Below are 72,089 nucleotides of genomic sequence, written 5' to 3'. Positions count from 1 at the left end.
CATTCTGCGAGCCCAAGTGCTTATGCTCCCTCCTCAGTTACCCTGCCTCTTCCACCATTTTGTTTTTCATAATTCAAGGTGGACATTCTCTTTAGCGTGTAGTATGGGGAGAGAATATGAATGGAAAAAAGTTATTAACCTCTCCAGAACAATTAAATGTCTTTTGTCGTTCTTTAAAGAGAACAGTGAGATGACCCATGAAGTACCTACCATGAGCCGGGAGTGAACTTTCAGGTCATGTCGGGTTTATGGAGCACCATCCACACTAGCTGTTGTGGAGCTATGAATGTTATAGTTAGCCTTGGAGGGTTGGGAAGTTGTTCTGTGGCCATGGAACTAAGTTCTGTCAGATGTACATTGGCTTCAGCACCAACTGAGGCTTGGGAACAATAACCACAAACCTAATGAGATGCCCTGAGTCAGGGTGTGCCAGACGCTGAACAGGTTGTGGACTGTGCCCCAGGGAACCATCTGCTGTGTTGTGTTGGGTTTCTTTAACCATTGTGTGGTTTAACATTGTGCTCTTTCTGCTCTTTTCCAGAGTGACTTTCCAACCAGGATGTCCCTTGTGGTCTGATGTTTGTTTTGAAGACACCTCTCTGGGTGACTAGAAATCAGAAGCAGACTACTGGGACAAGACACAAATCCAAGAGCCAGCAGGCCCGGGACCTTCTCTGGCCACCACCTTGGAAGATTTGCTGATCTTTGCTTTGGCAAGGGATGGGGGGCAGCCTTTAAGGAAGGCTGATTCCAGACCTCAGCGTACATCTAACTAGTATGAGAAACTTAAGAAGATGACTGCGTGTGAGAACATTCCCACACATGGAGTGTCTCACCCACTGAGTTCATCCTGCCTGGTATTCTTCTGTAGCTGAAACAGGATTCCTTTTCCAATTCTGAAAGGGAGTTAGCTCTGGACTGCTAATCTCTAGAAAATGCCTCCGCCTACAAGTATGTTCTTCTATACCTCCTGTGCTGTGCTTAGAGGCAGAAAAGCTTATTACTACTATTAGAAGAAGGTCTTGTACTGACAACGGAAGATAACTTTAGGCAAAATATACCTTTTATCCCCGTCTCTTCCCAGTCACTAGTCAATGACTATTGTTACACTAAAATCAGAAGGCCTTTGGTGAGCTCAGTGACAGTGACCTGCTGGACAATCACAGAAATGACCTCAATTTGCTGTTCTAAGTGACAGTTCTTGAGTGGCTGGAACAAGACAAAAGAGAGTATACCTTTGTGAAATGCTGTATAAGTGGTATTTCTTTTTCCATTCTGAGAACTTGAACTGCTTTTTCTCTTTCTACTGTGCACAGTGAGATCTGAGTCTTGGACATTAAGGGCTCTCCTCATCCTCCCTTCTCCTGGACTTTCTGCAGGTTGGTGCCACCCACAGAGCCCCACTTCCCTCTGCACTCTGATTAAATTGTCATCAGGTGCCTTTTGAGAAATGCTTAAAATACACACATGAAAGAAAAGGGGAAGAAAAAAAAGGAGAAAGCGGTTATGCAAAGTAGAGAAGAATGAAAAAGAATTTAAGAGGAAAAGAATATGTGATCTCATTATACTTTAAATGTGGGCCATTTTCCCCACAAACTCCACTCAGTCTCCTCTGGTTCTGTACCTCATTTACCATGAGTTGTTTCTGCCATCCCAGCTCTGTTATCCCAGGACGCCAGAGGTATGTGGCGCATGCCTCTCTTGGCCTCACCAGACTTGCTGCTCTCCATGCTTTGGGAAACGAGGGATCTTGCTCTCTCAGGAAGGAGCACTTCCGATTCCCACCCTTGCTGAAATGATAGATGTTGCCTAAATCCCAAAGCTAGATATCGCCGGATTTTGTAATTTGTAGAGATTGCAAAAAAGTGGCCACAGTTTCTTCCCTTCTTATCAAGAGGTGCAGTCTCTTTCTCCACCCCTCAAATCTGGGAGTGGCCATGTGATTTGATTTGGCCAGTGGCCCCAAACCAATGTAACACAAGCAGAGACTCGACAAATTCTCGTGCATGGGGCCTGTCTTCTCTTGCTGTTCTTGGGAACCTTGCAGTTGCCCCTACATGAACAAGCCTGGGCTCTCCTGCTGCATGATGAGAAAAACAGGCCCAGTACCCCTTCCGTCCTATCTGACAGCCTATCGAGGTCTCAGCTGATTGCAAACACATGTGTGAGCAGCCAAGCCCGACAGGAGAATTGCCTAGCTGAGCCCAGCCCAAATTGATTCCGACTCAAGGCATGAGAAGTTGGTGCACCCTTTAAATGTTCATTTCTCTTCAAGGACAAACTGACTGTTTCTCCTTGTCTGGATGTTCAGCCCTTAATCCCCGACTCCATCTAACCCTAGGTGTCTCAAATCTCCACTTTCTTTGGCAAACGTTTGCCAAAGCTTTTCACCCTGCACCATTATGGTGGGACACATGGTTGGATCAAAAGTCACTGGAGGACAATGAACCAGGAAGGTTTCTTCTTCAACATCTTGTCGGTCTTCTTCAGAGCCACCTGACCAGAGCTGGGCCCTAGTCTCAGAGCACCATTCCACTGGTATCCATTTACTTCACGGTATTTCCAAAAACAGTCCTACATGTGCAATGAAATAAAGAAGTGGCTGGTGAGGGTCAGAAGGATGAGTTGATATCATTGCTTGGAGGAGACTTGGCCTACCAAAGGACTTCTCAGTGGCTTTGGCCTGAGAGGAACCAGGGACAGTTCAGCCCAGTGCTGGCACTTCCAAGGGCAGGAAGACACAAGCCATACCCTGGTGCTGAGTTTTAGACTTGCTGGTGTCCCTGGCCTCTGAGAGCCTAGGTCTAATCTGTTTGGGCCCCAATTCAGATGGAAAGGATGATTAAACATCATCATTTCTTAGTCACCAGCTTTGGATTTCAACTTGCTCAGGCAATTCTGGAGAATATTGGGTAGCTGCAGAAGCTCTTATCTCTTCACACTGAGCACTGTGTCAGGCTTCTCTCCACCAAAGAGCCCCATAGCACCAGCTGCAGAGACCAGACATATTGCTTTTGTTAGCCAAGGGCATGTAGGATTTTGGAGAAGGTTAGGGGAGCCGTGGGAAAGATTAAAATTGGAAACCTGCAATTCCAAAGACAAACCAAACTATACACAGACAATACAATAAAAAACACAAAGACAACAGGCTCCTGAAATAACCTGGGGAAATGGGACCAGGTTGTCCCCTGTAGGGCTGCATAAATCACTGAAACTTCCAGAGAGAGAACACTATTGTTTCTGGGTACGTGGATAGAGACAAGACTGGCTAGACAAGTAAAGGCAAAGCTGGCCATCCTCGGCACCCTGGCTTTTCCCAATGGGTCCTTTTGTTTCTTCCCTGAATAGTGTTTCCTGCAGAGGAAGGGCTTATACATATTAGCTTCCTTCCTAGGTTTTATTGGGGTACAAAATAAGTCTTGTGTAAGACATGACCTCTGTCCATTGGGACCCTGCAATTCAATAGGGGAAATAAGACATGCCCAAGAAAGAAGTAGGAGATTTTATGCATATAATGTGAAATATTGCTATGGATAAATCACAACAAACCCAGAGAATTAAAGTTTTTAAATTTAAATGGGTATATTTTGATATTTAAATGTTGTGTGTGTTTGTCCATCCATTGTCTTTAAAGATTAGCTCAGTGTTCTGAAAAAGCCAGTATTAAAAAATCTGATGGGAAGAGATGAATTAGGATGGGGAGGGGTACAAGGCAGAGGGCCCAGGGGGATGATGCAGGAGGTGCTGTGTGCCTGTGAATCACAGCTGAGTCAGGGATGTGTTGGAGAAGGGGGTGCGGGTGCAGGTGCCAAGAGGTTTCTCCTAGAACAGCTTCTTTAGGCCATGCATAGATTCGCTAGGAAGCTGGGGACATTTGCCCTGGACCTGATGGTACGCATTAGCTTTCACGCAAGCATGCTCCCAGGGGAGCTCTGGATCTGCTTGTCCAGGGGCTCAGTTCTGCAGCCGTGAGTGTTGCTGGCTACCCTCACTGACACAGAGAAAGTCTGGCGGAGATAAAGGGCCTCTCATCTCCCTTCCTGTGATCCTCACTCTGCACCTGGCGCAGGACTGGGTGGTGGTGGTGGGGGGGCAGGAAGGGGCTGCCACTCTAGCCCGAAGCACTCCATGCTGAAGACACCTAGCCACGTCTGTAAGTATTTCTAAATACTCTGAAAGACATAACATAGGTAATCTGATTAGATTACCTGATTACCTTCAGAGGCTGAAGTTGCAGATACTGTTGTAATCCATCCTCCCCTTTTCTTTATAAATGGAGAAATAAACCATCATTGCCATTAGTGAAGTTACAAATCTAATTAGGCCTTTAGATTCCGAGCCTATAACTCTTATCTGCTGGATCGGTGTTTCCCCAAATTGCCTAACCAGACAAATTACGTGATTGCTGTTAAAAATATATTGTTGGGCCCCACCTTGGAGATTGATTAGGTGGGTCTGGAGTCAGTATGGGTTCTTTTAACGTATGTTTCAGAAGAGTCCTGTGATCAGATACATTTGGCAAATGGCGCACTAGATCATACGTATGGTGTACCCCCAAGCAGTTGGTCCTGAGGCTTCCTTGGGCTTTGAGGATGTCTTTAGACATCCTCTTACTCCCTTGGGGCTGTCAGTGGGGCAGCGCCCAGCAGTCTGGCTGCGACAGAGGTGACTGGCTCACCAGGGTCCAGAAGTAGGAGAACTGTGTGAGGCAGAGAGAAAGGAAAACTCGGAGCACTCCCCAAGAGCCGGTTCTAGATGTTTCTAATCCTAGAATAATGATCTATTGTGACAATCTCAGATCTGACAATAGGAATCACAGGTAATTTTCTCATTCCCTCGATGTCATTCTGAGCAAAACTTAGATCATGAACAGAAAGAAAAGAGACCGTTGGGGAAATGGCAAATCATTCTTTGAAGCATTCAGATTATCAGCCTGGCTGGTCAACTCCCACTTCCACCTTAAGACCCAAAGTGGGGTGGGCAAGAATAATAAGATCTACATTATATACCCTTCCAACATCAGATTTAGATGCTGTCAGAATCTTGCTAGAGTTTAAAATTGATTTATAGGATCTAGAGATCCAAATTCACCAACATAGGGCCCCAGGTACTTAAAGTCCTAGAGGAAAAAAGTGCCTAGTTTTGTTTTTTGTTTTTTGTTTTTTTTCTCTGCTAGGATCCTACCTCCTAGTCACCTGGGAAGCTGATCCATGGAGCTTTAAGTAAAGGGCTTTTACTATCAGAGTGGAACAGAGATACTGTTGAGCTGCTTAAAGCAGCATCCTGAGTTTTGGCACTGGCTGAGGGTGATAAGTTTAATACTAATAGTATTTGTGTTATTTTTATGGTGTATTACTGTTTACAGAGCACTTTCACATGCATTATATCCTTTGATCCTCACAACACCCTCCTGCGACAGAGGCAAGGTGGATGTTGTGGCCTCCTCATCAAACAGAAGGTCAAGCTGAGTTTGAGAAAAGCTAAGTGATTTGCCTATAGTCCAAAGGTTTTTAAAATTATAGAGCCAGGCCCTCCGTCTGCCCAGGGTCCTTCCCAGACAATTCCTGCAGCACCCACAGGACTGGTATCTGGCTGATTTGCACCTGCTGCAAGAGTCCTGGACCCCGTGCTCACCCACATGCCGCCGGTGGGACGAGGCTGTGGAGCTGGGCAGTCGGGGCCGCTTCGTGCTGCCCAGCACCACTCCTGAACTGTGGCTCTGCATGGGCGCCAGCCTCCCTCAAGGATGGTTTCTCTTTCACTAGCTGTGCTGTGAGGGGAAAAGGCTTGGACAAAAATATGCATCAGATTCCTCCTTGAAGAGGAATTTCTGAGCCAAACTACAAATTCATCTAGACTTGGAACTCCAGGGTTCAGGGGCAACCTGCTTAGAAGTGAACTATCTGGCATCCTCCCCGCATTTGGGGATTTTAGGTAGAACTAAGAAGGGCTAGATGTAGAAGGAAGCGGTGCAGCTGTGTAGTTAGGAGTTTTGTGAGAGTTTCTTACTGGGGCTGGACACAAGCCCATGTGGCCTGACCCATCTCTTCTGGGAAAGCGAAAAGAGATACAAATAACTTCACTCTTTGGCTTTAAGGAAAAGCCACTTTAGTAACAAAGGTATTAGACACTATCCAATGAGAATTTTCCCTTTGGGAATATACAAGAGGGGAATAGAAGGTACAAGAAGACAAAGGGGTCAGAAATCTGTGTCATGAGAGTCACCTGCCCAGGTATTTTGTGCCTTGTCTGTGGCATCAAAACTAAAATGTTGTATCACTCTTGCCCATGATTTTTTTTTCAGTGTCAAACATATGAAGTGAATTTGCTTGTAATGTTTTAATCTAAATAAAGTATTTCACCTACATTTGTTATCAGGAACTCATAATTAACACAACTATGTTTAATCATGATCTGACATTAAGTGACCTCAGCAGGAAAAAGAAAAATCACACATGACTGCCTCTGATTGTTTTAAGTACCGTGATAGAGGGTTAAATACCAGGGGCATTGTAGGGAAGGCACGCGCTAACAGAGCGTAAGTAGGTTTTCACAGACTTTCACGAGCTATGGCCTGGATAGATTCCGTTGCCACACTCACTGTTTTCCACAGACTAACATTCAGGAGAATATGAAGAGTACGAAAGATGGTGGACGATGTGACGGTACCTAGTTCATTTTCAAGAAGTCCATTTATTAGGTATTTGCTTGCTAGAAATGGCACTTGGGGAAGGGAGGAAGGAAGCTATTGTGGGAGGATATTTTAAGTTCTGAAGAGAGCTGAAGAATTCTACAGCATCATAATTCAGAGAAGGCCACTTAAAACCTTTGTTAGCAAAAGAAGGGATAAGTACCTCAGGGCCGTATTAATCCTTTCTTATTAGCCAGGCCCTATCAAGGGAGTCTTAGATTTTAGAGTCCTGGTTGAGGGCTCAATTCTCTTAGTAGTTAACTTAAAAATGCTCACATGTAGATTTAACTTAAAGATAGACTCCAAAACAGTTTAACTCTGATTACCTCCTCTGGACTTTCTGCTATTTTGTCCATTGTTTTAATTTTATCTTGCTTTTTCAGCTTTATAAAATACTGTGTTTAGAAAAAGTAAAATATCAATATATAAAGTGCTTAGAATCACCTACATGTTTTTTTCTACACATCTTCTCTTTCTGCATTTCAGGTCTTCTTTTGAAATCTTCCCTTCTTTCTGAAGGAAGTTTTCTCTAGTGGTGGTCTTTTGGTAGGATACTCTATCCATTTTTGTTTATCTAAAACAAAGTCTTTACATCATTCTTGTTCTTGAAAGATAATTTCACTGAGTAGACAATTTTAGACTAATACTTATTTTCCCTTGGCACACTGAAGATATTAGTGTATTCTCTTCTGGCTTTTATTGTTGCTTGTAAGTCAGTTACCAATCTAATTATCCTTCCTTTGAAAGTAATCTGTCTTGTCTCTCTGGCTGTTTTTAAGATTTTCTTTTTGTCTCTCATGTTCTTTGGTTTAATTAACATGGTGTGGATTTCTTTTTTACTTATTCAGATTGGGATTTGTTGTGCTTCCTGAATCTTCCATTAATGATGGAAAACTCTTAGTTATTAACATGTCAAATATGTCTTCTCTTTAAGCTTTCCTTTGAGAATTCCAATTAAATGTATGTTAGGCCTTTTCATTCCATCTTCCATATTGCTTAAGCTACCTTTGTCTTTTTGTGCTGTATTCTGGGTAATTTCTTCAAGTTTATCTTCCAGTTCACTATTTTTCTTTTCAGTTGGCTCTAACCTCCTTCTTTGAGTTTTAATTTCACTTAATAAATTTTTCATTTCTAAAAGCTCAGTTTAGTTCTTTTTCAGATTTACATGGTCATTGTTGAATACCATCCTACTCCTTATTCTTGTAGACAATTCCCTCTTATTTCTTTGACTACATTAAGTGTACTAATTTTATACTTTATACCCAGTAATTTATCTGCAGTCTTTATAGGTTTTTGAAGTTTGTTACTTCTGCTAACCCTCACTCATGGTTTCTTATTTCCTTATATGTTTTGTAGTTTTTTTTATTGTGGACTCATATTTGGTAGAACGCCATATTGCATTGATGCCAGTCAAGAAAGACCTTGTTTGTTTTTTGCTCTTACCTGTCCTCCTTCTCTCCAAAATGACTCCACACAGACACAGTAACTCTGGAGGGTCCAAGAGAAATGAGTAATTAAAGAGGGAATGGAAGTGCTAAGGGGGATAAATCTAGGAGGTACATGCACTTCTCTTTAATGCAAGCTTCTAGACTAAAATGAGCCTAAGATAAAAGAGAACAAGAAGCTTTAACTTTAAATATTGTTAATATTTTGATCATTATAAAATAATCACTATTTTAATTATAGAAATAAGACTATTTGGGGGTTAAAAGTGAACAAAAGTCCATTTATTAGTCAAGTGACCAAAGAAATTATGGATCCAGGTTTTATTCAGGAAGCAAAGAAAGACTAGACCCATAGGATGGATTATAATGAGGCAGTTGTGGTGAAAAATATGTTACCTTATGTTTGCACCCTGTTGATTCCCATTTGTTTAATGTAAAAGTCACATTTTTATATGTATTCAATTCAAGAAATAAACAACTAGGCTTAACTAGGTTTTGGAAAGGTTCTGAAAACTCTTGACAGATACATCCTAATAATACTTACCACACCATTCGAGTGAAAGATTTTCTGCTGAATTTGGTTTTAAGCATTTCCTGAAAGCTCGTCAGGTGGTCTGAGATGACTCATGAAATACGGCAGGAGGTACAGAGGCAGCTGGCAAGCCCGCGCCGGAGAAGGGCGGTGAGTGAGCCTGACACGCCCTCTAGCGGCACGCATCCCAGGGCATGCCTCTGCTACCACATTTCCGGGATTCAAGGTGTTGGATAGAGGTGTTCCTCACATTGTTCCTGAGGTGTGTTCTTAAAAAGCCATGTATGAATTCACTTTTGGCAAATCAAATCAAAGTGCATTAGGAGATCTTTATTTAGAAGTGATGAGTTTTTCTGTATGTTTCAGACCTTGCTATATTACATTTTCAGGGAAGACTTTTGTGGATACCAAGTGGGGAAAATCTCATGTTTCTTCCTTGCGACCAAGTGGGAATGAGGCACATGCCTCCTTTGATTTAAAGCTATTTTAAAGTGTGCTTTTTACCACCATTGAGATACAAGTCTTTTCTGAAGTCAGGTCAGCCTTTGATACTTCAGAGTTACAGTGAAGCCAGTTTCTCATTAACAAGCAAAAATTATGTCATTGAAATGTGCAACCAAATAGTCCATTCCCTGGCCTTTTGCTGTAAAAAAGATAAATCTCTCTCTCTCCCTCTCCCTCCCTCCCTCTCTCCTTCCCTCCCCACCCTCTCTTTAAAAAAACAAAACAAAAACAGAGAAGACTCTATAGTCTCTTATATTAAAACACTTTTTAAATACAACCCTTGCTCTCAGGAGATGTGTTCTTCTATTTCGTTTGCAAATCTAGTGCAACAGTTCAGCAACAATGTATTCTTCATTTTGTTTTTTTTCTGGAGATGTTCAGTCTCCAGCAGAGCAAAGCTGAAGAGATAATATATGCTGACTTCTGTTTACCACTGTTCTTATAAAAGATCTTTGTTTAACTGAATGGAATTCATTTATAATAGCTATACTAGCATCCCTCCTCTCCCAGAGCCTCTTGGTGTTGCTGCTGTGGTCCTGGAAACTGGCTTTTCTCATTCCTTCATGACAGGGAGACATGGAGTTCCAGCTGAAGTTTTTCCTTTGGCAGGGATATTAGTCCAAAATCTTCGGGTTGCAAATGACAGAAAGCCAACTCAGACTAGCTGGGAAAAAAAAAAAAAAAAAAAAAAAAGGAGGGGATGAAGGTAGTTTATTAGAAAGATCCTGGGGTGGCTCATGAGATGGAAGAAGAGCTGTAGGAAGTGAGGGAAAATCTGGGTTTAATGTAGTCAGATTCTCTCTATGTCCATCACTCACATCTACTTATCTTTTTACATATATATATTTTTTCCCCCAGTGAGGACAGACCTTCTCTACAAAGCAGGAATAAAGACACTAGCAGTCCAGGAGTCACAATTTTCCAGCTTATGTGACAAGACAGGTGAAAGGCCTTACCCATGAGACAATGAGGAAAGGCTGTGATTGACCCATAGTGAGTCATGTGCCATCTTTGACCTAATCATTGTGGCCAAAAAGATGGCAAGTCCACTTATGACCAGGAAGAAACTGGAGAGTGGAATGAGAACATTTCTCCAAAGGAGAGAGGGGGCTATTAATAGAAGTGGGATATGGGATGCCGTGCAGACAAAACACAATAACAACAACAACAACAGGTATCCACTAATAAATCAAAAAAGATTCTTTTCTTTTACCTAAATTTAGTTAACACACACTGTATTATTAGTTTCAGGGGTAGAATTTAGTGATTCATCAGTTGTATATAACACCCAGTGCTCATCACATCAAGTGCCCTCCTTAACGCCCATTACCCAGTTACCCCATCCCCCACCAACCTCCCCTCCAGCAGCCCTCAGTTTGTTCCCTAAGAATTTCCTATGGTTTACCTCCCTCTCTGTTTTCATCTTATTTTACTTTTCTTTCCTTCCCCTATGTTCATCTGTTTGGTTTCTTAAATTCCACATATGAGTGAAATCATGTATTTGTCTTTCTCTGATTGACTTATTTCACTTAACATAATACCCCTTAGTTCCTTCCATGTCATTAGAAATGGCAAGATTTCATTCTTTTTGATGGCTGAGTAATATTCCATCGTATATATATGTCACGTCTTCTTTATCCATTCATCTGCTGATGGACATCTGGACTCTTTCCATGGTTTGGCTATTGTGGACATTGCTGCTATAAACATTGGGGTGCAGGTGCCCCTTCGGATCTCTATGTTTGTATCCTTTGGATAAATACCTAGAAGTGCAATTGCTGGGTCAGAGGGTAGTTCTATTTTTAACTTTTTGAGGAACCTCCATACTGTTTTCCAGAGTGGCTGCACCAGCTTGCATTCCCACCAACAGTGTAGGAGGGTTCCCCTTTCTCCGCACCCTTGCCAACATCTGCTATTTCCTAAATTGCCAATTTTACCCATTCTGACTGGTGTGAGGTGGTATCTCATTGTGGTTTTGAATTGTATTGCCCTGATGCTGAGTGATGATGAACATTTTTTCATGTGTCTGTTGGCCATTAGCATGTCTTCTTTGGAGGAATGTCTGTCCATGTCTTCTGTCCAGTTCTTGACTGGAGTTTTGTTTTTTGGGTGTTGAGTTTGATGAGTTCTTTGTAGATTTTGGATATTAGCCCTTTATCTGATATGTCATTTGTGAATATCTTCTCCCATTCCATAGGTTGCCTTTTAGTTTTGTTGACTATTTCCTTGCTGTGCAAAAGCTTTTTATCCTGATGAAGTCCCAATAGTTCATTTCTGCTTTTGTTTCCCTTGCCCCATCTAGAAGAAGTTGCTACAGCTGAGGTCAGAGAGGTTGTTCCCTATGTTCTCATTTAGGATTTTGATGGATTCCTATCTTGCATTTAGGTCTTGCATCCATTTTGAATTTATTTTTGTGTATGGTGTAAGAAAGTGATCCAGCATCATTCTTCTGTCCAATTTTCCCAATACCATTTGTTGAAGAGACTGTCTTTTTTTCCATTGAATATTCTTTCCTGCTTTGTCAAAGATTAGTTGACCATAGAGTGGAGGGTCCATTTCTGGGCTCTCTATTCTGTTCCATTGATCTATGTGTCTATTTTTGTGCAAGTACCATACTGTCTTGATGATTACAGCTTTGTAATACAGCTCAAAGTCCAAAATTGTGATGCCTCCAGCTTTGGTTTTCTTTTTCAACATTCCTGTGATTATTCGGGTCTTTTCTGGGTCCATGCAAATTTTAGGATTGTTTGTTCCAGCTCTGTGAAAAATGGGTCTTGTTTTTTTTATCCATTCTGATACCTTATGTCTTTTGATTGGAGCATTTAATGTATTTACAGAGTAATTATTTATTTATTAGTTTCAGAGGTAGAATTTAGTGATTCATCAGTTGCATATAACACCCAGTGCTCATTACATCAAGTGTCCTCCTTAATGCCCATCACCAAATATCCCTTCCCCCAAACTACCTCCCCTCCAGCAACCCTCAGTTTGTTTTCTAGAGTTCAGTGTCTCTTATGGTTTGCCTCCTTATTTTCATCTTATTTTATTTTTCAGAGTAATTACTGAAAGATATGAATTTAGTGCCATGTATTACTTGTAAAGTCGCTGCTCCTATAGATTCTCTATGTTCCTTTCTAGTCTTTGTTTTTAGTTTCTCTTTTGGCTCAAAGGGTCCCCTTAATATTTCTTGCAGGGCTGGTTTAGTGTTCACAAATTCTTTTAGTTTTTGATTGTCTTGGAAACTCTTTATTCCCCCTTCTATTCTGAATGACAGCCTTACTGGATAAAGTATTCTTGGCTGCATGTTTTTCCCATTTAGCACATTGAATATATCATGCCAGTCCTTTCTGACCTGCCAGGTCTCTGTGGACAGTTCTGTACCAGCCTATGTGTCTACCCTTGTAGGTTAAGGACCTCTTGTCCTGAGCTGCTTTCAGGTTTTTCTCTTTCTCTTTGTAATTTGTAAGTTTCACTATATAATATGTTGTGCTGTTGACCTATTTTTGTTGATTTTGAGGGGGAGTTCTCTGTGCCTCTTGGACTTGAATGCCTGTTTCTTTCCCCAGATTAGGGAAGTTCTCAGTTATAATCTGTTCAAATAAACCTTCTGCCCTTCTCTCCCTGCTCTTCTTCTTCTTCTGGGACTCCTATAATATAGATATTATTTTGCATTATGGAACCACTGAGTTCCCTAAGTCTACCTTCATCATCTAATAGTTTTTTTCCCCTTATTTTCAGCTTCATTATTTTCCATAATTTTATCTTCTATATCACTGATTCACTCTCCTGCTTTGTTCATCCTCATTTCTATAGCCTCCACTTCGGACTACATCTTGGTCCTAGCATTTTTAATTTTGGCCTCACTAGACTTTAGTTCTTTTATCTCTACAGTGAGGGATTCTCTAGTGTCCTCTATGCTTTTTTCAAGCCCAGCTAGTATCCTTATAATCATTGTTTTAAATTCTAGTTCAGACATCTTATATCCATACTGATTAAATCCCTGGCTGTGAGTACTACCTCCTGTTCTTTCTTTTGGGGTGAATTCTGCATCTCTTCCTTTTGTCCAGGAAAGAAAGGAAGAAAGGAAAAGAAAAAGCAACAACAACAACAATTAGATCCTGGGTGTGTTTTGGTCTGCTTATTAAAAGAAACTAGTTCCCAAAATAAGAAAGAATGAAAAAGACATATACATATAAAAATAAAATAAAATACAATGAAAGGAAACCAAAAATAATATGTATATGTATATGTGTGTGTGTGTATATATATATATATATATAAATTAAAAAAGCATTGAAAAAATTATAAAATAACTGAAAAAATAGTAATAATAAACTAAAGAATAAAAGTTCCTGTTCCTCCCAGGGTCTCGCCAGGCTTCTGCCTTCTGCTGGACTGGTCCCAGGACAGCAGTCGCACAACCGCACAGCGGTTCACAGTTTACGGCAGAAAGCCAGCGTCTACACTCACTGTCCTCAGCTGGCTTCCATGCCCCTATGCCTGGGAAGAGTGCAACATTTATGCACCACCGGTTTTTCTTGTGACCCAGGGGATCCTCAGATCATGGTGTCACATCTGGGGTCCTGCCCTGCTTTGCCCCCTGAACACTTTATGCCAGGCACGTCCCCCACTGCAGCAGACTTCTAGAAGTTCCGATTTTGCACTCCTTTACTTACAATACTTTGTGGTAGCCTCCTTAAACAGGCTCCCTCCCCACCACCTATACTCCACTATATCACACTGGATTCAAGTCTCTGCACCTCCTACCTTCCAAAAGGTGGTCACTTTTCTACTTAGAGACTTGCAGTATTTGTTTTCTCAGAACCTCCAATTGATTTCTCGGGTGTTCAGAATGATTTCATAAGTATCTAGTTGTATTCGAGGGACGAGACAAACTTAGGGTCCCCCTACTCCTCCACCATCTTAACTCCTCCCCCCAAAAAGATCCTTCACCTATACTTATAGAGGCCTAAACAACCCTCAGAGATACTATCTCTATCCAGGGCATCAGGGAGGCGATTTTCATTACAATTCATAAAAAATCCCACCAGTGCCTTCCACATACTAGTGTATCTATCTTCTTGGTTATACTCAGCTCATTCCAAATTCAGAAGTCCTTCTCTGTGTCACCATGTTATTTAGGATTTTTCATCTCTTTTCAGGGTTATCCTCCTTTCTTCTGTTGTACCTCCAGTGTTCTCCCCTAATAATTCATGCTTTCTTTGTTGCCAGAGATTCTAGATCGTTTCAAGAAAAACTCTTGATGTTGGGCAAGGGCTTTGCTCTTCCTCTGTAAGTTCCATAGAACTGGGGGCTTTTGCTTCCCTATCTACCTTTTTATTCTTCTTCTGTACAAGCAGAAAAGGGGAACTAACTAGATTCCAGAGAATCTGCAGTTCACCATGCCACATTTCACATTGTAAAGCGCTTTCTCTTTGCTGGTCCCACATCCATTTCATTTCCTGTTCTCAGGGATGGCCAGCACCTCTTGTTCTCAGGGATGGCACACTTGGGTAGAGTCATCTCTAGGCACCTTGGCTTCAGACCAAGGCAGCATTCTTTAACATGGATACTGGAAACCCTGCATCTGCGGACTTATTTGTCCCTGGGAACCCTCATTTGACTGTAATCTTTATGTATGTGGATGTGGCATTGGTCATGAAAAAATAGAACTGTGCACCTTAAACCCCTAAGCCTTGACAGGACACTTTTTGACCAGAAAATATTGGTATATGCTATGGAAAGTTTATTGATGTGTGTGTGTGTGTGTATGTATATTTGTGTGTGTATATATGTATTTACATATATATATTTATATGTGTAATTTTTATGTTAAATTATGTGGTTTTTAAAATATATATTAAAAAAAATACATTAAGTATTTCTAAGCAACCAATATCTCACACTCCTCTGACTATAGATTACCCATGACACTACACTTTCTTTCCATTCCAGCATTCAACCCAGGAATTCAGACAAAACATTGAACACATTTTAGCAAATTTAGAGTAACAGATTTTTCTTGATGTTACAATATTATTTTTTTATTCAAGTATAATTAACATGCAGTGTTATATTAGTTTCAGGTGTATAATATAATGATTTAACGATTCTATACATTTCTCAGTGCTCATCACGATACGTGTACTCTTAATCCCCATCACCTATTTCACCCATCCTCCCTCCCACCTCCCCTCTGGTAACCACCAATTTGTTCTCTGTATTTAAGAGTCTGTCTTTTTGTCTGTCTCTTTTTTTCTTTGCTTGTTTTGTTTCTTAAATCCCACATATGGGTGAAATCATATGGTATTTGTCTTTCTCTGATTGACTTATTTAGCTTAGCATAATACCCTCTAGTTCCATCCACGTCGTTGCAAATGGCGAGATTTCATTCTTTCTGATGGCTTAGTAATATTCCACTGTATATATATATGCCACATCTTCTTTATCCATTCATCTGTCGATGGACATCTGGGCTCTTTCCATAGTTTGGCTATTGTGGACATTGCTGTTATAAACATTGGGGTGCAGGTGCCTCTTCAAAGCACTACGTTTATATCCTTTGTATAAATGCCTAGTAGTGCAATTGCTGGGTCATAGGGTAGTTCTATTTTTAACGTTTTGAGGACCCTCCATACTGTTTTCCAGAGTGGCTGCACCAGTTTGCATTCCCACCAGCGGTGCACGAGTGTTCCTTTTTCTCTACATCCTCGCCAGGCCTTGTTATTTTTTGTGTTTTTGATACTAGCCATTCTGACTGGTGTAAAGTGGTATCTCACTGTAGTTTTCATTTGAATTTACCTGATAATTAGTGATGTTGAGCATCTTTTCGTGTGTCTCTGGACAGATGTGTCTCAGCAGATTCTGGAGGGGAAAAATCTATTTATTGAGAGTTCTTCCCTCAAGAGAAGTGAGCACCATGTACAAGGTGCTCCTCATGAGAACTTGGGGAGTGCTCGTTTTCCCAAGGAGACTCTTCAGATTTGAATAATTCTTTTAAGTGAAGGTGGATTTTCATAAGGATCCAAACTCTGGTCACTCAGAACAGGTCATGGGGAATTTTGAAAAGGAAACCTCTTCTGCGGGCTTTGGAGGCTTTTGTGTCCACTTTCAGTACTTCAGAGGGAAAAGTCTTCAAGAATTGGCAAACAACTCTTTATCACAGCAAATGGATCTCTCATTCCAAGAAACTTAGCAGCACATTTTTTTAATCTCTCAAGGAAATTCAGGACTAAATAAAATGCTTTAAATTCTTGACTTTAGGAGACCAGCATTTTTTTTATAAAGCTGTCAAATGCTCCTCACAGTTTGAGAAAGGAAAAAAAAAATCTACCTAAAGACTCCCAGTGTAAGAACTGTATGGTATGAAAGGGAGCTACTTAATTCTGCCTTGCAGTAGAAGGTGCGTGGCACACAAAGGATGGGGCGCTGGGCTATGTGCCATGAACTGATGGGTTCCTGGGCCCCTGGATCCAGGCAAAACAAAACAAAGCAAAGCAAAAACAAAACTAGTAGCACGTAGTTCATTCAGGAGGGCAAGCACACAAGCCACATCCCATCTTGGTAACGACCCTCAGTTATGAAATTCTTTTTTTTTTTTTTTAAATTTTTTTATTGTTATGTTAATCCCCATACATTACATCATTAGTTTTAGATATAGTGTTCCATGATTCATTGTTTGTGCATAACACCCAGTGCTCCATGCAGAACGTGCCCTCCTCAATACCCATCACCAGGCTAACCCATCCTCCCACCCCCCTCCCCTCTACAACCCTCAGTTTGTTTTTCAGAGTCCATTGTCTCTCATGGTTCTTCTCCCCCTCCGATTTCCCCCCCTTCATTCTTCCCCTCCTGCTACATTCTTCTTCTTCTTTTTTTCTTTCTTAACATATATTGCATTATTTGTTTCAGAGGTACAGATCTGAGATTCAACAGTCTTGCACAATTCACAGCGCTTACCAGAACACATACCCTCCCCAGTGTCCATCACCCAGTCACCCCATCCCTCCCACCCCACCCCCCACTCCAGCAACCCTCAGTTTGTTTCCTGAGATTAAGAATTCCTCATATCAGTGAGGTCATATGATACATGTCTTTCTCTGTTTGACTTATTTCGCTCAGCATAATACCCTCCAGTTCCATCCACGTCGTTGCAAATGGCAAGATCTTATTCCTTTTGATGGCTGCATAATATTCCATTGTATATATATACCACATCTTCTTTATCCATTCATCTGTTGATGGACATCTTGGCTCTTTCCACAGTTTGGCTATTGTGGACATTGCTGCTATAAACATCGGGGTGCACGTAGCCTTTCGGGTCCCTACTTTTGTATCTTTGGGGTAAATACCCAGTAGTGCAATTGCTGGATCATATGGTAGCTCTATTTTCAACTTTTTGAGGAACCTCCATACTGTTTTCCAGAGTGGCTGCACCAGCTTGCATTCCCACCAACAGTGTAGGAGGGTTCCCCTTTCTCCGCATCCCCGCCAACATCTGTCATTTCCTGACTTGTTAATTTTAGCCATTCTGACTGGTGTGAGGTGGTATCTCATTGAGGTTTTGATTTGGATTTCCCTGATGCCGAGCGATATTGAACACTTTTTCATGTGTCTGTTGGCCATTTGGATGTCTTCTTTGGAAAAATGTCTGTTCATGTCTTCTGCCCATTTCTTGATTGGATTCTTTGTTCTTTTGGTGTTGAGTTTGATGAGTTCTTTATAGATTTTGGATACTAGCCCTTTATCTGATATGTCATTTGCAAATATCTTCTCCCATTCTGTCAGTTGTCTTTTGGTTTTGTTGACTGTTTCCTTTGCTTTGCAAAGGCTTTTTATCTTGATGAAGTCCCAATAGTTCATTTTTGCCCTTGCTTCCCTTGCCTTTGGCGATTTTTCTAGGAAGAAGTTGCTGCGGCTGAGGTCGAAGAGGTTGCTGCCTGTGTTCTCCTTTAGGATTTTGATGGACTCCTGTCTCACATTGAGGTCTTTCAACCATTTGGAGTCTATTTTTGTGTGTGGTGTAAGGAAATGGTCCAGTTTCATTCTTCTGCATGTGGCTGTCCAATTTTCCCAACACCATTTGTTGAAGAGACTGTCTTTTTTCCATTGGACATTCTTTCCTGCTTTGTCGAAGATTAGTTGACCATAGAGTTGAGGGTCCATTTCTGGGCTCTCTATTCTGTTCCATTGATCTATGTGTCTGTTTTTGTGCCAGTACCATACTGTCTTGATGATGACAGCTTTGTAGTAGAGCTGGAAGTCTGGAATTCTGATGCCGCCAGCTTTGCTTTTCTTTTTCAACATTCCTCTGGCTATGCGGGGTCTTTTCTGGTTCCATACAAATTTTAGGATTATTTGTTCCATTTCTTTGAAGAAAGTGGATGGTATTTTGATGGGGATTGCATTGAATGTGTAGATTGCTCTAGGTAGGATTGACATCTTCACAATATTTGTTCTTCCAATCCATGAGCATGGAACGTTTTTCCATTTCTTTGTGTCTTCCTCAATTTCTTTCATGAGTATTTTATAGTTTTCTGAGTACAGATCCTTTGCCTCTTTGGTTAGATTTATTCCTAGGTATCTTATGGTTTTGGGTGCAATTGTAAATGGGATCGACTCCTTAATTTCTCTTTCTTCTGACTTGTTGTTGGTGTATAGGAATGCCACTGACTTCTGTGCATTGATTTTATATCCTGCCACTTTACTGAATTCCTGTATGAGTTCTAGCAGTTTTGGGGTGGAGTCTTTGGGATTTTCCACATAAAGTATCATATCATCTGCAAAGAGTGAGAGTTTGACTTCTTCTTTGCCAATTTGGATGCCTTTGATTTCTTTTTGTTGTCTGATTGCTGTGGCTAGGACTTCCAATACTATGTTGAATAGCAGTGGCGATAGTGGACATCCCTGCCGCGTTCCTGACCTTAGGGGGAAAGCTCTCAGTTTTTCCCCATTGAGAATGATATTCGCTGTAGGTTTTTCATAGATGGCTTTTATGATATTGAGGTATGTACCCTCTATCCCTATACTCTGAAGAGTTTTGATCAAGAAAGGATGCTGTACTTTGTCAAATGCTTTTTCTGCATCTATTGAGAGGATCATGTGATTCTTGTTCTTTCTTTTGTTAATGTATTGTATCACGTTGATTGATTTGCGGATGTTGAACCAACCTTGCAGCCCAGGGATAAATCCGACTTGGTCGTGGTGAATAATCCTTTTAATGTACTGTTGGATCCTATTGGCTAGTATTTTGGTGAGAATTTTTGCATCCATGTTCATCAGGGATATTGGTCTGTAATTCTCCTTTTTGATGGGGTCTTTGTCTGGTTTTGGGATCAAGGTAATGCTGGCCTCATAAAATGAGTTTGGAAGTTTTCCTTCCATTTCTATTTTTTGGAACAGTTTCAGAAGGTTAGGTATTAATTCTTCTTGAAATGTTTGGTAGAATTCCCCTGGGAAGCCATCTGGCCCTGGGCTTTTGTGTTTTGGGAGATTTTTGATGACTGCTTCTATTTCCTTAGTGGTTATAGGTCTGTTCAGGTTTTCTATTTCTTCCTGGTTCAGTTTTGGTAGTTGATACATCTCTAGGAATGCATCCATTACTTCCAGGTTATCTAGTTTGCTGGCATAGAGTTGCTCATAATATGTTCTTAGAATTGTTTGTATTTCTTTGGTGTTGGTTGTGATCTCTCCTCTTTCATTCATGATTTTGTTGATTTGGGTCATTTCTCTTTTCTTTTTGATAAGTCTGGCCAGGGGCTTATCAATCTTGTTAATTCTTTCAAAGAACCAGCTCCTAGTTTCGTTGATCTGTTCTACTGTTCTTTTGGTTTCTATTTCATTGATTTCTGCTCTGATCTTTATTATTTCTCTTCTCCTGCTGGGTTTAGGCTTTATTTGCTGTTCTTTCTCCAGCTCCTTTAGGTGTAGGGTTAGGTTGTGTACTTGAGACCTTTCTTGTTTCTTGAGAAAGGCTTGTATTGCTATATACTTTCCTCTTAGGACTGCCTTTGCTGTATCCCAAAGATTTTGAATAGTTGTGTTTTCATTTTCATTGGTTTCCATGAATTTTTTTAATTCTTCTTTAATTTCCTGGTTGACCCATTCATTCTTCAGTAGGATGCTCTTTAGCCTCCATGTATTTGAGTTTTTCTGACTTTCCTCTTGTGATTGAGTTCTAGTTTCAAAGCATTGTGGTCTGAAAATAGGCAGGGGATGATCCCAATCTTCTGGTACCGGTTGAGACCTGATTTATGACCTAGGATGTGATCTATTCTGGAGAATGTTCCGTGGGCACTAGAGAAGAATGTGTATTCCGTTGCTTTGGGATGGAATGTTCTGAATATGTCTGTGAAGTCCATTTGGTCCAGTGTGTCATTTAAAGTCTTTATTTCCTTGTTGATCTTTTGCTTAGACGATCTGTCCATTTCAGTGAGGGGGGTGTTAAAGTCCCCCACTATTATTGTATTGTTGTCGATGTGTTTCTTTGCTTTTGTTATTAATTGCCTTATATAATTGGGTGCTCCCATGTTAGGGGCATAGATATTTACAATTGTTAGATCTTCTTGTTGGATAGACCCTTTAAGTATGATATAGTGTCCTTCCTCATCTCTTATTACAGTCTTTGGTTTAAAATCTAATTTGTCTGATATAAGGATTGCCACCCCAGCTTTCTTTTGGTGTCCATTAGCATGGTAAATGGTTTTCCACCCCCTCACTTTCAATCTGGGGGTGTCTTTGGGTCTAAAATGAGTCTCTTGCAGACAGCATATCGATGGGTCTTGTTTTTTAATCCAATCTGATAGCCTGTGTCTTTTGATTGGGGCATTTAGCCCATTTACATTCAGGGTAACTATTGAAAGATAGGAATTCAGTGCCATTGTATTGCCTGTAAAGTGACTGTTACTGTATATTGTTTGTGTTCCTTTCTGGTCTATGTTGCTTTTAGGCTCTCTCTTCGCTTAGAGGACCCCTTTCAATATTTGTTGTAGGGCTGGTTTCGTGTTTGCAAATTCCTTTAGTTTTTGTTTGTCCTGGAAGCTTTTTATCTCTCCTTCAATTTTCAATGACAGCCTAGCTGGATATAGTATTCTTGGCTGCATATTTTTCTCATTTAGTGCTCTGAATATGTCCTGCCAGTCCTTTCTGGCCTGCCAGGTCTCTGTGGATAAGTCTGTTGCCAATCTAATGTTTCTACCATTGTAGGTTACATATCTCTTCTCCCGAGCTGCTTTCAGGATTTTCTCTTTGTCTCTGAGACTCGTAAGTTTTACTATTAGATGTCGGGGTGTTGACCTATTTTTATTAATTTTGAGAGGGGTTCTCTGTGCTTCCTGGATTTTGATGCCTGTTTCCTTCCCCAAATTAGGGAAGTTCTCTGCTATAATTTGCTCCATTATACCTTCTGCCCCTCTCTCTCTTTCTTCTTCTTCTGGGATCCCAATTATTCTAATGTTGTTTCGTCTTATGGTATCGTTTTTCTCTCGAATTCTGCCCTCGTGATCCAGTAGTTGTTTATCTCTCTTTTTCTCAGCTTCTTTATTTTCCATCATTTGGTCTTCTATCTCACTGATTCTTTCTTCTGCCTCATTTATCCTAGCAGTTAGCGCCCCCATATTTGATTGCACCTCATTAATAGCCTTTTTGATTTCTCCTTGGTTCGATTTTAGTTCTTTTACTTCTCCAGAAAGGGTTTCTCTAATAACTTCCATGTTTTTTTCAAGCCCAGCTAGTATCTTTAAAGTGATGATTCTGAACTCTAGCTCTGACATCGTACTAATGTCCGTATTGAGTAGGTCCCTGGCAGTCGGTACTACCTCTTGTTCTTTTTGTTGAGGTGATTTTTTCCGTCTTGTCATTTTGTGCAGAGGAGAATAGATTAATGAGAGAACAAAATGCTAGCAGGGTAACAACGTCCCCAGAAAATATACTCTAAACAAATCAGAAAAGACGTGAAGCAGTGGGAAAAGAAAGGGAAAGAGAGAAAAAAGAAAAGGAAAGAAAAAAAGAAAAAGATAAAGATAAAAACAAACAAAAGCAGAACAAAACAAAACAAAACAAAAACAGAATGTGATCAAATATGATCAGGCTGGATTATAGATCCGTGCCACACACTAGATTTTGGGTGTATTTTGGTCTGTTAAAAGAAAGTCCCTCCCAAAATTTTAAAGAAAGAAAAACTTATACATGTACAAAAATAAGGGTTGATATGATGAAGGGATGGAATATAACTGTAAAGATGGAAATTATAAAAAATTTTAAAAAAGGATTTGATAAGTTGTTTGAAAAAAGAAAGAAGAGGATTAAAAAAAAAAGAAAGAAAGAAAAAAGGGAGAGAATGTGATCAGGCAGGGGAGTAGAAAAAAACCATACACTAGAGATTTAGAGTATATTTTGATCTGTTAGAAGAAACTATCTCAAGATTTTAAAGAGAGAACAACTTATATATATATGCCAAAAATACGGGTAACTACTATGAAGGGATAGAATATGACTTTAAAAATGAAAAATAAAAATGTTTTTTTTTAAAAAAGGGATTGATAAGATGTTGGTTGAAAAAGGGAAAAAGAAAAATTCAAAAAAAAAGAAAAAAGGAAAAAAGAAAAAAAGACAGTTAAAAAAAATAATTAACTTTGAAAGACTAAAGAATCATGGTAAAAAAGCCATGAATTCTATGTACAGTGTTCCCCTAGCGCTGGAGTTCTGCCGTTCTCATTGATAGGTAAACTTGGTCTTGGCTGGCTGTTCTCGCTGATCTTCTGGGGGAGGGGCCTGTTGCCATGGTTCCCAAATGTCTTTGCCGGAGGCAAAATTGCCCCGCCCTTGCCGGTCCGGGCTAAGTAATCTGCTCGGGTTTGCTCTCCGGAGCTTTTGTTCCCTGCAAGCTCTCCGTACAGCTTTGGAGGCGGAGAGTGAAAATTGTGGCCTCCCAGTCTCCGCCCCGGCGGAGCCGAGAACTCGGGGTCCCGCTCCTCAGCGAGCCCCCAGAGAAAAGCAGTCAGTCACTCCCGTCTCCCCGGTCTCCGGCCGCACTCCGTGCTCACCCGGCCTGTGACTCCGCCTTTCTATCTGGCACCCGACCCCGGGTGGAGTCTCCAAACCCAGCAGATCCCCGCGGTGCGCTCCCGCACCTCTCCTCCCGGGGGAAGAAGGTGAGTCTCCCCGGATCTGCCGCTTGTTGGGTCCCTGCTGGAGGGGCAGTGGCCCGACTGTGCCGCGGATCACGGTTTATAGCAACCCCGAGCTGAGAGCCCGCGCCTGGGCGCCGTCTCTGCAGCCGGCTTCCCTGCTCCGATACCTGGGAGCTCTGCCGCACTCAGGCACCCCCGGTCTTTCTGTGACCCCAAGGGTCCTGAGACCACACTGTCCCGCGAGGGTTCCACCCCCCCACTTCGCCACCAGAGTGACGTCCCTCAGCGGAGCCGACTTCTAAAAGTTCCGATTTTGTGCTCCGTGGCTCTATCACTTGCCAGAAGCGGCCGACGGAGGCCCCTCCCCCGCCGTCTATCCTCCCGAATAACGCCTCGGATTCACTTCTCCGCACGTCCTACCTTCCAGAAAGTGGTTGCTTTTCTGTTCAGAGAGTTGTTGCTCTTCTTTTCTTCGATCTCCTGTTGAGTTTGTAGGTGTTCAGAATGGTTTGATCCCTATCCAGCTGAATTCCTGAGAGGAGACGAAATCCAGGTCTCCTACTCCTCCGCCATCTTGCTCCGCCCCCCCAGTTATGAAATTCTATATGTGCGAATGTTTCCTAAGCAGAAAACTCAAATAACAAATAGTTCATTCAAAATTAAGATATACGGCAAGACTAAAGTCTGACTTTGTCACCCCCTGCTTAAAACTTTTCTGGCTCCCCACAGTCTTTTGGACACAAAACCAAGCGCCTTAGAACATATACAATGTTCTCTGTGATCCACCCCCCACCATTGCAGCTTGATTGCCAGTTTCTACTTCTACCTCTTTTCTGTTTCTTTGCTATGCTCTCCGATGCAGAACCATTTGTAGCATTTGAATACACTGGGTGGTTTTGCACCTCTGTGCCTTCATTGTAGAATGCCTTCTTCTGTCTTTGTGCATTTTCTTATGCACACTGTAGGATTCAGTTTGGGTGTCACGTCCTCTAGGAAGCCCTGCTCTCACCAGGCTGAGCTAAGAACCCCAGTTTCATTCTGCCCAGCACTCTTCATCCTGTCACTGCATTCAACACATTATTTCAATATGATCTCTCTTTATGTCTGTCCACCCACTGCAGTGCAAGTTCTTTGAAAGTATTCTTTTTGTAACCTTCAAATCACTACGGCATACGGCACACCGTAGGTTCTCTAGTGGTAGCTTCACTAAACCAAAGCGAGATCATTCTGACGTTCTGAAAGCTCTGACCTCAGGAGGGCTAGGGGCCAGTCACTGCCATGTGGCTGAATGTGCCCAGACACTTTCTACAGCCAGGACACATCTCAGCCAGCACCACTGATCTCAGTCACTTCAGGGCTTCCGTCGTTGCTGTATGCTAGAGCAGAGCTCGGAAAACTTTTGAAAGGGACTTGCCAAGAAACTGCTCCCTTTCACAATGGCATACAAGCGTGGAGGGGTTTGGAGGGCAGGAGATGGGGACTGTTTTTGCTTATAAGCCACGGATGGGTAAGAGGCGAAAGGTTGTGGAGGTAGAAACCCTTGAGGGGCACTGCACTGGCTGCTACCCTCAGGCTCTCACTTCAACCGAGGACTCACATCCATAGAGGTTGTTGAAGAGGCCGTGGGTGAGACATGAAGGCGGCAACCAGTCCACAGGCCAGCTACTTGCGGGCATTTTCACCAACGCCTGGGCGAGGAGTTACTATCCCCAAGCTCAAGAGAACCACACACGAGTAAAAGCTACATATACCAAATAGAGACATTAGGATTAGGAGTAGACATTAGACATTAGGATTAGACAGCTGGGGGGCTTGGAGGACCCAGGTCATGGGGAGGATGGAGCATGAGCAGCTAAAAATGTGCTCAGACTCTGTCTGCTGTGTCTGCTCCCTTCCTCCCCACTGTGTCTGAGCCTCAATTTCTTCTAGTCTAAAAGGCAACAAATCAATATAGTAGGTAGAAAATACCACTGCTACGAGCCCTCTGCAACCTCCATCCCTCTCGGTGTACACCAATTTCTCAACAGCCAGCTCAGGGTCTGCAATTCCTAGTATCAAGCAAGGTAATGAGTGAGGGCAGAATGCAGAGGATCCAGGCCTGGCTTCATCGATTCACACGGAAGGACCAGAGTGTAGGAGAGAAGAGCACAAAGGATAATGGTCAAGATGAGCTCGAGGATTTGGAGAGTTAAGTACACACAGATTTGGGGTTAGCCATCATTTATTTGAGCTCTTGAGGAACATATGAAAAGAAGGTTCTAAGGATTTGTTGTTGTTGTTGTTGTGAGTGCAATCCTCTTCGGCAGTTCTGGAGAAACTTCCACACGTGCAGGGACAAGGCCACGGGTTACACTGGCTGGGGCGGCATTTTATAATCAAGGCCATCCTTTCGTCATCTTGCACAAGGGCATTTTTTTTAATGTCTTCTCTGAGGAGGTGTCTCCATGCTTGACATGAAAACTGGAGAGAAAAGGCCAAGACACCCTACTGAGTACAGCAAATGGGGTGGGGGTGCTGATGATTTTGGAGCCAGGCTCCCCAACAGTCTCCCATGTTGCACAGACTCTCCCTGAGTCCTGTCATCTGCCGTGGCTGTGCTGGAGTACCACCTTCCTTTTCAATAGAACTTTGGATCATTCCACAGCATGTTTATGTACCTTGTTATCTGATCCTTGGAACAGCTCTGTGAGGAAAGCAGAAAAGGCATTTTTCCCCCCTCTATTTTACATATGGGAAAATCAAGACCACAAAGAAGGGGAATGACTTTCATGAATTGATTTTTAAAAAAAAGACAACAGTGACACTGGAGCTGGCACCCAAATGTCCTGAATCCTGCTTCATTGCTCCTCAAGACATACAATTCCTGCTTGTATACAAGTGTAGAGATTGTGGGAACGCATATTCAAAAGGGAGATGAAATGAAAAGGAAACATAAACTGAAGACCCTGGGAATGGTGAGTGCCCATTAACACAGCTCGAGAGGGCGACTGCCAACTTGCTTGGGATGCTGGGAGGATCTGCAGGTCCTGATCCTAGGCTAGGTAGTGGGCAGGTCCAGGATCAAATCCCAAGAGAGATCTATGGATTGAGGCAATGGGCCAAATCTAACAAAATAAAATTAGAAGGGAAAAATGCAAAGTCTTAAATGTTGATCTGAAAGGTAATTGCACAGACATGAGATGGGGAGATATTGCTTAGAATCGTTTTATTCAATTTACTTTTTTAAAAAAGATCTTATTCATTTGAGAGAGTGAGAAAGAGAGTGCGCTTGAGAGAGCACCAGTGGGGGGTAGGGGGGTGGGGAGAGGGGTTAAGGGAGAGGGAGCAGCAGTCTCTCTGCTGATAAGGGATCCCAATATGGGGCTCTATGTGGGCTCGATCCCAGGACCCTGGGACCACGGCCTGGACCAAAGGCAGAACTTAACCGATTGAGCCACCCAGGCGCCCCTCCATTTACTTTTAAAAGGATTGTTTGGGCACCTACCATGTCTATACAATATTCTTGGCCCTGAGGTTGTAACCTCGGTAAACAAGAGCAAGACAAATAGAGCCCCTGACTTCATGGAACTCAGATTCCAGTGAGGGAGACAACCAATAAAAAACAAATAAATGATCTCATGCATTATGAAGAAAATGAAGCAGAGTTATAGCCACTGATGGCTAAGAGGTGGGACAGTTTTAGAAGGGAGGTTGGAGAAGGTCTCTCAAATGAAGAGACTGTTCACACTGCTACCTGGGAATTAAGAAGGAACCCAGATGTGAGGATCATCGGGCAGTGTTCCAGGCAGAGGGAGAGTGAGCACAAAGGGTTTAAGGTAGGAATGACTTCAGGATGTTTGAGGAGTAGAAAAGAAGCCACCACAGCTCATAATTAGTGAACTAGGAAAGATGTAGGAGATGATGTTGCAGGAGCTGCAGGGGGGTCAAATAAGCCTTGAAGGCCACATTAAGTACAGCACACTGCTAGTCATCCTCCCAAAATCTATTTTCCTTTTCTTCCTTGGTAAAAGATTTTTACCTGGGCACTTAGCCAGACACTAAGCATCCCAGTCTTCTTGGTTGTGAGGTGTGGCCATACCACCAAAGTTATTGCCAACGGAATATGAGCAAAGGAGATGTGCACAACACCCACCTCATTTGGTTGAAGGGAAAATGCTTGTCTTTAACTTCCTCTCTTTTCCCTTCCCTTGGGTGACCAACCTTGCAAATGAAAACAATACACTAGCCTATGGGAGGGTGGGGTGAGGAGATGGAAGGAAACTGGATCTTGGAATACCCTCATGGGGCAGAATTGTCTGTTATGTGAAGGAGAAATAAACTTCTATTTGAGATCTTTATTACAGTGATGTCGTCTTTCCTATAATTATGAGATACTTGGATTTTTTCTAGGTGAGAAAGCACTAGAAAGTTTTAAACAGATGAATAACATGACCTCTCTTTTAAGAAGATCATTCTGAGTTCTGCATGGATAACAGATTATAGGAAGGCCAGCAAGTGAGAAGGGAAACCAGTTAGAAGGCTATTGCGGATTTTATGTGAGAGGCAATGGAATAAGATGATGGCATTGGAGACGGAGGTAGAGAATGGATGATGGAGATATTTTGGAGGTTAGAGTGAACAGGCTTTCTAATTGATTAAGTTCTGGAGATGATGCAGAAGTAAAAACATATCTGATTCCCAGGTCTCTGACTTGAATAACTGATGTGACAGTGATAGATTTCCTGAGGTGGGCAAGACTGAAGTACAGGGCGGAGTGGGACATTTTGACAAGAAAAAAAAAAAAAAACCAAAACCAAAACAACAGAACAACAACAACAACAAAACCAGAAATCTTGACACACACTGGTAAAAAACGATGGACAAATTTATTAGTCAACAAAATGTAGAACAGGTCACAATAATTGGTTTTTCCATGGCTTAAATTTATGTTATCAATGATCTCTTTCTAACTCTGCTCTTTGCCAACCAAGTTGAAGCTTCATACTAAAGCTGATTCCTTTTGTGGTCAGCAACCAGGACAATGGAATTTTCTGCTCACACCCCACCGGAAAGGAAGAGAAGCCATTCCTTTTAGGATTTATTACAAGCCCTTTCTGCTAGCCTGAATTTGTCGTCTTAGGTCTGCCATTGGCTTAAATGAATAAGTGCTAGAGTTGAAGTCACTGTCCTCTGAGTCATGACTGCTGCAGGGCGGGTAGTGGATGGCCTGGTGAGGGGGTGGGCAGGGGTCAAGTTCCCTTGGGAAGGATAGGAGGAAGGACCGATTAAGAGTTTATGTTCATGCGCTTCAGCTCTTGTTCCTTTCTCCAATCTGTGAAATGGGGGAAAGATATATGGCAGCCTTAGCATAGAGGAGAAGAGATTTTTGCATCTACCAGAAGAAAGAAAACTAGAGCTACAGTCTCTCTGGCACCAATAGGAAAAGCCCATTCTAATATCAAAAGGACCCACAGAACAAAACTGGTGTATGAATGATGTCATGTGAGTATCAGTGACTTTATTATGGTGACACAAATGTGCTGTCTGAGACTGATGGGTCCAGTCGCCCTGTAGGGGAGCCAGGCAGGAGGCAGCAAAATAAAACCCCTTTTGGCCCTGGTTTCTGGGTCATAGAAAGCCAGTCTTTTGGTCTGGCGAATGATCACAAAGGATTCTAAAACTGTCTTTCTTTTGTAAGCCAGGCCTGTACCATTTTCAGGCCTTGAATATAAAAAACAAACTGGGATTGTGCCATAGAGGTCAAAAGGAGCCTCAGTCCAGAACGAGGGCGGTGTGAGGCGAGAACTGGCAAGAAGAATGCAAGAAGAATGCAGTATTATAAGCTACACCTGCTCTCCAGGGAGGCCCAACCTGGGTGGGCTGCTTTCATGGTTATCATTCTATGAAGAAGAATCTTGTCCAAAAGCTGTTCACAGTTGACTATGAAGAGGAACTGTTATGAGGTCTTAGTTAACCTTTGTGATAACCAATGACTGTCATATTGATGTGGGTTGGGGCCATCTGTTTTTCCCCGAGAGGAAGAGAGCAGGGTTTATCCCCTATCATAGGTATCGCTGCCGAGAACCTAACAGACTCAGGGCATGTGAAGCAGCTGGGCACCACCCAGTTAGTTTGCATCGGGGACACAGAGTCTGAACCCTCTTTAGCCCCGGAGTGTACCCCAAGCCATCAACCCCAACTGCTAAGGACGGAAGCAGCTGAAGAAACCAGGCAAAACTGTGAAGCTGTCAGTGCTTCGTTTTTGAATTTGAATCTTCTTTGGGCATGCTCCACCTATCATTTTATATTTCTTCAGGAAGATTTTGGCATATCGAATTCTAAAAATGAGAGTTAACAGTTGAACAAAGAAGGTAGGAAAATGGAAAACAAGCAACTTTTATATTTAGCCTTAAGAATAAACTGGGAGTTTTAACATGGAGGAACAGTAACTTAGCATTACCCATAGCACTCCCCGAACCAAAGGCCTGTTCTTTCACCTATTTTTCCTGGCTGTGTCGATGACCTCACCAATCCCAGTTAGCTCACCTGAGCCCACAGTCACACTTCTTCCGCTCAAATCCCAACTTTGCCGCTTTATAGCCCTGTGAATTTAGACAGCATAGAGGGCCTCTCTGAGCCTTGGTTTCCCCACTTTTGAGGGAGAATAAGAGCACTATCTGCTTCACAGAGTGGCACAGGCCATGACACACGGTAAGAATGAAATAAATGTCAGAGAATGTTATGACTGATTCCTGTTGATTTCACCTTTTAAATATCTCCTGCAGTTACCCTCCATGGCCATCTTAAAGGACATGCAGTGAGACAAAAGGCTTTGTTTGTACTGAGCAGGCTGCTCGTTGTGGCAGGAGAGATCAGAGGGAAATCGGCTCACCAGTGGGCAGGGGGGAAGGGGCAGACATGGCCAGCTCAGGCTTTTTGAAGGGGGGCTTTGTGAGGCAGCACTGGGGTGGAGGCCATGAAAGGACAACAACAGAAAGAAGAGAAGCTGAGGGTGGTAGGTATGTGGAACTTTGCTGCAAGAGATGAGACATTTTTAAGAATTTTTCTTTCTGTTAATTTTTCGTATAAACATCTGTATTGTGACTTCCAGAAAACCTAGAGTGAAGATCAACATTTTTTTCCTCTGGTAATTTTTAAATTAAATTAAATTAAGTTTACATTCAATTAATTGACATGTAGTGTATTATTAGCTTCAGAGGTAGAGTTCAGTGATTTATCAGTTGTATATAACACCCAGTGCTCATGATTTTTAAAGTCATTTGGAGCAATATTTGGATTTCTTTTACATATGGCATAGTTCAAGATGGTCCTTAATGGACCTACTTTACTTGGACCACACGCAGTGCCCAGAATGGAACACAGCACCCTGGGGATGTTCTCAGCAGCACAGGACAGTGGAAGACCGTCATCTTCCCTGAGCCAGAGACCAGACTTCTGCCAGCAGAGTCTAGGACCACGTGGACTTCTGTGGCAGTCACATCACACTCCTGACATACTGTCAACTAAAATCCTCCAAGCTTTTTCGCATATGCTGCTACTGTTGTCCTCCATCATTCATTTCTCACATGGGAGCTTCAAAAAATCTATTCCAGCCACACTGGCCTCCTTTCAGTTTCTTGAACTACCCTATTCTTGGCTCCTCCTCATTTTTACTGCCTCAACTTTAAATGTCCCTTCCTTGGAGAAGCCTTCCCTGTCAGCCTATATGGTACCTCTCTCCATTACCCTATTTCCTTTATGGTGTGTGGTGCTATCTCATTAGCTTGAGTATTTATTTGTTACTTCTTTATTGCCTCTCTTCTCCAGTGGCATGTAATACGAGCTTACATGGAATACAAGCTCCATGAGGGCAGGAATCTTATTATTTTGTTCATCACTGTATTCCAACACCTTGCTGAGAATTGTGTCCTGGTCAGATATTTGCTTAATTAATCAATGTAAAAACAGAAAACCATAAGGATTAAAAGATTTTAAAAGATTACTTTAAAAAAAATAAGTACTCGAGAGTGTTTTCTTCATTTGTCTTATTCTGCATAGTGATAGAGCTCGCAAGTAAAAAACTCTTGGAGTCACAAAATATTAGTGCTATAGTTAAAGAGATCTCATAGATGAGAAACCTGAGGCTCAGGGGTCCTGTCCAGGGCCACACAGCTTGCTGGGTCCATAGTGTATTGACTGATGGCTCCCCCCAGAATTTGTGTCCTAACCACAAGAATCTGTGAATGTAACTTTATTTGAGAAAAAAAAAATCTTGGAAGGTATAATGAAGTTAAAGATCTCAAGATGAGATCATCCTGGACTATCTGGGTGCACCCTAAATCCAATGACAAATGTCCTTACAAGAGATAGAAGAGAAGACACAGAGAGATGGAGAAGGCCACCTGAAGACAAGAGACAGAGACTGGAGTTATGTAGCCTAAAGCCAAGGAACACGGAGAGCCACCAGAAATGGAAGAGTCAAGGAAGGTTCTTCCCTAGAACTTTCAGAGTGAGCACATCCTGCAGAATGAAACTCAGACTGAGTTTCAACTTCTGTCCTCTGGAACTGTGAGAGAATAAATTTCTGGTGTTTTAAGTCTTCAAACTGTGGTGGTGAATTAGTGCAGCCACAGGAAATTAATACAGGGGCACAGCAGGAACTATAACCCATGTTTCTTTATCAGTGCACTTTCCGTGAGCTCCTGGTTCCCCAGAGTGACTAAATAATTACAACATAATCAAGTCCCAAGTAGCAAACCAAACCATTAGCACCCAAGTCTGAAGGCACTTAATTCAAAAGAAGGTACGCATCTAAATCCCAGGCAAAACCATTAAGAGCTGAAACCCAAAGAAAGAAAATCTGAATTCTGAACCCAGGGAAAGTTGCTTTCTTAAGCCACTAAAGGAGGGGATACGTTGGGCTCTAAAACAGTCCTGACATTCAGGTAGTGATGGGTGGATCTTGTTGCTCATCGGACCACGTTTCTTCCCCAAACTCCATTCTAAGAAACTGAAGCATCAAGAAACTGAGTTCACTTTGCTCAGGGCCACCGTGAATGCACAGCCCATCTTTGTACAGTTGAGCTGAGCAAAGATCCCTCTTTCAAGATTCTTCTCTATTTCTAAGGTGGGAGAAGCTTGAGCCAGAGGTAGATTCTTCTCTCCAGCGGCTCATTAAAAATGCTCACCACAACACGAAGAGTCTTTACCAAGCAGTCAGTGTTTACAATGGAATTGAATTTTAATTTCCCTGGCATAATAATGACATTTCACAAAACTCCACATGAAATTCTCTGAGCAGGGCTTCTCAAACTTTATTGTGCATTTGAATCACCTAGTGATCTTGTTAAAAATTCAGATTCTGGGTGTGCCTGGCTGGCTCAGTCTGTGGAGCCTGTGATTCTTGATTTCAGGGTTATGAGTTCAAGCCCCATGTTGGGTGTAGAGATTACTTAAAAATAAAATCTTAAAAAAAAAAAGTTCAGATTCTGACTCAGTAGGTCTTCGTAGGGCCTGAGACTCTGCATTTCTAACAAAGCTCCCAGGTAATATTAATCCTGCTGAGTTTTGAACAGTCCAAAGCAGCAAGGGACTACAGCTGATTCTTGCATCATCCTTTGACCTAAGTGGTGATCTCTGGAACTCCTACAGATCTGTTTGCATTATGCTTCTAAGGAGCTTGTCCCAGAATAACTTTTTCTTTCCCTAGACCACTTGTCCGTATTCACAGTAATGCCAGAGCAAGGGGAAAGGGGCTTGGGTATGGAAAAGCTAGTGTAGATAGATGATAGATAGATAGATAGATAGATAGATAGATAGATAGATAGACAGATAGATAGATAGGACATAAAAATGCTAAACAAACAAACAAAAGAAATAAATGTTTGGTGTCAATTGAAAAACCAAAAACGAAGAAATATTTAATTTTCTGAAATCCAGCTTATTCTATGGACAAATGCTTGAGAAGACAGCAAAAAAGTTCATGACTCATCTTGAATATACTAACACTTGTCAGCTTATAAAATGGATTTATATTAGATAACTTCTTCAAATATAATTTATACATAATCACATAGTCAAAAGAATTTGGTTAGCATGTGTTTGAATTCCCTCAGACTACATGTAAACTCCTTGAACATAGCAACCATGCCTTTTCATCTTTATATCTTTAACACTAAGCACATACTCAGTGCTCAAATACTTGTTTGGAAAAAAATATGAATGCCTTTGGCATTTAAAATAATGAACTATCTCATCATGTTATATACTGTACAAGTGAGAAGCCAAACTTAACCATGCAAAGGTTCAAAATTGTGCCCTCCCCATCCAGAGGAACAGGTGAAAAAGGCAAGAGTCAGGGAGGCAGATTATCAGATGAAAATCGGAGACAGCAGGCGTGAGCTGCATGCAGGGTGTGGAGGGTGTGCTTAGAGCCACCTGGTTATCTACCCTCTCCAGATCATTGGCTCAATACTTGGGCAGGAAGACAGTTTTAAGGGTCACTTCAGGCCAGAGTGGGAAGAGTGTGAAAAGGAAGGAATAACTTGGGTGGAGTTTTGATAGAAAAGGCAAAGGTACAGGAAAATCTGTTTAGCCGGGGGGCAGTGGATGGAAGGAGCAAGGGCTTGAGAGGACACAAAGGCAGAAAAATTCCTATTTCAACATCCTGAATATGGGGCACTCCTAAATCTTCTTCTGTGGCCCAGATTCTTTCCTGAACTCCAACTGTGTAGCTTCCTAGACATCTCAACCCTGAAGACAATAGACTCCTCAAAGTTGACAGGAATAGCACTCAATCCATCCTCCCCTGCTCTGACTCAGACCTGCATCTCCTATTGAGTTCCCTTTATGTTTAATTTAGAAATTGTGGAGTCATCCTCAACCTGTTCTCTTTCACCCTGCAATGCAACCCTGACACTAGCTTAACAGAATTATGTTAAATTTCACAGGTTAAGGGCACATCTCCCCCAAGACTGCTCTCAGTTCAGATGCCAACCACACTGGCTAAAAATCGAGGGGTTTTCCATAACCCCTTCAGGTTTGATAATTCATTAGAATGACTCACAGAACTTGGGAAAGTGTTATACCTCTGATTACATTTATTATATAGGATACAAATCAGGAAAAGTCCCCAAAAGAGACCATAGTACAAGGTCTGGGAGGGTCCCAAATGTGAAGTTTCTGTGTCCTCAGGACGCAACACCCTTCCAGCCCATCAGTGTGCAGGAAGATCCCTCAAGCCTCAGTGTCCAGAGTTTTTATTAGGGCTTTATTATACGGGCATGATTGCTTGAATCACTGGCCATGTGACTGACCTCTCTCTCTAACCCCTCCATCCCTCCCCAAGGTTAGGAGGTCTGGCTGCTATCTCTTAGCTCAAAGCCCCAACCCCCCAATCATGTGGTTGGTCTTTCTGGCATGGCCAGCCCCCATCCTGAAACTATCTAGGGGCCCACTGTGAGTCACCTCATTGGCATAACTCAGGTGTGGTCCAAGGGGTCCACCATGAATACCAAAGATACTCCTATCACTTGGGAGATTCCCAGGGTTTTGAGGTTACCTCCCAGGAATGGAGGAACAAAAGTTTAATTCTTTATTGTACAACACACCCCCAGGGCCATTACTAAGCCATTCCAACTTCCCTTCCTAAATGTATTTTCAATATAGCCCCCCTCCCCATTCCAGCCCTACTACCTCATTTAGGTCCTTATTGGCTCTTAAGTGAACTATAGCAATAGCCTTCTCATTGGTTAGTCACCTTACTCCTGGGTGCACTCTCCCACCAAGCCATCCTTTACTCCCCTTGTAATTATAAAACCCCAACTCGATCACATTCTTTTCTCTGCACAAAAACTCTCAATGGCTCCCATCTGTCTATAGCAGCACTGTCCAAAATAAATTTTACATGAGCTGAATATGTAATTTTAAAGGTTCTAGTAGCCTCATTTAAAAAAAAAAAAGATTTATTTATTTATTTATTTATTTGAGACCGGGGGTGTGGGGGGCAGAGGGAGAGGGAGAGGGAGAGAAAGTCCTAAGCAGACACTGCGCTGAGGAAGGAGCCTGACTCAGGGCTTGGCCTCATGATAACTGAGATCGTGATCTGAGCCGAAATCATGAGTTAGAGGCTCAACCGATGGAGCTACCGGGCACGCCCAGCCTCATTTTTTTTTTTTTTTAAAGATTTTATTTATTTATTTGAGAGAGAGAGAATGAGAGACAGAGAGCATGAGAGGGAGGAGGGTCAGAGGGAGAAGCAGACTCCCTGCCGAGCAGGGAGCCCGATGCGGGACTCGATCCCGGGACTCCAGGATCATGACCTGAGCCGAAGGCAGTTGCTTAACCAACTGAGCCACCCAGGCGCCCCCAGCCTCATTTTTAAAAGTAAAAAGAAATAGGTGAAATTAATTTCAATAACGTATTTTATTTAAACCACCATATCTAAAATATGATCAATGTGTAATCTACCTCTATTTATTTTAGACTATTTTCATATTTAAATTTAAAAAATTCTGCCCCTCAGTTGCTCTAGCCACATTTCGTACACTCAAGAGCCATGTATGGTCAGTGCCTGTCCTACTGGACAGCACAGGCCTACTGTACAAGGTCAATTTCCTGCCCATGATGTGAAAGTCCTTCACATGCTGCCCCCTTAATCCTTTCTCTGACCACCACCCCCCCACCAACACAGACGCCTTTTCCTCTGGCCACCCTGAACCACTTTTTCTTCCTCCGAACAGACCATACTCTTTCCCCCTTCCACACCTTTGCACATACTGACCTGTCTGCCTTAAAAGCTGTGCTAGGAAAAGTCACATATATGGTTGAATTATTTTGCCTCCTGTGTGAAGACTTCTCAGACCCTCCAGGCTGAGTCAGTCATGCTCACCCCTGAACTTTTTTTTTTTTAATGTTATGTTAGTCACCATACATCATTATTTTTTTATGTAGTGTTCCATGATTCATTGTTTGCATATAACACCCAGTGCTCCATGAAATACCTGCCCTCCTTAATACCCATCACCAGGCTAACCCATCCCCCCACCCCCTCCCCTCTAAAACCCTCAGTTTGTTTCTCAGAGTCTAGAGTCTCTCATGGTTTGTCTCCCCCTCCGATTTCCCCCCCTTCATTTTTCCCTTCCTACTATCTTGTTTCAGAGGTACAGGCCTGTGATTCATCAGTCTTACACAATTCACAGTGCTCACCATAGCACATACCCTCCCCAATGTCTCTCACCCAGCCACCCCATCCCTCCCACCCCCCCTCCACTCCAGCAACCCTCAGTTTGTTTCCTGAGAATAAGAATTCTTCATATCAGTGAGATCATATGATACTTGTCTTTCTCTGATTGACTTATTTCGCTTAGCGTAATACCCTCTAGTTCCATTCACGTCGTTGCAAATGGCAAGATTTCATTTTTTTCTGATGGCTGCATAATATTCCATTGTGTGTGTATATATATATATATACACCACTTCTTCTTTATCCATTCATCTGTCGATGGACATCTTGGCTCTTTCCATAGTTTGGCTATTGTGGACATTGCTGCTATAAACATTGGGGTGCACGTACCCCTTCGGATCCCTACATTTGTATCTTTGGGTAAATACCCAGTAGTGCAATTGCTAGGTCGTATGGTAGCTCTATTTTCAACTTTTTGAGGAACCTCCATACTGTTTTCCAGAGTGGCTGCACCAGCTTGCATTCCCACCAACAGTGTAGGAGGGTTCCCCTTTCTCCGCATCCCCGCCAACATCTGTCATTTTCTGACTTGTTAATTTTAGCCATTCTGGTTTCACCACTGAACTTTTGTGGTGTTTTTATTCCTCTGTTAGTGCAAACCATGTTTTCTGCATCAAAGAGGGCAACACATGATTTGACACATCAATTGACAACTAAGCAGACTATTTGAAAATCAACGACAAATGGTTTTTGCAATTATAGTATTTATCATGTTGTATTGAAATTGCTTGTACATGCCTGGGTGGTGAGCTGCACAAGGACACAGACTGCCCCCTTCACTGCTGTATCCTCCATTCTAGTCCAGTGCCTGGTGACTGTTAGCTCCTTCCCCACTTACTAAATAGGACAGATATCTCTCCCTGGATGCGGCAAACATTCCTAGGAGAGGAAGAATATGGACCAGTTATAGATACTGTTCTTCCCCTTAACCTCCACTCCATTTTGCTTTATCAAAACACTTTCAGAATGTTTATTCCTATTCAAGGTATATCTAATTGATGACAATGAAAATTGTCACCGATCATATAGGGTTTTGCATTTTGACAGAGTTCAAAGTCTCAAACTAAGAAGATGAAACATAAGGGCAGAGGGAGAGACATCTTCATTTAAAGGTAAAACATTCATCAAGCAGGAAATTTTTCTGGAGTCTCTGAAAGCATACCTCATATGGGTACTACTCAGGGTGAGACTAAGTTATTTCAAAAAAACACTGTACTATACCACTTTTGAAGTTTGGTGGTTTCTTACGAAACTAAACATAATCTTACCATATAATCCAGCAATTGTACTCTTTGGTATTTACCCAAAGGAGTTGAAAACTTATGCTCACACAAAAATCTACACACACATATTTCCAGCAGCTTTATTCATAATTGTCAAAACTTGGAAACAGCCAAGATGTACTTCAGTAAGGGAATGGATAAATAAACCATGGCACACCCAGACAATGGAATATTATTCAGAGCTAAAAAAGAAATGAGCTATCAAGCCATGAAAAGACATTCAGAGAACTTAAATGTATATTTCTAAATGAAAGAAGCCAATCTAAAAAGGCTACATACTGTATATCCCAATTATATAACATTCTGGAAAAGGCAAAATTATGAAGACAGTAAAAAGATCAGTGGTTACCGGGTATTAGGAGGTAGGGAGGGGATTAACTGGCAGCGCACAGAGGATTTTTAAGGCAATGAAACTATTCTGTATAGTACCATAATGATGGATACGTGTCATTATGCATTTCTCAAAACCCACAGAATGTACAACACTAAGAGTGAACCCTAATGTAAACTATGGACCTTGGCTGATAAGGGCAAGTACAATGATTGTTACAAATGTACCTCTCTAATGCAGGATGTTGATGGGGGGGGTGGGACATTATGTACATATGGGGGCAAGGGGTATTTGGAAACAGTATATTCGGCTTAGTTTTGCTGTGAAGTAAGACTGCTGTAATAAATAAAGTCTACTTAAACAAACATACACACACTAGAATGAAGACAATTCTGTCCATGCACTTCTGAGGTGCTTGAGGGAAACACAGACCTCTACACTCTCCCAGGCTCAGAAGTCCCCTGAATACCAAGGTGGGTGAGGTATTGCACTCATTGCACTGATCACCCTGACCACAGGCATTTACTCATTCATCTCCTCTGGGACTGTGTTTGGTTCAATGTTGCCTCCTCATTTGCCTGGCACAAGGCCTGGCATCTGTCTGGTGTTTAGTGCACATGTGCTCAATCAATGAATCAGAGAGTGTGGGCAGCTACTTAGCTATGAAATTTTATGCAGTATGTCTTTACAGGGAAGGATGTGAATGACATATAAATTAAGAAAAGCAAATTGCAGAACTATATAAATCCCATTTTTGTAAGAACAAAACACTGTAATTGTGCATATGCAAAAATGCATATTTGTATCTTTCTTGTCTGCATATAGAAAAAAAACTGAATGTAAAAAGTATCCCTGGGCATTGCAGTTGGAGAAGTAGAGAAAAGGAAACTCCTGCTGTCAGTTTTTTAAATGTCATATATGAAACATGTATAAGATGGAAAATTTATCAAGTAAAATATATAAAATGAAAGTGAAAGTTTCTTTCCTTTTCTTCACACCAGCTCATATCCCACTGATAACTGTTTCCTGTAATTTATTGCCAAAAATATTTTAATGCACATATTCATGTCATATATACATCTGTGTATTCTTGTAAAAATGTTACACACTGTCCTGCAACTTGCTGTTTTGACCCTTGAGGATATAGAACTATTTTATTCTTTTCTCAGGGCCATCCTTATTCATCATATGGGTTTACTGTAATTTAGTTAACTTGATGCCTAGTTTTGAATACTGAATGTTTCCAATCATCTGCTGCTTCAAAACAATGTACCAATAAACATTCTAGTACATACATTTTCCTAAACATTTGCAATGATATATATTGGGTAAATTTAAAGCAGAGGGATTAATGATAAAAGAAGATAGGCATTTTTAGTTCTGACAGATATTGTCAAATTATCCTCCAGAAAGAATGCACCAATGTACACTTTCACCAACAATTTATGAGAGTGCTCATTTTCTCCTCAGTCTTGCAGAAGTAGTCATCAGTAAACATCGATACTTGCCAATCAGATCAGTGAAACAACAATCTCATCTCTTTACTCACTGTAGCTTATTTGCATTTATTTAATTATGAGTGAGGTTGTACATCTTGTCATTTGCCTTCTGGACTATTGTTCCTTTTTTTCTGCAACATTAGTTTCTTTTGACCATTTTCCTCCTGGCTTAGTCATCTTTTTCATACTGATTCATATAAACTCCTTGATAATTAAGGAAGTTCAACTTTTTACCATTTTCTTTGTAAATACATTCCCCAGTTTTTCATTAGTCTTTTGGCTTTATTTATGACATTTTCCCCCATGCAGCTTTAGAAATGTTTACATGGTCCAATATATTTATTTTGTTTCTTGATGGCTTCTGGAATTTGCTCTTGAAATGATCTTGCTTATCACAGATTATAAATTCTTCTAGAACTTTTATAGTTTTTTTATGTTTAAATCATTGACCCAGCCAGAATTCATTTTGTAAGGAGAGGAATGTTTACTTTAACTTTGTAGGCATCTATATTGTTTGAGTGGTCTAAAATGAGGATGTGTTTGCTTTGGCAATTTAAACCTTCCAGTAAAGGAAAAAAAAAGAAGATAAAGCATAAAACCCCACAGGACAGAGCCTGGAGATGGAAATATCAGGTAAGAGCTATTTTAATACATTGACCACCTATTATTTGTCAGGCCCAGTGCTAGGTACTGAAGACATAGTAAGGGCCTGGATTGCAGAATTGACAACAGTAATAGGAAGGAAGAGAAGGATTGATGGAAGTGTTTAGCTCATAGAATGATCACCATGGCAACAGGAGCCTGAATCATCACTATGGAGACAAAGTGCTTGAAATTATGACTAGAGGGATAGTGTGACTCTGTTGGCGAGGATTTTGAAAAACGTAAATAGGTGGTATGTTACAGATGTTTCAAAATGACACCGTTTCTCTCAGTAGAGGTTATTGACTTCTTTTCCCCCAGTGTTTTATTTCAGGGAGGCTAGAGACAAAATATTCAAAGATAACATGGATTATGACAAGCACAAGCTTTATTTGGTCATTACTAGTCATGAATGCACCAGCCAGGGAACAGCCTTTTATTCAAGGAAGTTACTATCTAATATATGATGTTTTACATATAAAGTGTCCTGATGTCTTAGAGCTCTGGTCCCCAGGATACCTTGTTGGGAGAGAATGCTCATGCACTTTCTTCCCTGCAGCAACCAGAAAGATGTCTAGCCAACACTTAAGGCCAAAGAGCAACTTATGTATGGTTGGGAGCGGGGCTTTGTTTTAATGGGAAATTGGAGTAGGGCTTGAGGTATACTCCTGAATTATTGGATGATACCAGTATGTGGCAGGCTTCACCTGCTCCTCAGTACAGGCTATTGTCAATGCCCAAATAATAATGCCTCTTTGCCCATCTCTCTGCCCCCGGCCCTTCATATAGAACTTCCAGCCTCACTTTCAGTGGTGATGGGGACTTGGGAAGTCTCCAGGGCAGAGGAATTCATGCAGGTGCTAGTCAGTCTCTGACTCCACTAGATTTCTGCCACTTCTGGCTCTGGACCCTGCTGCTTGCCCTGCCTGTGATCTCTGTTCATGCTAGTGCGGACTCTCCTGCAGTATCCAGCCACCTTATCATCCTGAACAAGGCTCTTGCTCGTCTTCTACCAGTCCAGCCTTAGACTCTTCCCTGATCCCCATAGCACAGCCCAAACCAGATGTTCGCTTTGGGTGTGCATTTACTTTTCTTTTCATTGTGTTGAGTTAGTCACCATACATCATTAGTTTTTGATGTAGTGTTCCATGATTCATTGTTTGCATATAACACCCAGTGTGTATTTTCTTAAAGTTCAAGGACAACCAAAAGGCAGCTTATAGCTGGTTATCAGATGAGACTACTTTTGGGGCCAAGGCCCAGGCTCAACCTCCATCATGTGACAGAGGACAATTTACCTCCATCCTGGAATGCCCTCAACACGTCTATATTCCTCTGTATAAAGTGATCCTACAAAATTGATATCTGATTTGATCTGTAGCAAACATATTGGAACTTGCCTCTTTTAATTCAGTCAGATCAGCACACTCTCTCCAGAACATCTGAGGTTCCCAGCCCACAGGCCTCTGCCCTAAGAGGTGCTGTAGGTGCCCTGTACTGTAAGTCACTTTTAAGAGGAAAACTATGAAGAATGGATGCACACTGACATTACCTGGTTGGGGGGGTGAGGGGCTTTCAAAAATACTGATACCTGGGTTACATTTCCCAGACCTTCTAACGTAATCAGTCTGGAGTGTGGCTTGGGTGTGGAGTTATTGAAAATGTCCCCAGGTGGTTCTAACACCAAAGTTGAGAAACTACTTTTATCAAAGCTATATTGGGACAAATTAAATAGAAATAATTCTCTGTTAGAGAAAGCAAATTCCAGTAATCTTTGGCCATATCAGGTCCCAGAAATGGAGGGTAGATACCCTTCATGTCTTCCGTGGGCGCCCATTGGGCTCCCCAGAGTAATCAACTGGAATTAATTCCATTACCCTGGCCTGGTTGGTTCCTAGGAATCCCCTACATGACATGGAAGCCACTGGACTAGATTGGATATTAGAGTAATTTGTGTGGACATATTAAGTGCTTGGTAAATGTTTATAAACATTATTATCTGATCAGAAGCTGGCTGTGCTGGCCATGGAACACACAGATAGTGCCCTCCCGTCCTCCCGGCCGCCCAGCAATACAATAGGTACTTTGGGGTGTGAAGCTGCTCAGCTGTCCCTCATAGCTAGTAAAGAAGTAACCTCCAGTTACTGTCCATTTGGTATTAGACAGACATCCCTCAAAGTCACTGGCAGCCAAATTTTATGAATCTGGTTTACACTGGCTATAACCTTCTCCACACACAAATTTAAAGTCATAGGGTCCCTACAGATCATAATGATGGAGAAGTAGCAAAAGGCACACTTCTGGCATTTTTTGTTTACTTGTTTTAGTTTTTGGTTTTTGGTTTTGAAGTCCCAAGCCTCAAGAACCCTACTGGGGAACAGTAAGAGTAAAGCCGGCTGGGTCAGGCTGTACCATACAGATTCAATACCACGATGTTTATTTCAAACAACACAGAGAAATGGTGGCAGTCCTACTTCCACGTGGGAGAAGCCTGGGTGGGACCTGCCTCATGTTCCCAGACTGCAGTCAGCCATTCAGATATTATTTTCTAGGTTCGGACTCTTCAGTACACTTGGTAACAGGGGTGGGAGGTGTAGGCAATAAACTCAGGCATCAGACATTTGTGCAAAACAGAGAGAATGAAAAGACTATTCTGCCTAAATCTCTTAACCTAGCTGTGTGTGCATATGATGAGGCCAGTGCAGTGTGTAGAGGGGTCTCTTGTAACATGGATACAGGATATGCATGACGTCTGTCCCCACAGTGCACAGGAATCATGGGGTTACAGGGAATTGTAGTATAATGTATAATGCAGATGGTTGAAAGGATGGCATCAGCTATAGTGGTTGGAGGGCATGAGGGCATCAGGAATTTTCACTCTTCCTTAGCTTATCTCACATGAAATCCTTGGGAAGAGTTGGCCTGAGGCATCTGTAACAGGGTGAGCACTAGAACATGGTAGCTAGTTTATGTATGCACTTTGGTGTGGGACTGCCTGGGCTCAACTCCAACTATACCAGTGATTAGCCATGTAACTCTAAGCAAGTTTCTTAGCCCTTTATGACAATTTATCTCCCTGTAAAATAACAGTGATGATAATAGTACCTACCTCACTAGTATCCAAAATCTATAAAGAACTTCTTAAACTCAACACCCAAAAAACAAAAAATTCAGGCAAGAAATGGGCAGAAGACATGAACAGACACTTCTCCAAAGAAGATATCCAAATGACTAACAGACACATGAAAAAATGCTCAACATCACTCAGCATCAGGGAAATACAAATCAAAATCACAATGAGATACCACCTCACACCAGTCAGAATGGCTACAATCAACAAGTCAAGAAACAACAGATGTTGGCGAGGTTGTGGAGAAAGGGGAACCCTCCTACACTGTTGGTGGGAATGCAAGCTGGTGCAGCCACTCTGGAAAAATAGTATGGAGGTTTCTCAAAAAGTTAAAAATAGAGCTACCCTATAACCCAGCAATTGTATTACTAGGCATTTATCCAAAGGATACAAACATAGTGATCACAAGGGCTACCTGCATCCCAATGTTTATGGCAGTATTGCCCACGATAGCCAAACTATGGAAAGAGCCCAGATGTCCATCGACAGTGGAATGGATAAAGAAGATGTGGTATGTATATATATATATATACACACACACACACACACACTCACACACACACACACACAATAGGATATTACTCAGCCATCAGAAAGAATGAAATCTTGCCATTTGCAATGACGTGGGTGGAACTAGAGGGTATTATGCTAAGTGAAATAAGTCAGACAGAGAAAGACAAATACCACATGATTTTACTCATATGTGGAATTTCAGAAACAAAACAGATGAACATAGGGAAAGGGAAGGGAAAATAAGATAAAAACAGAGAAGAAGGCAAACCATAAGAGATGCTGAACTCTAGGAAACAAACCGAGGAGAGGTCGGTGGGAGGACATGGGGTAACTGGGTGATAGGCAGTAAGGAGGACACTTGACGTAATGAGCACTGGGTGTTCTATGCAACTGATGAATCATTGAGTTCTACCCCTGAAACTAATAATACAGTGTGTGTTAAATTGAATTTAAATAAAAGATTAAAAAAATAATAGCACCTACCTTATAGGGTTGTTGTGAGGATTAAATAAAGCACTACAAGGGGTGCCTGGGTGGCTCAGTGGATTAAGCGTCTGACTCTTGATTTCCGCTCTGGTCATGATCTCAGGGCGGAGAGATCGAGCTCATGCTGGCTCTGGGCTCAGTGGGGAATCTGCTTGAGATTCTCTCTCCCTCTACCTCTGTGCCCCCCCAACTCTCTCCCTCTCACTAAATTAATCTTTAAACAAAAAAGCATTACAAACACATTCCACTCAGTGCTTGGCAGACATTAAATGCTCAGTGGAATTAACTTTTATTATGATTATCACAGCAAGGGGATAAGCACATGGACTAGTATCAGTCAGACTTTGGTTCCAATCTTAACTCTACTGCTTATTTTATATCCTAGGGCAACTTAACTTTCCTGGCCCTCAGTTTCCTCACCTATGACATGAAGAGACAGTAGCAGTTTGTACCTCACTGGGTTATGGTCCGGACTAAAGGGGGTAATGTCAGTAGCTTTGCCTGGCTCCTAGTAGGAGCTAGCTATCATTACTGATTAGGGTCTGATGAGAAAGGCATCTCAAATGGACTTTCTGCTCTCTCTCTCTCCTTCGGGGCCCAAGCTCTCAGGGTTGGGTAAGCTCTGCAGGCCTTCACCACCCCAACTGCTCTAAGGCCCCTTTGGTCTTCAGCTCCCAGATTGCTCTTAAATGTGGCGATTCGATTTCTTCCTGTAGGTGGCCACCTTGTGTGGAATTTGGCAATGATTTTGAGCCCATCGCTGGCAGGGGCTTCCTAGGGGCCTGCTGCACACTGCCGACCATTAAACCTGAACACTCCCGCGGGCAGTGTCCTCCAACATTCTTGGAGCCCACCTTTGGACTGCCAAGATGTGTGAGTCGAAAGGCTTCTAAGCCGTAGGAGGAAAGCGGCCACCTTTCAAGTGGCCACCTGAGCCCCGCTAGTGGCCAATCGCAGCTTCCGGAGGGGCGGGGAGAGGGGTGCGGCGCTCTGGGCTGGGATGCCCTAAGACCCAAAGTCCTCGCTGGCCGCCGCGGCATCGGGGAGGAAGGATTAGGGCACACCACCCCCTCGTGGCCGGCCAGCAGACACCAGCCGGGCGAGGCTCCGGTGGGAAAGACAGGCTGAGCTGCTGCGGGACCCTCGGCCACGGCGCGGACCAGCTCTGAATCTTCGCTTTGCTTCTCGGGGCCAGGTGCTCTGATGCTGTGCCCAGCACTGCCCCTCTCGGGCAGAAAGAGTACCCCGCCCAAAGCCACCTACAGGCTCCACCCACACTTGCCGGAGGCGGGACTTGAAATCCGAGGGGCGTGTGCCCGGCGCAGGGACCCTGAGTTCGCCAACGGTCGCCCCCGGGAGTTGGGCGACTGCACAGTTGGGTTCCCGCGGGACTAGGGCCGCCCGCGCCGCCCCAGCAGGTGGATTCTTGAACTGGACAGAGCCCAGCACCCACCTGCGTGGCTGCCCGCGACATTCAACCTAGGTCAAGGGGACCGGGACCGAGGCCAGCAGGCGGGCCGGCCCGGGCGGAAGGCTGTTCACTGCTCTAGGCTACCCAAACCTGCGCGATGTCACTTCGCGTCCACGCGCCGTCTGGTCACCACTGGACCACCACCTCCTCGGGGAGAGGCAGGACCGGCCCGGACCTGGGAGGGCTTTCCGTTCCCTCCGCGCAGAAATTCTTTGAGGCTGCTCTAGGGCGGCCTCGGTGGGGTACCCTTGGGTGGGGCTGAACGAAGACTTCCCAGGCCAGCGATAGCTCCAGTTGCCCGAAGGCAATTAATATTACTCAGAAGTATTATCCATAGATACAAAGATCCTAAACAAAATATTATGAAGTCAGATACCACAGTGTACTTTAAAAATGTATCACAGTCGAGGATTTATCTCAGAAATACAAGAGTGGTTTTACATCAGAAAAAAATCAATCAGTATAAATCACCACACCAAAAAAGTAAAGGAGAAAAATAATACAATCCTTTGAATAGATGCAGAGACACACTTATGTGTTCAATGATAATGCATGGTAAAACTTTCAGCAAACTAGGAATAAAGGGTATTTTTTCCAAGCGTAGAGCAAATATCACAGCTACGGGTGAAATGTGAAGAGTGCCATGAAAGCCAGGTGCAAAGCAAAGACACCCACTATTAAAGCACGGGTTCCACACCGTAAGGGAGGGTCTGGCCTTGAGCTGTTCAATGACTACCACTAACCACAGGTGGTTTTTCAAATTTAAATGTAACAGATGAAAAAGATGTCTCTACAAAAGCAACAAAAATTTTTAAAGAAATTAGGCATGAAGCTAAGAAAAGGTATGCAAGCCTAAGCTCCTGACTTTGGAGGAAGCACTGACTCCCAGCAGGCTTACGGTTTCCCACAGAGAGTGGACTCAGGACTCCAGCAGGTGGATGGGATTGCCGCTAGAACTCGGGGCAGCAAATCACCTCCTGGATTTCAAACAATAAGCACTGGCCAAATCTTCCAAAAATTTACTTATCAAGTTCCTTTCCTAGGGTCAGGCTTTTCAGGGCAACTGCAGACGACAATTCATCTTTCTGGGTCAGCCCTTGAGGCTGTCCCTCTTTCCAGAGGGTGAGGTGTATAGTCTGGTCTCCGTCCAGCATAGGCTGGATGTCATGAGCAAATCCATGCCAATGTGTCAGTTTGGAATCTCCCCAAGTGGCCCCAGTGCCAAAGATCTCTCTAATGTTTGACCTCCATCACTACACAAAAATATTTTTTACCACCCGGAGAAGCTCTTATCCGCATTCTGAGGGGTGGCCAAAGGCTTCAGCCACGTTTTCCAAATTTCAGTTTGGCTAGCCGCTGACAAGGTTTGAAGGGGTGGTTTTCCAACATATGCAGTTTAATAATTTGTGTTTTAGAAAGTTTAAAGGATGGTCCCACAAACACCACTGATATGCCCAAATTAACTTCATCCCTAATAGGAGCTCTTTGAGCCATCTGCTGTCTCATTACAGTCTGTCTGTAGTGTTCTTACTATCATCACAGAAACAAAACCAAGGGGTCTTGCTGTCAGGCTGTCAGAGTGAGAAAGGGCAAAAGAATGAAGAGCTGCTTCTGAGATTCCCTTCAAGGCACAGAAATGTCCTGGGGAGACCTAAGGGGCTGTGCCCAAGGTTGGCTGCCTCTCTGTCCTCAGAAGCTAATCTGTGGTCCAGGTCTGCCCCCTATTCTGCCCTTTTAGCTGAATAATAAACTCTATTGGGCCTCTCTTCTCAGTTGATTGTCCTACCTCGAGCCATCACCACCTACAGTCCTCTGCTCTACCAACTGAGCTACAGAACGGCTCTCTGATTGTCCTAGTTCTAAATCTTCTTTCAGTCTTTTACAATACTTATATTTTTACTCACACTCCCCTAACTGGGGGAAGGAAAACTGTTACAGGATAATTTTAAAAATAGATTTTAAAAACTAGAGTAGGTAATGTTTGTAGAGTTATTTACATTTTATAATGTATAAGTATTGTACAGTTAGTTGACTGGCTCTTAATTATTGTCCATCTATGTCACAGATCATGCTTCTTCCTTCTATCCCTTCACTTCTGAGACTATTCTGAGACTAACTCCAGCAAAAATGCTTTGATCAAGTCAACCATGATAGTATCAAAATATATGTAAAAACAGTGTTTACTTTTCAGTATTCTTAGGGTTGCTTAGGTGTCTTTCATTTACTAGAATCCCTAGATGTTTTCTGTTTCTCAGAGTCCTAGAACTTTAATCTCCAAGAACTTCCAAGAAAGAGAATGGAAAACTATTGTTCACTTCCTGTAGTACTGTTTTGGCATGGATATTTGCATCCCCCCTCAGATTCGTATTTTGAAGCCCTAACTCCCAGGGTGACTGTGTTTGGAGATGGAGCCTCTAAGGAGGTAATTAAGGTGAAGGGCGGTCATAAGGGTGGGGCCCTGACCCAATAGGATTAGTGTCCTTACAAGCAGAGACACCAGAAAGCTCCCATGCTTGTGCTCTCTCCCTCTCTCTCTCCCTACACACACACACACACACACACACACACACACTCACTGAAGAAGGCCTTATGATGATACAGAAAGATGGTGGCCATCTACAAGCCAGGAACAGAGCCCTCACAAGAAACCAAATTTGCTGGCACCTTAATCATGACTTCTAGCTTCCAGAACTGTGAGAAAATAAATTTCTGTTGTTTAAACCACCTAGTCTGTGATATTTTGTCATAGCAGCCTGAGCAAATTAAGTATCTGTAAAGCTTCAGAGGGTTTTAATCTGGGACTCAAGGATAGAACAGTTCCAATAAAACTGTTTAAAATGTAACCCTGTGTAGTTTATGCATTTAGAAAGATTATTCTGAGAAGGGCTGCAAAGGCTTTTCCAGACTGCCAGTGAAGTCCATGGCATAAAAAAAAAAAAAAAAAAAAAGATTAAGAGCCTCTTCACCTCCTTCTGGCAGACATAAAATAAATATATGTGGTGTCAGGGTGACATGTCTAATTGTTTTCAGCCATAAATTTAACTGGGACCTAATATATTCTAGTCTATGACCTTTAACTATATTAAAATCTGTACCTCAATATAGATATAGGTTAGGAAGACCATTATATAGAATTTTCTAGAATATTTTATTCTGACAGACATATATGGTGAGTGTGCGCCACTGGGTATCATTGTGTATAATATACATATTATACACCACATGTAGCATAGTGTACCACATAATAAGTATTACAAATTACAGTGAATGTTATAATGGCTAATTCAACAGAGTGACTAAAAATATTATCAATAATACTTTAAGGCTGAACCATACGAGTCCTTTCAGTAAAGCAGAGCTGCTGATGTCTGTATTGGAACAACAGCTCACACATTTGGTGGCAGTGCTCGGGGAAGAAGGTTAATGAGCAAATGTTAATGACTGGAGTAAGAAAGCCAATCAACAAGTATTTGTAAAGAGGGAGTCCGTGGTTTATGAATAGATCTAAAAATCCTAAATATGGTATCTGTGAACAATAATAGCAACAATACCATGATTTCCAGAGCTGAGACATCTCACAACTCCATCAACATCAAATCCTACTGCCAAAAATTTGATGCTTTATAAAATACAGAATGGGGAAGAATTAAGCAAGCAGAGGGCAAGCTTTCATAGATACCTAAAGAAAATTGGTATGAAAATAAGCTTTTTGTGGGGCTCTCCTTTGTACTGTATTTGTACACAGTTATATTTATATTTATATCAGATATTTATGATTATGTCATTGCATATTGAAAGAAGTTGCATAAAAACAGGCAATGTATAAATACTATCAACCTTTAACTTCATTTTAATTAAGTGGAAAAAAGATATGGATAATGTAACTAATAGAAACTCTTATTTTATATTGTTTGTTCCCAATATCCTATTGAGTTAACTTTACTAGTTACCCTAAAACTAGCCTGCAACTGGGGAAGAGAAAAGTGCTATGGGAGAGTCCAAAAAATAGATTTTTAAAAACTAAAGTAATATTTGTAGAATTCTTTACACTTTATGAACTACTTTAACTTACATTCTCTGAAGCTATTTAATAGTTGTCTGTATGTGTGATGCATTGTGTAACTATTGCTATCACTAAAAGAAGATTTAGAATTAGTTTCTTTAAAGTAAATTACCAGGGGCGACTGGGTGGCTCAGTCATTAAGCGTCTGCCTTCAGCTTGGGTCATATTATATATATACATATAAATGTATATATATAACATGCCATATATATACGTATATATGTATATATATAATATGCCATATCTTCTTTATCCATTCATCTGTCAATGGACATCTGTGAAATTACAAATGTTTTTGATATTTATTTCTATTAAGTACATTGTTTGGTCAGACTTCTGTGTATGTTATATTGTCTAATGCTACAGTTTAAATGGACATTGAACAATTATACTGAAATTGGTGCTAATAGGTGTACAAAGTGATGAGAGAAAAAGAAATATTTAATTGAACTAGATGTAAAGCATTTCAGGTGTTATCATGCACAGATGTGATGTGATAAGAGTCATATTCTTCTTAGTGGATAGCTAGTGATAGAGATGAGAAACAAGGACTGTTCCTGGAAGATATACCTAAACATTTCCTTGTGCCCTTTCCTAGTGCTGTTGAATTGGCCCTTTAACAGGTTCTTATACTTGTTTGAACCTGCCTGTGAAGAATGTAGGTAGCCACCCATAGGTCTCAAAACCAGCAGAGGGGGAGATATGTGTAAAGGGTATGTACACATCAAGATATGTGTAAATCATGTGGTTTGTTATAGAAAGTCAAATAACTGGAATGCAAATTACATTCTAAGGGGTGATGGGGACAGGCCAGGATGTGTGTGAGTTGGACAGATAGGCAGAGTCCAGGTCATAAGAAAATTTGAAGGCCAGATTGAAGAGTCTAAAATTTGTTCAATACTCAATGGCATTTACTAAAACTGCAGTAGGTGACTGATGTCAACCTTCTGTGACCATCTCAAGTGACCTCAAGGAGAAATCAAGAACAAGAAGAACTGGAAAACCAGTTAAATAGAGGCATTCAAACAATATTTTTGAACAATCAGACATGATAGAAACATAATGTATTAAGATGACTTAAGGGTCTTTCTCACATCTGTGTGGAAATCAGTAAACCTTCATTTTTAGAACTCTAAAAAATTATACCTTGTGACGCACAAGTATTTGGAGATCTGCTTGCAAGCACATGTACCCCTTTCCCCTTATGTACATATAATAATTTTATATACATAATTTGTATACATAATATATAACAAGCTTCAGAGCAGTTCTTTAGAGCAATTTGAAAGACTGTTGAGGGGCTATAGTCCTCAGTAAGACAATGAATAAAGCATTTACTAGCCTACTTGGTGGTTGACTTTCTTTCTTTCTGTCTACAGTGGGGAGCCATGAAAAAGCAGAAGTGAAAAACTACTTTTTAAAAAGTCAAGATTTCTCTGGAGTTTTATGACACAGATAGGAAGACTTTACCTGCCTTGTTCATCTTTGTAAATCCAGCACACAAGAGTTCCCTGCACATAATAGTAGCTGTCTATTCGCTGAACAAATGAAGCAGCTTGAAGAGGCCTCTGTAGAGAAATTACACAAGATTTCAGAGCAATTAGGATTATTTTCAACCTTTGGGAAACAATTTGACAATATACACCAAGATTCTTATAAATATTCTTTTTTTTTTTTTTTTTTTTTTAAAGATTTTATTTATTTATTTGAGACAGAGAGAATGAGAGAGAGAGCACATGAGAAGGGGGAGGGTCAGAGGGAGAAGCAGGCTCCCTGCAGAGCAGGGAGCCCGATGCGGGACTCGATCCAGGGACTCCAGGATCATGACCTGAGCCGAAGGCAGTCGCTTAACCAACTGAGCCACCCAGGCGCCCTCTTATAAATATTCTTATAATTTAAACCAGTAATTCTATTTGTGGGACTCCATCCTAAAGTAATAATCCAAAATGAAGAAAAGCTTTATGCATAAAGTTTATTACAGTATTGCTTTTAATAGAGAAAAAAAAATGGAACCAATCAGGCTAACAGTTAGGAAACAAGTTATTGTGTACATTTTATCTGTGGGGTATTTAAAAAGCTGTCATTAAAATGACTATAAAGACACTATAATACCAGAGGAAAATATTTATATTATTATATCAAGCTTTAAAAAACCCACCAAGATGCACAACTGAAGATAAAGCATGATTACAAATTATGGGGAGTGTGGCAGGCGGGGGAGAAATCTCAGTTAAAAATTTGTCCGGAGGTGGTGGTAAAACACTTTTTCTTTCTTTCTTTCTTTTTTTAATCCTTCTGTGTATTTTCCTTATTTTTCACGATTACTTCATTCACTCAGCAAATATTTACTGAGAGCCCAGTATGGGCCAAGCATTGCTCTAGGAACTGGGGGGGAAACAGTGACTAAAACACACAACCCGTTTCCATAGAACTTACATTTTAGCTGGAGGAGGCAGAAAATTAACGAGACGAATCTATTAAGTGGCATAGTACATGATTAGTGCTTGGCGAAAATTAAGGCAACGAAAGAGAACCAAACTGATAACAGTATTTACTTCTTGGTCTGCGGGGGAAGATACTCATCTAGGTGAAAGGCCGGATTTGGAATTTGCCCAGCAGGTAACAGACTGAAAGAGCTTGGAAGCACCCGCCCTGCAGGCGTCGCTGCAGGCCAGTTTGGCCTCGGGTTTAAGTTGGGCGCGGGAGGGCCCTACGAAACGAATCACGTGACTCGAAGGGGCGGGAGGAGTACGACTGAGAAAACAGCGAATTTGCCTCCTCACTTTCTCTTCAGGAAGGCGGGCGGAGCCGAAAACCAAATAAACGTCTTCTGAGCGACTGGGGGCGGGACAGACCGGAGCCGACCGAGCCTCCAGCGCCGACTCTCGCCGAATTGGTTTTTCGGTTGTTGGTCACTGTGGCAGAGCCGTCTGCGGTCGGGCTGAGACGTGGGGAGCAATGGCGACCTTTGTGAGCGAGCTGGAGGCGGCCAAGAAGAACCTGAGCGAGGCCCTGGGGGACAACGTGAAACAGTAAGAGCTGTTCTGGCGCAGCCTCCAGGTCTCCGCGCCGGTGCTCCCCTGGCTTCGGGCTGCCGACCCGCCCTGGAGACACCCCTCGCCGCCCCGAGGCCTGTGGTGCCTCGCGTCGCGGGCGGCGGGGCCTCCGGGTTTCTCGGGCCAGAGCCGGGCGTGCAACCCGTACTCGCCCAGCTGGAGGGGCCGGGCCTCCCTGGCTCCCTCGGGGCTCGGGCGGGCGCCTTCGCCCGGGACTCTCTGCCCGGGGTGGGGCGGGAGAGGCGCATTCCACGCCCAAGGGCCTACTGAACGGTTGCGGGCCCCTGCGCTGAGTTCGGGACGCGTGAGGCCTGCCCCGGGCCGAGTGACCGGGAGCCCGACGCGCCCCGGCTGGAGCGGGCACCGCGCGGGGCGGCCCGCCCCTGGAGGGCTTCCTGGAGGCGGAAGCTTATTGAGGTCGGGGGAAGTGTAGACCCTGCGCTGTAGAGCACTGACAGCAATTTCGGAAGGCGGACAGACCCTCCGGTAACGTGCCGAGCACCACTGCGCTTACAGTGATGATCTCAGTAGCGGACGTTATTTGAACACCTTTTAAGCGCTCTAAATGTACTGTCTCATCTAAGCCTCACAACAGAGATGTGAGGTAGGTACAGTTGTTGCTCCCGTTTGATGGATGTGAAGACTGAGATCCAGAGAGGTTATGAACTCTTCCAAGAGTCGCTAGGCCTCTCGTGCCTGATTCCTGGCACTGAAACCTTACAAGGGGTTCCAAAGGAACCTGCACCCAGCCAGACCTGGGCTAGAGCGGGGGACCGAGTACGCAGGCAGGGCACATGCTGAATGGCGGGATGTACGAACAATATTCAGCCAAGGCCGAAGCCGAATAATGTATTTCTGAAGTACAAGGACGAGTTTGGAAGTTTTCAGAACATGAATCGTTATTACAATTTTATTTTTTAAAAATATAGGAAGCAAATTTTAAATGTTTAAAATTGTAATGCCTGCGTTGTTGCTGCTAGGTGGCTTCTGTGATATTCCACACATTTGCATTACACAGTAGATGGTCACTCAAAAATGTTGCTGGAGGAGCAAGGCATTTGGGGGACACTTTCTTCTTCTCTTTTTTCTTTATATTCTTTGCTATAACTAGATTGAAGTTACTTGGATGTCATACATCATTTTGGAATTTTTCCTTTATGTGAAGTTTTGAGGTGGTGGAGTTGACATTCTGCTTTTTATCCTGGCAAGGTATGCAGAATTCCCATGTAAGACTTTTTGAAACACTCATGGCCTAAACAGAATAACCAGAAACAAAATATAATTTTTTTAAAGATGTATTTGTTTATTTGAGAGAGAGAGAGAGAGCAAGAGCTGGAGGGGGAGAGAGAATGCTAAGCGGACTCCGTGCCTGAACACTGATCCCGATCCTGTCCTGGGGCTCAGTCTCACCCTGAGATCATGACCTGAGCCGAAATCAAGAGTCTAACACTTAACCAACTATGCCACCCTGGCGCCCCAAACAAAATATAATTCTTAAAGATTATTTTAATATTATGAACGTTAAACTTCTACAGACACTAGCATTAAAATCTAATCTATTATTTTGGCATCATTATTTAATTTTTCTGAACATTTATTGACTCCCAAAGATAAAGTATTCTACCTAAAATTACATTTTAATATTCATGTTTACTGTCAATTTCTTTGCTTAATTAATTGAAAATTAATTATTTTAATAGGTAAAATTAACAGTTTTCACAATTCATTAAATACTATACTTTGTTACTTTTGTAACACTGCTAAAATTTACATTTTTAAGCACAATTGACTTTTTACTGTTATGTCTAGGATGCTTAAAGTATTTGAAAGTATTTCCATACTCTAATAAATTTGCAAGACCTGGCTGTGTGTGATTTACTGATTAGATGTGATGGTGACTTCTGTGATCCCACACATATCACACAGGGTTGCCAGAAATTTGAAGTTAGTATTTCCTATTTGGTCTTTAAAGGCCAATGCTGGTTATCAGATGTTGGTCAAATATAGGTGCTAAAGCTGAAGTTGGTGCATCTGTAGCGTGAATCTCCACTAACAATGCAATCAAAATATGCTTCGGTGCCAGGAATAGTTAATGGCACAGTGTTCTGTATTTTTCCATTCTCTCACTGTCTTTTCCCCCTGCTCCTTAAAAAGTGTCTCTTGGTTGAACACTCTATAATATTGCTATACAGTATTTTCTCATATTTCTTCCATGAGTAGGTTGCTTTGGTTTATATAACTTGGCTATTCAAACATGGTCCTTGGTGGTAGGTAGAACAGAGAGAGTGTATAAGGAACCCAGAGAAGAGTTGTTTTCTATTTATCTAGTGGTCCAAGTGCCTTTACGTCAGGTTGCATGCCCACATCAGCTTCTAGAAGGACATGGCCTTTGCTAGTGTACTCACTTTGTGTGGTACCCAGGAGAGTGTCCTGTTCAGAGAGGTGTTGGATTTTTTGGTGACTTGATCACGTTATTTAGTTTTCTCTAAGTATCTTCAGTGCTTCCTAGTCTGACCCACTTACATTTCTCTTCCATCATCCTCACCTTCGTAGAGGTTGACTAATTTTTTCCCCAACTGTTGAGGAAAACAGTTATTTGTTCATAGCTATACAGCAAGGTAACACAGAGACCAGGATTGGGGAGCAGGTCTTCCAAATCTTGGAAGGGATGCTCGCTATTTGGGGTAGAAAGTTTGCCATTGGAGAAGATAGGTAGTATCATGTTGGTAGAGCTTCCTGATGGAGCCTTGTTTTACTTACAAGTTCACACTCAAAATACAAATACATTTGCATCTTTCTTGTAAAATAGTGACACGGGGCTTTTAAGTAACGAAATTTGTCCCCTGTTACTATCTTTTGTTGGATAGAATGGGCTTGGAAAAGACTTGTTTTTTCTGTGGAGCTTTATTTCATTTCATAATTGTTCCTGTCTTTAAAAAAAAAAAGCATTTAAGTGTCCATTGTTGGGAAGTTATTGACTAACGAGTGTAGGAGTATCAGGTGAAAAGTGGTGCCAAACTCTAAAACTAAACATACTTTGCTGTTGAGTGAAATGGGTCTTGGGCAACTTTGACTCCCTTAAAGCTTATAGTTTTCTCCTGGAAAAAAAGAATGCATGTGAACCCAAAGCTTTGCATGCGGTTACATGCATACATGGCCGGTTAGATACAGAGACACATACTAAGATGACTTGAAGCTAATCTGTGTTCAGGAGAAGCCCTGCCATGGGTATAATAAGGCAGTGAGAGCATTAAACCATCTTTTTTTTTTCTTTTCTGTCAGGAACTCAAGTGAGCATCAGAAAGTAGCTAAGTGTGAATTGAAAGTGATTGTAAGACCTGGACTGAGTAATTTTTAATTCTGTTTCATGAGCAGGGAGCAGCTTCCTTAAACACAGAATCAAAGGCTGTGGATGTGAAAAGCCGTATTTTGCTCCTATTTCTAATATTAAGGTATAAAGGGTCAATCTTTTTTTTTTTTTTTTCCTGCTAGTTAACTGGTACCTTTTATGATTAGTGGTTGGTTTTCACTTTAAAAACCACTAAGTTTCTCATATCCACAGGTATTTTCTTTGTGGTGAGGTGTTTATGTACTCAATACTTCAGCCAGTTAGATTAAAACTTGAGTTCATTTGAAAGGAAGGAGGTTACCAGGATCAGTATTAATGACCACTTCCAAACCCATAAAACACATACACCTTTTAAAATATAATTTTTTCTTATTGGGGAATGATTGACATATAACATTATATTAGTTTCAGGTATATAACAAGTATTCTAAATATATTGCAAAATGATCATCACAGTAAGGAGTTAAAACTGTCATGATACTACGAAGTTTTTTTCTTATGAACTTTTAAGATCTCTCAGCAACTTCCAAATATACAATACAGTATTATTAACTATAGTTAATAATTAGAAAATTAGTGTATTTGAAATTAATATTTAAAAGTTAATACTTTTAATAATAATACTTTTAAAATATAAATCTTAAATGTAGGATTCTGGAGGGTAGGTCTTTTAGAAAGTTAACAGAGAGGAAGGAAAGGTACAGCTGTGGCTTTTGACTGATTGATTCATGAGCCCAATTATGGGCCTACCTGTCAGTCCCTTTTGGGAAAAACTTTTCTTCCTTCTCCTTCTGTTGGTATTCTGATTCCTAGGGGTATTGGTTTTCAAGGCTGCCATAACAAAATACCACAGATGGGGTGGCTTAAACAACAGAAATTTGTTTTCTCATCGTTCTGGAGGCTGAAGTCTGACATCAAGGTGTCATCTGGGTTGTTTTTTTTTGTTTTTTTTTTTTTTTTTTAAAGATTTTATTTATTTATTTGAGAGAGAGAGAATGAGAGAGAGCACAGGAGAGGGGGGAGGGTCAGAGGGAGAAGCAGACTCCCTGCCGAGCAGGGAGCCCGATGCGGGCCTCGATCCCGGGACTCCAGGATCATGACCTGAGCCGAAGGCAGTCGCTTAACCAACTGAGCCACCCAGGCGCCCTTTCAGGGTTGTTTTTTTCTGAGACCTCTCCCTTTAGCAGGTAGATGGCCACTGTCGTGTGTGTGTGTGTGTGTGTGTGTGTGTGTGTGTCTCCTAATCTCTGGCCACTGTCTGGTGTGTGTGTGTGTCCGTCCTAATCTCTTCTTACAAGGATACCCATCACATGGGCCTAGGGCCCATCCTGAAGACGCCATTTTAATTTAATTACCTCTTTAAAGGCTTTGTGTCCAAATACAGTCACTTCCTGGGTGCTGGGGGGGCTAGGGCTTCAACATATGAATTTGGGGGGAGGAGCACAACTCAGCTCGTTATTCAGTAGGGAATGCAAAATTTCCTTCCCTGGGTTTTGGAGCAGGTAAGGTGAATTTGGGAAAGAAGCAGACCCCTTGGTTCTTAATACTGCCTCTGCCTTTGCAGATACTGGGCTAACTTAAAGTTGTGGTTCAAGCAGAAGATCAGCAAAGAAGAGTTTGACCTTGAAGCTCATAGACTTCTCACACAGGATAATGGTAAAATAATTATCTGGGGAGTTATTTTACTGTTCTGAAGTTTTCCCAGATTTGAATAAATGGCAAATAAGTAATTGCAATACATTTTGTAGTCTTCTCACTTAAAAAAATAAAATTGGGTTTTTAGTGGTGTGTAAGATTACTTTAATAATATGGATATTTAAAGTGTAAAGAATGGCAGGATAGGGGATAATCCAAAGTCAAATAATGGTTTCCTTATGTTTTAAATATTTTGTATTTGATTTGTGACAATCTTCCCTTTTTCAGTCCATTCTCACAACGATTTCCTCCTGGCTATTCTTACGCGTTGTCAGATTTTGGTGTCTACACCAGGTAAGGGAGTGGAAATATTTCCAGGGATGTCAGTTAGCAAAGCCATGGAGCACTGGGCTTTAGCTTCCTTTAACAGACACATCTGTTGTTTGCAAATGAAATGGTCTTTGAACTGCTCAGAAGAAAACATTTATTATGTAGGTACAGATTGTTTTATAGAACCTTTGTGCAGGTGATTTCCCTGCGCTTATATTGACTTTTGGTCTTCACTGTTCACTCAGCTTGATTTTCAGTTACTTAAATGAAAGACGAGTGAGGAAGAGGGTGGGCGGTCAGGATGGAGAAGCTGAGGCAGCCGGTGTTAGGAGAGAGTTTCCACAATAGAGGGAAGGTGAGGTAGGATTCGGTGGAGGGGCAACCACATGGTGAAAACCTGGACTTTCACCTGTATTCTCAAGTAAGATAGTAGCACCTGGAAGGTTAGAGCTGCAGCTTGTGGGGGAGGTAGGTAGAAGCTAATTCTGCCACTTCACCCTGGATAGGTATAGAGAGAAACAGTGACTGCTTTGCCCCTAATTTTTTGGAGCTTAAGTGGTGCAAGTCACTTCTTTCAACCATCTTATTTTAATCAAGTAGTCAAAAATAAAGAAATACATTAAAAATTTGCCTTACAATTAAACTTGTCCTGAGCTCTTGTTAAAAACTTGGATTTATAGGTACCTCCTGCTGTAAATTAAGTTGAATATTTTTGTTTTTAAAGGACCCATGGTGATTGTGACGGTCATCTTTATGTAGAAGTGACTACTAGTATTTTCTGTTGTTTCTCTCTGCTAAGCTCTACTGTGTGATAAAGAATTCAGACACAATCTCCTCAAGTCCAAGTCCTGCACACTCCAAGAAGTTGTCGTTGGTGTAGAGTGGTGAACAGTGAGCATTTGTTTATGGAGAGTGGGGTTCGTAGGGGCTGCTTCCCTTACCCCACACTGCCCCTTGCTGTACATTGTTACATGTGTCAGATTTCTGATGTTGTGTTTTCTTTAGATAGAGGTGGACTTCAGCTAGTGAGATCGGAAAGATGGTCCACTCCTTTGTGTAAAATGTAATTTGATCAGGAAAGCCAACATTGTGAGAACTAGACCTTGCTTTTTACGTAGGTATATTCTAAAGGGGCATATGTGCAAAAGGTAAGTGGTATGATTGGGAGTAAAAACCCTGGTTGATAGGAGTCAAGAGACTTAGGTTCAAGTTTAGGTTTTGCCACTAGCTTAGGTGGTATAGTTAATTATTGGGTGTTCTTAGCTTTCACATTTATAAAATACAGTAACATTTGCCCTATAGATAGATATAAAAAAGCGGACGAAAGAACATGTGAAAAAGTGCCCTTGAAATTAAAAAGTGCCGAACAAATACGAAGTGGTGTTAGTAAATGTTAAGTGGCTGATTCTAACTAAATAAAGCCTTTGATATTCAGGAATGTTTGTTAGTGGTGATTTTAAAATAAATGATGAAACTTTTGGAATTTGAGAGGTTATTTCTCTGTCCGACACCCAGAATATATTTCCTCAGAATGAAATTAATAGTTGCTGGCAACAAAGAGATGATTTCTATTAAAAGTGAAATAGAGAAATAGTTCTTTGTATGTATAATACTTAGGGATGGGTTTTCTGTTGTTCTAAGCTAGGCAGGAAGGATGATTTTAATAATATTGATCGAGTGACCGCAGTGCAACAGACACTGTGCGCTCTTTTTAAACTTCGCAACAATTCTTTAGGGTAGGGGTTAGCCTCTTTTTGTATGGACTAGGAAACAAACTTCAGAGAAGACAAAAAGAAATGAAAGCAAAACTTAACTGACACCTTATCCAGCCAGTAAGTGGAAGTGTTGGATTCCCACTGAAATCTGCCTGCCGCTGGAAAACTGTCCTTGTTGTCAGTCAGTCCTTCCTCACTGTGCTCTGCCTCCTCGCTTGGAATGTGAACACCCAACAGCCAGGCCATCCAGCACGAGTCGGTTTCTCTGGGAACCTTCTGCGATTGGCTGACCTCATCAGTGAGACATTTGACGAGGTGGGGAGGAGGAACTTGACTTCCCAAGCACTTCTCCCCCCGCCCCTTCTAACTCCTGTCTAGTTTACATGCAGTGTTACATTAGTGTCCGGTGTACAATATAGTGATTCCACACTTCTGTACAGTACTCAGTGCTCATCATGATAAGTGTCCAAACAGCCCTTTTTTTAACTGACAAACTTGGAGTATTTTTTTTAAAGCTTTAAAAACTCATTCTTCAAAAAACATCAAGATGGAAATAATGTCATTGCTTAGATGATGAGTGGTGTTTTTTTTTTCTGTCTTATAAAAGTTTTGGGGGTAATTTTTTCAAGTGTACTGTAATGAGCTTGGATTACTTTGATTTTTTTTTTTTTCTTTAAACTATATATACATACACTCAGGGTTAGAAAGAAATGATACAGAAGGTCTGATAATGAAAAGTTTCTTCCCACTCCTAGACTTGTTCTCAAAGACAACTACTTTGTTTCTTGTTCTTCTGGTGGGACTTTGATAGCTCCTCACTGGAGCTTAAATCTCTTTCTGGATTTACTGATTTTAGACATCTGTCTTAATGCTTTGTGTTTGTGAGATTTCCTCAACTCTTTCAATCTTTCTGTCCAATGCATTCTTTTTTAATTAATATTTTATTTATTTATTTGAAGGAGAGAGAGAGTACAAGCAGGGGGAGCAGCAGAAGGAGAGGGAAAGGGAGAAGCAGACTCCCAGCTGAGCAGGGAGCCTGATGTGGGACTCAGTCCCAGGACCCTGGGATCATGACCTGAGCTGAAGGCAGACGCTTAACCGACTGAGCCACCCAGCCCCCCCCCACCCCCTGCCAATGCATTCTTTAATTCAGCAATTTTTATAATATCTTCTTTTTGTTTTATGGATATACATCTTTTCAAACTTCTCTGAAGATACCAGTTAGAAATTATTTGAGGTCCTTTTTGTTGCCTGAATTCTTTAATCTGGGACCTCTATTTTCTGTTTGTTTAGCTTGGTCTTTCTGATCATGTTACAGATTATCGTCAAATGTCTGCTGATTCATGTTTAAGGATGAAGCATACAATGCCTGGGGATTTTGTTTTCGAGTGAGCTGACGGGAGGCCAGCTAAACTGGTGTCTCTCAAATGCCAGCACGCAGAGAGTTGTGCTCTAGGGTGCCAACATCCCTACCAACTACCTTAGTAAATCCCAGAAATTTTGTTCAGTTTAACTAGAGGAGAGTCTTCATTCTCTTGCCCCCTCTCCCCCTTCCCCCTGCTGTTATAAATACTGCACTATGTATGGACGTGAGCAGGGCTGGCTTCGCGGCCTATGAACTGCCCATGAACTCCGAAGGACCCCATACTTGGCTTAGGGCTCTACTGTGGTTGTTTTAAAATTGTAAATATTTGAACAAAGGACCCTGCATTTTTATTTTGTACTGAGCCCACTGCTAGTGGTGAGGGAAGGGGTTTGTGTAGATGATTTTTGATATAGCCCTTCCATTAATCTTGTTTTTAGCTTTAGTGATCCCTCTCTGGTTTCCACTGTACTTACCTTCTCCAAATCCAGATTTTTTGTGGATTTCTGCTACACAGGTTGACTGGTTTCTGCATTTCCCAACCTTACCTAGCCTAGGTTCTGCTGGGTTACGGCTTCCATGTGTCTGCTTGTAATTCAGCACCTTTTTAGCGCATTGTTGAAATTTGTTGAGATCTCATCTTGTTTCACTCATCTTCCTTTTTGTCACCATTGTGGATATGTGCTGTTTACTTTCCACTATTATCATTTTTAGTGGGGTCTTGGAAGAGAGAGGAGATAAATTCATGTGCCCTGTTTGCCATTTTGAACTAGAAAATTCTGTCCTACTTTTTTGATACTACTGCTACTCATAAGCAAACAAAGCACCCAATCAACATTAATTAAAATATGGAAAACAAATTTGTCTTTATAAAGGAATAATTTTGTTAACAGCTGAAAAAAATGTGATTTGAGAGGATTCATAATTTTGTTTAGAAAGTAGAAAGAGAAGATCTGAATTTAAGCATTTATTATTTATTTTCATTACTTGAGCATTCCGTACTTTTTTAGCCCAAAATGAAAACAAACTTGGCAGTTGACAACTGTCATTATTTTCTCTTATGGTTATGATTTTTCTCTCTCACAGAGGGTGCTGGATCTTTGCCCTGGACGGGGGGTTCTGCAGCTAAACCTGGAAAACCAAAGGGGAAGAAAAAGCTTTCTTCTGTTCGTCAGAAATTTGATGTAGGTTGTTACTCAATAGATCTTGATAACAACTGATTTAAATGCTGGTGTGATGAAACTGGCTTTAGTTTTTAAATAAATCTTAAAATACTGGTAGTAGAGTTGAAAAAAAGGGCATGATTCAAGGAGGAAAAATGTTACTGTATTTGAAGTTGATGAGAGTTTCAAAGACTGTGAGTCCCAAGTGTCTGAATTTTTATAATTCTAGTTTGTTATTACATAAATATTAATGTTTTCGTTAGTACCTAATGATTTTTTAGTGATTCAAAAAGTATGCCTGTATTCTTTCTCCTCTTAAATATTTTTCTGGAATGAATGTTTCTTACATTGAAGACTTCTGTTCCATGGCTCCGGCATGCCTGGAGGCCTCTGGTAGGATCCTGGTGATGCCCAGCTAGGCCCTGAGCCTTTGGGGATCAGCAGAGAAGTCATGAAGGCGTTTGGCTATAAAATTTGTAAACATTTTAGAATAACTTGCTTTTTTGTTTGTATTTGGGGAAGGAAGTTTCTCAAAAGTATTCCTTTTATAGATTTGACTGGTTGTTGATAGGTTTATTGATTAACATCAACAAACATTTGTTTCTACCTTTGCTCTGTGTTTTCTATCAATCATATTCAATCTGGAGGGCATCAGTATCTCCAGAGAGGCATACCTTGGTTTAAAAAGGGATGTTTGCTATACAATACAGTTTTATACTTGGAAAATGGAAAAACAGCCAGTGTTTCTTTTGTAATACAAACTTCCAACAGGGACAGGTCATGTTCGCTACCAACAGCACATCTCCCACTGATGAAGGAGAATACAGATGGGCTATCTGAGTCTACCCGAGGAAGGCAGAGGCTTTATGGGTGGGGAAAGATTGAGAAACACTGGTTTATTTTATTTTTTTTAAGATTGATTTATTTATTTTAGAGAGAGTGTGTGCACACGCGCGCTCCTGCAAGCAGGGGGAGGGGCAGAGGGAGAGAGAATCTCAAGCGAACTGCCTGCTGAGCGCAGAGCCCTACTTGGGGCTCAATCTCATGACTCTGAGATCATGACCTGAACCGAAATCAGGAGTCAGACAGGCACTTAACCAACTGAGCCACCCGGGCGCCCTGAGAAAAACTATTTTAAATAATGAGAATGACTGTGTCTTAGTGAGATTGTGTGTTGAGGATTTTAAGCAGAAGATGATATAAAGTAGTTACAGAGTCTGGTGTTCTCTTGGAATACCTGTTATTAGATCTGTCATGTTGGTTGGCTAGGCTTTTTAGAGCATAATTGGAGTATTACTATATATTTCTACTTTCAGAACTTGCTTATTTACGAGTATACTTAAAATGCTCTGACTTGTTTGAAAATAGTTTTATATCTTCTCCTTTCCCCTAATTGTAATTTTTAGCACAGAGCCATATATTCTGTGATTACCAAGGTATTAATTGAATAGAATAAACTGTGCATACTACCATTATTCCCCTTAATTCATGTCTTCATTATTACTGTGTAATGGGTGTGAATCTGTGATTATTTGTGCATGAGTTACTTTTTTTTTTAACCCCTGTGGTATGGCTTTGGTGGCATTAATTTGTGGGATCTCAAGTCCAATAAATTGGTTACTTTTGTTTGTCTTATTACTTGCCACTGTGATGAATAATTTTGAAAAGTTTTCTTACCCATAGCATAGATTCCAGCCTCAAAATCCCCTCTCGGGAGCCCAGCAGTTTGTGGCAAAGGATCCCCAAGATGATGATGACTTGAAACTTTGTTCCCACACAATGATGCTTCCCACTCGGGGTCAGCTTGAAGGGAGGATGATAGTGACTGCTTACGAGCACGGGTTGGACAACGTCACCGAGGAGGCGGTCTCAGCGGTTGTCTATGCGGTGGAGGTTGGTTTGCTGGTGGCAGAAACAATCTTACAGGTTGGATGTAACGAGCTTGTGTGTGTTGTTGAAAGTTGGGACTGCAAGAAAAGAACCAAAATGTCGCCATCTCAGAATTGTCATCCTGAAATTATTTTCTTTTGAGGAGAGAAACACCTCATGGTCCAGGCAGTTGCCTTCAGTGAACAGACTAAGCTCTTCAGAGAGGTTAATTATGGCATAACACTTCTGCTTGACTTGGTGTTTAATTTAACAGGGGAACAGTTTTTAAGGGGGAAAAAAAAAAGATTGAGAATCCTAAAGATTAAAATCACTGATGTTTGCTGTGGCACGGCATTTAAAGAGCATTAGATTTCGTGCCTAAACAGTGGGATTCTTGCCTCATCACACTGTTTGATCCATTTACTTTATTCATTTAGTTATTTGACAGAATATATTGGGTTCTATAGTGCACAGGTATGCCAGGTGATACTGGGTAATTCCCAATACTTGGGGCCTCCAATTCCTCACATGTACCTCGAAGATCATAATAGCTATAGATCATGAAGTTGTAAACATTGGATGAATTCTGTGTGTGGAAATGACAGAGTATATCATTAAGTCCTCATCATATGAGATGATCTTACTGGTATAGTTGAAAACTACCCTGTTACTAATAGTGGACTGGGACCAGCTCTGTCTCTTTATTTTCACAGACATTTTCCATTCCTCTCTTATGTACTTGGCTCTTATAAAGAGATATTAAATACCTAATTTTTTGCTTATTTCCTATATATCTGCTGTATATGTGGCTTTTGAGAGAGCCAACGTTCTTTTCATGCAAGGATTTTAGTAGATTGGGTATTATAACCAATAAATCTTAGATCTTGAAACTTTTTTCCTATTTTAAACCAGATTTCAAGGTAGTTTGCCTCCTTTTAAAAATTTCATGTATTTATTTTTGTACTTCTATTTAAAGCTATCTGAAAATTCTTTTTTGAGAGAGGAGCCAATTTAGAGATATAAATAACTTTTTAAATAAATTTCATGTAGAGCAAGCCCATATTAACTAGAACTAAAGAAAAATAGCATACCTCCCTCTTTCCTATACCCTCCTACTCTGGTGTGGCTCTGTGGCTCTTTGGTAAACCTTCAGTTGGTTCCATCATATGCTAGCCTGTCTTGTATCTCCATCCACTAAATGCTAGTAAACATTTTTTGGTCAATGGAAGTTTTATGATTTGCTTTTAAACAGGAGTTCATGCTATTTTTCTTTTCTTTCTTGTTTTTACAGAATCACCTTAAAGATATATTGACATCAGTTGTGTCAAGAAGGAAAGCTTATCGGTTACGTGATGGTCATTTTAAATATGCCTTTGGTAGTAATGTAACCCCACAGCCATACCTGAAGAATAGTGTAGTAGCTTACAACAACTTAATAGAAAGGTATATGAAGTTTCTTGTGATTTCACAACCATTCTTTCTAGTTGCTACACTATTACATGTTAGACCCCTGTTAAATAATTGGTTATTATGTTTCTGTAAAGTCTAAAGTACCTTTGAGAGCAGTGCAGTTTTATTTTCTTAAGTTGCATCCTTGCATGATAACTAGTGAATTATTTGGTGCTGTTTATCCGGAAGTGACGTTGCAGAGGCTGCTACATGTGGTTTAATGTGAGTGCCCCCCATTTTCTGAGGTGGAATGGAATGGTTCTCTGAGGCGGTGCGTTTTGATGGCTCCTAAGGGGCAGCACCTGCCTGGTGGTAGAAGTGGGCCAGCCCTCAGTCAGAAGCATGGCCTGTGATTGTTGGGTCAACGCTGGGTATCTTGATGGCGGGAGGAGGGATGGGAGGTGTTTCTCTACGTCCTTACGTGGCTTCTGTAGCTGTAGCTCAAGAGAGTGGCCTGTGCTGAGTGTCATCAGATTGCTCTTGGCAGACCCGGTCTCGGCCCCAGGCTCTGGGATTCCTCTGTCCACCTTCCACGGAGGGCTCCCAGGACTTGTAATGTCCTGAGTCATCACTTTATGAGATGACCTGGATTACCTTTCTTCTCTTCCATGTGTTGTCTCTTTTCACCCCTCCACCTTCCTTTCTTCCTTCCCTGCAAATAATTTAGTCCAAATTTTAAGGCTTTGGGAAAGAAAAAGCAATGATGTAATTTTTCTTGTGGTAACTGCAGTGACTGAATTTCTTTGAGTGCCAGTTATCTGGTTGGTTAGGGAGATGACAGGGAGGTACAAGTTCAGAGAGAAAAGTGTAACTGGGAAGGCTGGTGGGAGTGATGAGGGTGCAGAACTAACAGGAAGGGAAGGTAGGAGATGTGGTAGGAAAGCGTGAAGGCTGGGAAAGCCGAGAAGAGAGCTGGACATAGCAGAGGCGTTGACGGCACGCGGAGGGGTTGTACCAGGGCCTCCTTCATGGCCAGAGACCTTTCCGTGGCTCACAAGGCCCAGTTTGAAGAGCACCGTCTTAAATTAGGTTCACTACTTATATTTAGGTTGCCAAATGTGAAGATTTCCATTCTCAGTCTCATTCAGGCCTATCTGTGTAGGGGTATTTGTTCTCTTTTGTCATTCTTTTTTAGAAAAAATAAAACCAAAAAAAGCGGGGAGGGGGCGCTCCTTTTAGTGGCTGAATGCTGGGAGCAATGTCTCTGACCCTGCCTGGCCTCCAGAGCTGCCCTCTCTCCCCCACTGGCCAGTCGGGAGGGCTTCTGCCTCGCTGGCGGCTGCTTGTTTCCCCAACAGGGCTGCCTTTGTCTGATGCCCATACCCACGCTCATACCCCGCCTGGGCTTTTGTCTGAGGTATCTCCTCACTGTTGTTTTACCTCCTGGAAGTTCTTCAGAGTTGTATAGGTCGTCTCCTACAGTGTTAGGACATAAAAATTATGCCTGACTTCCCTGCTGATACTATATCTGGGTTCTGTTTTGGGAAATTGGCAAGATTTGGATTTTCTCCATCCTCCATTTTTGCCTGTTGCTTATTCTGTGCTCTGTCTTCTTTTCTTGCATGTTATTTTTCAATCCTGTTGTCTCCAGTTACATTTTATCTTCCTCTCCCAAGTCAGTTTTTCAATTTCGTTTTCCTTTAATTCAGGTCTATTTTTTTTTCCCCTGGACTAGAAGCACTTTAAGGGCAGGAGACCATTTTGGCTCAGTATCCTGAGCTTAGTAAATATTTTTAACATTGTAGAGAGAGGAGTGTAAGTGTAGTTGCTGTACATTTTGTTTCCGGCCTGACAGATGGGCTGCCTTTGAAAATTAAAATTACAGGCTACTCATGTATATGCTAGCTAAAAAATAATTGGGTTTGTAGTTGGGTTTCTCTTTCATTTTAAGATATTTTTAATAAGATGTATTAAAGCCCATTTCTATTCTAGTTGCTCAGTTGTCTCCTTCCTAGTTCCTGGCTTTGTTTTCAGTCCTCCAGCCTTCTCTGCTCCGTGTGCTGGACCGAACCCAGCTTCTCACCCGCCCCCGGACGACGCGGAGCAGCAAGCCGCGCTCCTGCTGGCCTGCTCTGGGGACACTCTCCCCGCATCGGTGCCTCCAGTCAACATGTATGACCTGTTCGAAGCTTTGCAGGTAACTCTTGGCCCCTTAAGGCTGACCTAGATTTATGGGTAGGTGCAGAGTTTCTTCGAGTTTACAAAGATATTCAGTAGCTTTTCCTCTTCCTGGTTTTGGTTTTCAGTTTTTAGTTTGTCATTAAAACGATTAATACTACCCTCATTTTTCAAATCCAGGGCCCAGGCCTCCTTCCTAACTTACCTCTCCCAGCCCCCATGTCCCCCGTGAAAAAAAGAAAAGGAAAAACATCCTTTTGTTCCCTTACTCCTATTTCAGAAGCTTGTTCTTTCTTTGTTTTCTTGTTATCTAGTTGGAGCTTCATTAGGCTCTGGCTCATAGTTGATAGGTTTGTGCATCTTTTGTGTGAGTGTTTTGTTGATATAACCCTTACTTCTTAATTTTGTATGTTGGAAAAATAAATATACTGACATGTAATTGGACACATGCGAATATTCTAATCACAGGTACACAGGGAAGTCATTCCTACACATACGGTATATGCTCTCAACATTGAAAGGATCATCATGAAACTGTGGCATCCCAATCATGAAGAACTGCAGCAAGACAAAGTCCACCGCCAGCGCCTGGCGGCCAAGGAAGGCCTGTTGCTCTGCTGAATTAGGGTGATTTGAGGGTATGGGACCCTCAGCAAATTCATTGGTTATTGAGAATTGAATGTTTTTTGGGCCCGCATTTCAAGACTGAAGTGTATAGTGTAAATATAAATTTTCCTATGGAAATGTGACACTGAGTACATTTTGTGTTGCTACTGTGAAGCCATTAATAGAAATCTGACTTTGATAATGACCCATATCTCTGTATGTATATATGTGTTCCCAGTTACGGGAGTAAGCACTGATAAAATTCTGTGCCCGGAATGGAGATGTTTTTAGGCATCTGAGGCTTAGTATCCTGTGGTCTGCATGTGAGGTAGATGACCTCCTAGAACAAAGAAGCTGTTATAACTTAGTCTCCATGATCAGCAGGACATCTGTGTGTTCAGTGACAGCATATATTCTGTATCCAGCAAGCCTAAAATTTCTGCCTTTCTTCTAAATAACTGTGCTCTTGCATTTTGGTTAAAATAATCCACACAGTGTTAAAAATCATATACCTCCTTTAGTGACCAGTTTAATTTTTAACAGATAGAGGTATCTCCCCCAAAGTTCATTACAACTCCATAGAAAATAGGACCTAGAAATGCTGTGCTGTTAGACAAAATAAAGTCCTTTCTTTGCATTAAAAACCAAAATAAAAACCCTGGAATGTAGTTAATTAACCTTACAAAGTTTTTTTCTCATAACTTAAGTTTCTTTTATAGTTAATATGCCCAAAGACTTTGATTGGCAAGTTCATCTGTTGATTATTCCTATAGAACATGTTTTAAAAAGCCCATGTAGACATACTGGATTTATACTTAGAAATTCCCCAATTCCTATGCAATATCTGTTTCTCTCCTTTATCAAATGATAAAGTGAAAATAATTTACATTTGGCAGTGTTACTAATAACAAAGTTTGTTTTTTTAGAGGTGATGCTTTTTACTCAAAAGATAGTATTGGTGGTTATATTAGAATGTACAGATGGGTTGTGTAGGTCTAAGTGGTTTATGTATATATATGTATACATGGCTCAATATTTGGATCTGTGTATTTGATTTTGTACTTTAAATGTGACAAATAAACCTTTTGGGAGAAAACTTTCCTTTTGTGTATTTATTAAAGTAAACATACAAGGAATACTGCCTCCTACAGAAGTTTGAAAAGCCCTGCTCTATGAGATCTTAGCAGACTTTTCAGAGGAATGTGCTAGATGAGAAAGATTAAAGAACGGGTTCCAACTTAGGTATGTCATTTCTTCCTTTTGTGATGTGTAGACTAAAGAGAAAAATTGAACACCTTAGTTTCAGTTCTTGGCACAAGTCTGAAAAGCCCTTCAGAGTTTTAGATCATTTTTCAGATTTAGAAGAATTTGGACTGATACCTAGCTGAATGTAGTGGTTTTGTTTTGGGCTATTTGTACATCTGGGGACTTAATGCTAAGTGTGTGTGAGATTTCATGGGTTCTTCCATGGAGAGCAGCCGGGAGCCTCAGCCATGTCCTGCTGCCTCTTGCAGTGATAGCTTCCGGGGAAGTCCAGACCCTTGCTGCTCTCTAGCACGTGGCCTACATCTGTAGTCACCTACTCTGGTGGGACCGCAGGATACCAGAGGACTCCCTTTGCCTCATATGTTTTGGGCCTTCATGGAAATCTGCTTTCCATGCCGGTTTTCCTCAAGAATCATTTTGTAAAGTGGAAAGATGGGGTTGAAGGTAGAGGGATACTTAGGATTTTTCAAGAGAGCCCCTGAAAGATTTGAACACCTCTGTTCCACCAAAGGTTGGCTCCAACTCTGTTGCCAACTGTGAGATCCTGAGTGAAGTCGTGACTGCTTATTACCAAGCATTTAGAAAAATAACTCTCCTCATGAGGAAAAAGCTGTTAGAAACCAGGTAATTTCAGACTCAGAAGAAAGCGGATTTTTCCTGCAGGAGTGACAGTAATTGTCTTTTAGCTCCAGGTGTTACCACTATGTAAAACCAGGTTTGATAAGGCCCACCTTACTTTATACCAGGCACCCAGAGTGCTGGCTCAGCACACATTCTCATCGCTTTGACCGCCCCCTGCTGTGATCAACCAAGCAGCCGGTTCTCAGACACCACCACCCCAACCATCGCCTGAAGCCATCAGGACTCCACGATTAACTTTTTTTTTTTTAAGATTTTTTATTTATTTGACAGAGAGAGAGGGAACACAAGCATGGCGGAGCTGGAGAGGGAAAAGCAGGCTCCCCGCTGAGCAGGGAGCCCGATGCAGGGCTCGATCCCAGGACCCCAAGATCATGACCTGAGCCGGAGGCAGACGTTTAACCGACTGAGCCACCCAGGTGCCCTGCCACAATTAACTTCTGAAGGATTACTCTGACCATTAGATAAATGCCTGTGTTCTATCATATTTTTGGCTCTTGCTAAAAGGCCTCCAGGATGTAGAATAAGGGTAAGGAAGCTTGGTTTTAGGGGTCAGACTTATGTGCTGTGGCCAACAAATTGGTTCAGCACTTGATTCTGATGGCTTAAAAAAAGGAAAATGTCTGGATTATTCTTGGATAGTAGACTACTACTTACTTAATTGAATCTATGGGCACAGTAAATTGTCAGGACTAATTTGACTAAAAGCACACCATGAAAGGGCATGTAGGTTCTTCATGCTTTCATTTTTAAAGAAATTTATGAAAACAGGATACTAAGTTTTCTTCTCTGTTCATCAACTTGCTAGCATGCCTTCACTCATTTAAGAGATTAATATCCCTTTATGGATTTCCTTCATGTGATTTGTTAATGTACCATCCCTGAGAGCATCTGAAACATGACTGAGTGAGGAAAAAAGCTATTCATGGGGCACCTCGGTGGCTCAGTTGGTTAAGTGTCTGCCTTTGGCTCGGGTCTTGATCTCAGTCCTGGGATTGAGCCCTGTGTCAGGCTCCCTGCTCAGCGGGGAGTCTGTTTCTCCCTCTCCTTCTCCCCTTGCTTGTGCTCTCTCTCTCTGAAATAAATAAAATCGTTAAAAGAAAGAAAAAAGCCACGCATGCCAGGCCTCCCCCCAGCCCCCCACCCCGGACTTTTAATTCAGTTTAAAACCACGTATATAATTTTTCTTTCCTTTGTCTTCAGACACCAACATTTATATTGCCATCCCATGAACACTTTTTTGATTCAAGGATATTACATACAGACACACACACACACACACACACACACACACACACACACACACACACACACACACCCCAACGTGAATGGAGAATAAAGCGTAAATGATAGTTTGAGGTGTGACCTTTCACAATGCTAGCAGGTAAATAATAAATAAAACCACCATAGCCTATTGTCTTTATTATCAAAGTTTATTGTTGGGGTCAATTTCTATCTACTAGGGAGTACAACTATGTCTCAGTATGTGCTATAGTAACTCTAGGGTAATAGCCGTTCTGCAAAATAGTTGTACTGGGACTCTGTTAAGCATAGCTCATCATTAAGTCAGTGGAAGAATGAGCCCAGAAA

General features: G+C 41.7%; 3 protein-coding genes across 9 annotated transcripts in view; 2 read left to right on the top strand and 1 right to left on the bottom strand.

Annotated features, from left to right (window-relative positions):
* Nucleotides 1–4,721, top strand: part of ILDR2 (immunoglobulin like domain containing receptor 2) — a 59,236-nt gene extending 54,515 nt beyond the window's left edge. For all 5 annotated transcript variants that reach the window (XM_032389269.1, XM_032389266.1, XM_032389268.1 and 2 more), the window contains one exon: nt 542–4,721. In XM_032389269.1, coding sequence (XP_032245160.1) covers nt 542–577 — 36 coding nt within the window. In that variant the 3' untranslated portion in view covers nt 578–4,721. The remainder of the gene's footprint in view (nt 1–541) is intronic.
* A 47,959-nt stretch (nt 4,722–52,680) lies between these two features.
* Nucleotides 52,681–69,751, top strand: TADA1 (transcriptional adaptor 1). The gene is made up of 8 exons (XM_032389339.1): nt 52,681–52,973; nt 57,911–58,002; nt 58,270–58,335; nt 62,476–62,573; nt 64,236–64,445; nt 65,713–65,864; nt 67,845–68,007; nt 68,457–69,751. The coding sequence occupies exons 1-8, from the start codon at nt 52,900–52,902 to the stop codon at nt 68,607–68,609; spliced, it is 1,008 nt and encodes a 335-aa protein (XP_032245230.1). The 5' UTR covers nt 52,681–52,899; the 3' UTR covers nt 68,610–69,751.
* A 2,162-nt stretch (nt 69,752–71,913) lies between these two features.
* POGK (pogo transposable element derived with KRAB domain) overlaps nt 71,914–72,089 on the bottom strand; it is a 14,992-nt gene continuing 14,816 nt past the window's right edge. For all 3 annotated transcript variants that reach the window (XM_032389396.1, XM_032389397.1, XM_032389398.1), the window contains one exon: nt 71,914–72,089. This exon is cut by the window's right edge and continues 1,655 nt beyond it. The gene's annotated coding sequence lies outside the window, so the exon portion shown is untranslated.

The sequence above is a fragment of the Phoca vitulina genome, unplaced genomic scaffold (genome assembly GCF_004348235.1).
Source record: "Phoca vitulina isolate PV1807 unplaced genomic scaffold, GSC_HSeal_1.0 scaffold54, whole genome shotgun sequence".
Lineage (NCBI taxonomy): Eukaryota > Metazoa > Chordata > Mammalia > Carnivora > Phocidae > Phoca > Phoca vitulina.
Note: the sequence above shows the minus strand (reverse complement) of the source record. Positions and strands in the feature narration are given on the sequence as shown.

Coding starts and splice junctions, on each gene's coding strand:
- TADA1 (XM_032389339.1), top strand. CDS start 52,900: ATGGCGACCTTTGTGAGCGAGCTGGAGGCGGCCAAGAAGAACCTGAGC. Junction 52,974..57,910: donor CTGGGGGACAACGTGAAACA/GTAAGAGCTGTT, acceptor CTGCCTTTGCAG/ATACTGGGCTAACTTAAAGT. Junction 58,336..62,475: donor GATTTTGGTGTCTACACCAG/GTAAGGGAGTGG, acceptor TCTCTCTCACAG/AGGGTGCTGGATCTTTGCCC.